The sequence below is a fragment of the Otolemur garnettii genome, unplaced genomic scaffold, assembly GCF_000181295.1.
Source record: "Otolemur garnettii isolate 467f Iridium unplaced genomic scaffold, OtoGar3 scaffold00004, whole genome shotgun sequence".
NCBI classification, from domain to species: Eukaryota; Metazoa; Chordata; class Mammalia; order Primates; family Galagidae; genus Otolemur; species Otolemur garnettii.
Window position 1 is genome coordinate 42753302 of NW_003852399.1, and position 72089 is coordinate 42825390.

At 36.1% G+C, this 72089-nt stretch overlaps 1 protein-coding gene across 1 annotated transcript; it reads left to right on the forward strand.

Annotated features, from left to right (window-relative positions):
- The first annotated feature begins 20762 nt into the window (after positions 1-20762).
- SNX16 (sorting nexin 16) lies at positions 20763-59925 on the forward strand. Its single transcript, XM_023518404.1, has 8 exons — positions 20763-20857; positions 22552-23026; positions 29436-29522; positions 33853-34001; positions 45447-45516; positions 57686-57822; positions 58522-58641; positions 59308-59925. The coding sequence occupies exons 2-8, from the start codon at positions 22652-22654 to the stop codon at positions 59399-59401; spliced, it is 1032 nt and encodes a 343-aa protein (XP_023374172.1). The 5' UTR covers positions 20763-20857; positions 22552-22651; the 3' UTR covers positions 59402-59925.
- Positions 59926-72089: the final 12164 nt, after the last annotated feature.

Genomic DNA, 72089 nt, shown 5'->3' on the forward strand with positions numbered 1-72089 from the left:
AAATTAAAACTACAATGAGGTATCACCTTACCCCTATCAGAATGGCCATATTAAAAAGTAAAAGAAGAGATGCTGATGTAGATATGCAGATACAGGAATGCTTATATACTGCTGGTGGGACTGTACAGCAGTACAGTCTTCATGGAAAACAGTGTGGAGAGTCCTCAAAGAAATAAATGTAGAGCTACTATTTGATCCAGTAATCCCACTTCTGGGTATCTACTAAAAAGGAAATGAAGTCATTTTCTCAATAAGACACCTACACTTTAGTGTCTATCATAGCACAATTCACAATTGCAAATATGTGGAATCAACTTAAGTTCCCATCAGTTCATGAGTGGATAAGGAAAATATGTTTTTTAAACATATATCATTATCAAGTACTACTTGGTCATAAAAGGTAATGAACATTGTAGTTTTCAGCAACTTAGAGGATACTGGAGACAATCATCCTAAGTGAAGTATTTCAGCAATGGAAAACCAAACACTGTATGTCCTCAAAAGTTGGTGGGAGCTAAATGATGGGTACACATAGGCACAAATCAATACAAAGGACATGAGAAACCATGATAGGGTAAGGGTGGAGGGGTGTGGGATAGACACTTAACCTCCTGGGCAATATGAACACTGTTCTGATGATGGGCTGACCAAATGCCTGACTTAAGCATTACACAGGGATCCATGTAACAAAAACACTGTCCCTCTCCCTTAATAAAATAATTAAAATAAAGTAATATTTCTGTAAAAAATTAGCATGAGGCTGATTCCCTGAGACTGCTCCCATATTATATGTTTCTACATAATGAACTGCAACCTAACTTGGTATCTATTCAAACTGATGAATATAACCAAATGACACGAAGGCTATGTTAACCAGTTTGATAGAAGTGTTCAGATTGTGTGTGAAAACCCCACACTGTACCCCAGAAGTGCATTAAGGTACATAGTTACCATTCAATAAAAAAAAAAAGAATATAACCTAGGAATATAATTAACAGCCTTGTGTCAGCCATCCACAGGTAGCCAACTGAGCAAACCATGAACAAATGAGGCAAATGCCTCATCATCCCATGCCCAAATAAGGCAGATGCCTAAACTATAGTTAATCAGGGGATTTCTCTACTTTGCTTCTATGTTTGCCCTATAAAAGATTTCAGCTATCCACAACTGCTGGGTGGAATTCTTTGAACCTCTTCTGGTTCTGAGCACTGCCTGATTTGTGAATTGTTTCTTGCTCAATTAAACTCAGCTTTATTTAACTTGTTTAAAGTTTTTCTTTTAACAATCCAACATTTGAAATTGAAGAGGCTGCAAACAGACACAGACCAAAAACACTCCCAAGAAAACCTTGCTCCTTCTAGTTAATATCCAGGAAAGGATAGCAAGATTGAAAAATTTTACACAACAAATACTCCACTTCAGTCAAACACCACAGAAATAAACTGTGACCTCCCACATCTACCCAAGCCAGCGAAAGCTGAATGAAGCTTCCATGCTCACGAGGCTAAAAGGTACCCACACCCCCTCCTGAGGGGGTGTCAGTGAAAGCCAAGTGGGGAGCTGACCTTTTTTATTTCTCAGTCAGTGATAAAGAGGCATTGGGTTGGAGTTGGAGGAAGCCTAGTAAGTAGTTAGAGGCCTCACCACTCCCCATCTGTAACGAATCACTGTGGTATCAATGGAGATGACATGAGAAACCAGAACTTCCACCCCTACCTGGCAGTAATGAAGAATAATACCAGGAGTGTGTTAATGGAGGCTGAGTGGGGAAGTTAGCCTTTTGCTCTTACAGGACAGTAATGATACAGCCCTACTTACCCACAATATTCCATGCCAGACAAGTGTCAAATCAGGTTTCCATTAAAAATCACTTGTCATACCAGAGAGATCTCAAAATGGAATGAAAGGAGATAATTACTAGATGCCAACATTAAGATGGCAGGGAAGCCTTATCTAACAAAGATTTCTAAATCGTCCATGACAAAAATGCTTAAATGAGCAACTACAAACACACCTGAAACAAATGAAAAGCAGCAAAGTGTCAGTAAGGAAATACAGTATTATAAAAGATATAAAAGAAGAGCCAAAAGGAAACTTGACAAAAGAAAAACAGAATTGCTGAAATTAAAATTTCAGTAGATGGGCTCAAAGACAGAATGGGGAAGATGGAAGAAAGACTCAATAAACTGGAAAATGGAACAATAAAAATTACCCAATCCAAGTAACAAAAAGACAATAGGCTAGAAAAGGAATGAACAGAGCCTCAAGAACCTGTGGGATTATAACAAAAGATACAACTTGTATTATTAGAGTCATGGGAGGAGACAGCAATACTAAAAAAGTTCACAAAGAAATAATTACTAAAAATTTCCCACATTTAACAAGACAGAACTGTAGATTTTAGAAGCTGAACAAATCCCCAAACAAAATAAACCCAAAGAAATTTACATGAAAACATATCCTGTTTAAATTTCTGAAAGCTAATAGCAAAAAAAAAAAAAAATTGAAAGCAGCCAGCAGAAGAGCAACACCATCCCTATATAGGAAAAAAATTCAAATGGCATCAGATTTTTCATTAGAAACCACGGAGGCTAAAAGGAAGTGGTATGAAGTTTGTCAAGTGATGAAAGAAATGTATTATCAACCTAGAATTCTATATCCAGTAAAAATATCCTTCAGGAATAAAAAAGAAATCAAGACATTCACCAATTAAAGGAAAATTAAAAGAATTTATCTCTAGTAGACTCACCCTAAAAGAATGGCCAAAGGAAGTTCTGTAACAGAAAGAAAATAACGCTTGAGGGAGAGAGGGAAGAGGTGTGGTAAGGTCTCACCTATTGGATACAACATATGGGGATATGGCCCACCCTCTGGGTGAAGGGCTCAACTACAACTTGGACTCTATCTAACAAATGCAAACAACATGACCTAATTATAAATACTCCTACATTAATTTGAAATAAAAAAAGTGTAAAAGAAAAGAATTATTTAAAAGGGAAATTTGGAACATTATAAAAAAGAAAGACTAAAAAGAAAATTTAAAACATATGTATAATATATTTCTTTCTTTTGTTGAGGTTTATAAATTATATGTGATGGTTGAATCAAAACCAAAAACATCCAGTGGATCTAAATGTATGAGAAGAAATATTTGAGATTATTATAAACAGGGGGAAGATAAAATGATAGAAAACAAGATAAGATTTCAAACTGGAAAAGTGATCATGGTATTTTATGAATAAATAATGTAATATCCAGCAGTAGTGTCCAACCTATAGCCCGCTGGCAACATACAGCATATTATATGAGGAATTTCTCACTCATCAGCTTCCATTAGTGCTTGTGTATTTGACATGCGGCCCAAGACAACTCCTATTCCAATTTTTTTCAAAAAATGTTATTCATGATTTCAAGTAATTATTATTTTAATACATTCATAAATATTTTTAGAATTTTTCACTTTCATGTCTAATATAGTATATAGCAATATATGCAAAAAGTGCTGTGCTGGTAAATATATCACAACCAACACTCTTGGAGAAAAATGTGTATCAATACACATATATTAGTTCGTTATGTTTCACTGATGTGAATATATAGCACAAAATTTACAAATGACAATAAAATATGTATGCTTTCTATTGTACCCATATAGCTAATGATTTTCATAGAATTCTTTCACTGACTTTTCCTAACTCTTGAATCTCTAGCCAAACTATTTTTCCAATTCAACTCTTATTTAATAAATAGAATGATATCCCAATCCACTAACTCTTTTCTCAACATATTTATTTGTATTAAATCTGATATGTAATCTATTATTAGACTGTTTCTCAGTCTTATTATAAATTGTTCATTAAACTGAAATTAAGCAAAACATTTAACTTGCTTTATTGTACTTTTCTAATTTTCTTAAGGCAATCAACAAAAGAAAAAATCAATCCCTGACATGTAGTATTTGCCAGTTGTAAATGCTACCCCACAGGTCCATTTTAAGCCACCACATGTTGTCTCTAAGATCTGTGCAACAGCATGTCATTATATCATATTTCCACCTTGTAGATCTAATAGATGCAACTGACAGCAAAAATATAGATGACAGTGAAATAATTAAGAAACAATTAGTGATGACTATTTACTTATTTGTATTAAGAGAATTTATTTAATTGCAAGTTTATAGAATGTAATTTATGTGCTGGTTGTTAAACAACCATCTAACAAAGTTCTTGAAATTTTAACACGCAGCTGTCGTGACCCAGTACAAAGTTAGCTCCAGCACAAGACTATATAACTCACAAAGCAAAAGCTCTTTGGGGTTCTCTCAATAATTTTAAAGAGCATAACGTTGTCCTGAAACCCAAACTTTGAGAACCACTATTCGAAGAATGTGCTGTAAACTAATAGCTGATTAATGGAAAATAATCAAAACTGAAGGCTGAATGAAAGAAGAGTCTGGAACCAGGCATGGTGGCTCACGCCTGTAATCCCAGCACTTAGGAGGCCTAGGTGGGTGGATTGCCTGAGCTCACAGATTCGAGACCAGCCTGAGCAACACTGAGACCTCGTCCATACAAAATAGCCGGGTGTTGTGGCGGGCACCTATACAACTGCTTGAGAGGCTGAGGCAAGGGGCTTCCTTGAACCCAAGAGTTTGAGGTCGCTGTGAGCTAAGACACCACGGCACTCTACCAAGGGTGACCAATTGAGACTCTGTCTAAAAAAAAAAAAAGAAAAGGAAAGGAAAGAAAGAAGTAGAAGAGGAAGAAACATGCTGAGAAATGAGAAAGGAAGGAGCAGCCAGAAAAGGATTTGTAAGTGAGAAGTAACAGAACAGCTCAATGTTTCCCCTTCTCGCCTCTTTTATTCCAGCTCATCCCTGCTTTTGTGCTCCGACTATGATATTCAGATTTCATCTCCTTGCTATATTTCCATGCCCATATCTATAGCACCTACACTGACCCCACCATTAGCAGACAGGCACTGATGTCAGATGAATTTTGGAGACCAGGAATGAAGGAAATAAAACCGGGCAAGAGAGGGAAGGGTAAATAGTAAGATGCTGAATTAACCTCAGCCCTTCCAGCAAGTTTTCAAAGCCCCAGTGGTGAAGAGGAAAGAAAAAAAAAGCTCTACAGTGATGTGGCCATTCAGACCTGAGTGTTCCCTATGAGTGAGCTGCAAATTTACTACCATAGTCAATTAAATGGAGAACGATTTATGAAAGACTTGGCTGTTTGGGATTAACTGAAAGAAGGACAGTTTAGTGAATTGCAAAGGTATAAGAAACAAATTAGGAAAAATTACAAAAGTGTCAATATAATATTTGAATCAAAAAATAAATTTAATATGCATAGTACATACATAATTTAAATTGACACTATGTACCTATATTGAATATATAATTTAAGATTTATTAAAATTAAATACTAAGAAAAATCTAACTGAATATATTTCTAAGTTTTCATTTTCAGTCCCACATTAGTGCAGAAACAGAGTACTGGGAAACAACTGCGGCCATAAAATTGATATTTTAAATATAAACCCATTAGCAGATATAATACATGGTACATTTTTTACTCCAGGCTTCTTGAGTTCTCAATAAATACCTTTGAATAGAATTTGCTAAGGTTAAATCAACATTATAAATCTCAGAAACCACATTATCTGACTTGCATACAACATCAATACCTTTTATTTGGCTATGCAATGGATTTCTTTTAGAGCTGCTTCCTCTAAAAATATGTTAAATGCTAAATTTTGCCACAAGGTGGCTCTTCCTAGATTCTAAATTAACTGTATCACATAAACAGATCTCAAAATAAAATTTCCATACAGCATATATTACCTCTTAAATGTTCTTTTAAAGTGAACATTATTGAAATAAAACCTCATTAGGGAAAGGAGAAAAAAAATCTAAGGTAGATATGCATATAGATAGACTCTTTGAATCATTTTGGAGGGGGGTATAAAACAGAGAGAGGAGAGAAAGAGAGAGAGAGACTGCTATGATAATGTATTTAGAAATACCCAGGCTTCTGAGGAACCGTAATAGAATGTGGTACCTAAGGCAGCTATTAAATGGAAGGGACTCTGAACAGGTTCATCCATCACTTACTTGGAAATTGTACCTTCTTCACTTGTACAGCAGCGTATCTCCCATTCAGTGTCCAGTGCAGGGTGGCATATGAAATCATCCACTCAAAGAATGGCTTTACTAGCTTCATAGAGAATCCCAAAATACAAAACATTCATTCCTTCAACAAGTACATATTTGTCCAGACTACAGTCCAGAAATTACAATAGACAACACAGCATACTGCTTAAGAACACAGACCCCAGAGCCAGATTGTTTAGGCTCTAATAGTGATTACATTTCTTATTACTTGTATGGTCTTGGCTAAAAACTTATTGCACCTAGATTTCTTCCTATGTGAAGTGGGTATGATAGTATAAGCTATGGTAAGAAAAGGTTATAGAAGAATGCTTGCTATATTTAAGCACTTTTAAGTCTTAGCTATTATTAGGCAGTGTAGTCTATTTAAATCACATTGGCAAATTCCCTGACACTACTCCTATCAAAAGTCTACTTTCCTTTTATTCAGATCTGAGCTGGCCTTAGTGAGGCATCCTTAATAAATGGAATGAATGCAGTGACTTCCAAGGCTGGTTAGAAAAAGTGATACACCGTCAATGTGGGCTTCCCTTTCCCGTAGGATGCTACCCACAGAATCCCAGTTACCCTGTTGGGAGGTAAGAAGGGACAGAAAAAAAGAAAGACCAGCTAGAAGTGCTGTGGCCAGAGGCCCCAGCTAAAGTTCCTGGCAACGTTAGCATCAACTATGAATGAGCTCACAGGTGATCCCAGTCACCCAGGAGTCACTGAGAAGAGCAGGAATGCACTCTGTCTGCCTGATTATATAGCAGATGTAGGGGTAAAGTAAACATTGTTTTAAGTTACTAAGTTTTGTCATAGTTACTCAAAAATCAATAGGTAACTAGAATAGGCAGTATAGCTAAAAAATAAAATTCTTCTTTCAAAGACTAGCACAGTACAAAGAGAAGTATTAGTCCACTGAGAGAAAGGTTAGAATTTGGCTCCAGATAGCCCAGGGTCCCAGGCCTCTGTGTTTACTGTCATCTCCCTGACCTTCTGATTCTATACCTAGAAATTCAAGGTCGGAATATAGTCATGCATCATTTAACAACAGGGATACATGCTAAGAAATGCATCACTGGGTGATTCTGTCATTGTGTGAACATCACAGAATGTACTTACATAAGCATGTGTAGAAAGGTGGTGTAGCTCCTGCACCTAGGGTATAGGGCACAGTCGTTGATCCTAGGTTACAAATCTGTGCAGCATGTTACTGTACAGAATAATGGAGGAAACTGTCACACAATGGTAAGTATTTGTGTATCTAAGTATATCTAAACATAGAAAAGCTATGGTACAAATACAGTCTGATGATCTTATGTGACCACCGTGGTCTATACGGTCCTTCAGTGACCAAATGTCTCTAAGGATTGCCGCATACCCCATGAATCATCCCCCTGCCTTCTGCCTTGCCTCTCTTCTGTTTACTCTGGACTCCAGAACCAGGAGTCTTTCTGAAATGCCAAGCTACTCCAGAGTCCCTTTCTCTATCTTCTCATTGCCCATTCCCAAGAGTTATTCTCCAATCTCCTCAACCTTGTTTGCAGGGCGTTTTATGCACCTGGTCTTTTCCACTCCGAGGCTTCACAGCTCTACCCTCCGTGTGTGGACTTTATGACCTTTTCTGTTTCTTTTCTCACGTTCCGTTCAGAAATGCAAATAATTCCCAGGACCCAACAGAATCCAGTCCCTAGGTGGTATTCCAGCCACAGACACATGAAACTTTTCTCAGAACCCGAAGAAGAGTAGAACTTAACCATGGGGTTACAGAAGTTTTACAAAGAATTACACAGAAAACTGCCTAAGCATCTCTTTTATCGAACTCTTCTTCCCCAGAATGCTTTCCATTCTGATCAGCTGGCATGAAGTCTTTTCTCTCCTCTCCCCACCCCCACTTCTCTCTCTCTTGCCTTGTTTTTCTTAAAAAACAGCCCCTTAAATTTGTGGAAAAGACCTAACAACCCTTGTTAACTCCTCAACCTTAAAAGTCAAGGGTGTATATTCATATATTCATCACATTTTGCCCTAATACAGTTGATTCCACTGTGCTGTTTATCATCTCCAGGCCTTGAGAAAAATCTAACCCCCCGCCCCGCCATCTCCATCCCTCCTAACTCCCACTCATCCTTCAGTTGTGAGTTTAGTCGCTTTCGCCTCCAGGAAGTTTTACTGCCTCCCCACTCCCCAGCCCGTTGGCTATGACTTGGTATGATAGCACCGTCTACCTTACCCAGTTAAGGTGTTTCCTGCACTCTATGATCAGGGTCGGTTTGGTCCATCTCCTTCAAACTATACTGGAAACATCATAAGGGTAACAACTAATTCTGTTTTCATTAGCACTGTATCTCTTAGTTCCTAATGTGGCAACCATTAATAATACATATATATGTGTCGTTGGTGAAAAGAATAAATGAGAACATATGCAAAGTGACTAGCATTTAACCTCACATGGAATCGCCAAGTCCAAGTCCAACTTCCTCTCTCTTCTTTATGCTTCTCTATGATCAGGTATCTTCCTGAGATATCCCTCCAAGCATTTAGAATAATTTTTACTGATTTAAATGCCTGTCTCTACCTGATTGCTAGCTGAAGTCAGTAAATATGAAGTATTTTGGCTTCATGTGGCCAGCCCCTAGAATTTTTCTTCACCAAAACGAGGTGCTGAGGAAACATGGGCTGACAAAGAGTAGGAGACAAACATGGAAAGCATTTCAATACGGTGTAAAAAAGCCGAAATCTGTACAAAAGACAAATAGGAGCGCGGAAGAAAAAGTGCCAAGTAAGCTTGGAAAACCTGTGAAAAAGCACATGGGGGATTTAAAATGTGAGCTTTGCGAATGGAGGTTTTTCAGAGGAGAGGGAAGAAACAGGATGAATGAGGAAAAAAGGCACTTCTCATTTATAACAGGTGATTCATCCAGGACCTGGGCAAGAGGGAGAGAAACAGAAAATAAGGAATGATAAAGCTAGCATCATAGGCAGGGGCCACATCACACAGGTCCCTGGATACCAGCTGCCAGGCTAAGGGGTTTTGCAATTTATCTCACAAGTGGCTGAAATAATAAAGGATTTTGAGAAGGTGAATTCTAAGGCATGTAGATTTGTGTTCCTGATTGCTCACTGTAGTAGCAAATAGAGAATGGAGGCCCAGTGTCAAGGATACCAATCCGGAGCTGATATTATTAGCCCTGAGCAATCTGTGTAAATGCCTTGGGTATGTATTTGCAGAAATGATGGGAAAGACAACAGTTGTAGAAGATATTTGGAAAACCAGTTGACAGGTTTACTTCTGACAAGGGGTAAGGAATGGAAGAGAGGAAATCCAGGACAAAGCCCAAGTTTTTGACTTTGGGTGACCAGTAGGTGGCAATATCATCACAAACCAAAATAGAAAAGGGGCAGGAATAGCGAGGCCAAGAGGAGAGACACACTGAAGAAATGATGGCGTTCAAGTGCTGATTCAGATAGAAACACTTAAGCAGCTTTTGGAATAAACCTAGGTGGTGTACTCCTTCTTCGGTTCCACAGAGTGTATCTCTTCACTCGTAGGGAAGGGAAAACTGAAGGTGAGAGTCCGCATTTCCACTTCTCCAGCTGCACTGTTTTCAGAGGGCAGAAGGTCCTTATTGCTAAGCAGTTACAGGGAGTCAACGCTTCTACCGATAGATCACTACAGGGAGGTCCCCTTCCTCGGTCTGCTCTAGAAACCATCTAATAGGACTTTCCAAAATGAATACAGATCCCAACGGAAGTGTAAGTGGACCTTTATTAAGAAAGAATTCTTCAAAGTTATCCCAAACTTTCTCCACAAGCTGCACATCTTTACCTATTAATTGGAACACGATCCAGATTCTTATGCTTCTTACCAGGGTTTGCATATATTCCCATTATTGCCCATTAACCTCGCCTTGCAGGGAACATTATTGGTTGTTTTTCGGCATTCATGCTCCATTCTCCCTTCCTAACAGTTTTTAGGTTTTAATTCAGATATCAACCTTCATGTCCCATGCAACCCATATACTTTTTATAAAGTTGATTCAAATTTCCCAACTTTAAGGCTAGACTTTGGTTAAGTTAGCAAACATATTCTAGTCCCCTGACCACAGTTACTGGTGTATTGTTGGGCATGTGACCTAAACCTAATCAGAATAAATCTCAGGACTATTGTTTAGAATATTCAGACAAAATTCTTTCTCCTTCGTCCCATTAGACTATAAACAGGGAAACACATGTAGTTGATTACTACTAGCAGCCCTCCTACATTCATGGGGCCAATTAACCTAACACCACAGAAAGCAAAATGGAACCATTAAGTTTTATACACTCCCAAACCTAAAACTTGTCCTACTTTTTGATTTTCTGGTAATTGAGCCAAGAAATTTTCATATTAATGTTTCACAAAGTTTGACCCATAGTTACTATTACATATTTCCCCAAAATACACTACCTAATTCAGAACCTGATATTAAAACATAAAGTGGGTTGAGAGAAATAGGGTGCAATGTCCCAGGCTGAGTAGTTGGGCATCCTGATTATGAGGCTGAAAAAAAATGTTAAACTTTTAACTATTGTCATGGGAAAGAAATTGCTTCTCTTCACAAACAACTACATTTAAAAAAAAAACAACACTATCTTCTCTTTTAAGACCTTCTGTAATAGTATGTGGGTGAGTTGGTGATTGAGCCAGCTCTCTGAACTAGCTCTCCTCATAACAATTTTGGAAAATATTGCTGGCTCCAACTAGTTCTGCACTATGTCCTGAGAACACAGATACAGTGGAGTACTTAACTTTTTTCCTCTGCTCTGGGTTTTAGTTTCCATTTCAGGACAAAATAGAAATTTCAATTTTCACCTAGCTACCAACTTTAACTCTGTATATACCAATATTTACACCATTAGCCATACCTCTACATATATCTACACCCATACACATATGCGTGCCTATGTCTGTATCTATTACATATACATATCAAGAGCTATGCACACAGCTATGTATAAGTGTATACATCCAGTTACACACATGCTACAGCCTTCCATCACTTAACAATGGGGATATGCTGTGAGAAATGTGTCATTAGGAAATTTCATCATTGTGCAAATATCATGAAGTATACTAACACAAACCCATATGGGATAGCCTACTATCTACCTAACCTATACAGTATAGCCTACTGCTCTTTGGCTACAATCTGTACATGTTATTATACTGAACACTAAAGGAACTGTAACACACTGGTAAGTATTTGTATATTTAAACATATCTAAACATACAAAGGTAATGTGTTGCATTATGACAACTATGACATCACCAGGCAATATGAATTTTTCAGCTCCATTATAATCTTACAGGACAACAGTCTTACATGCAGTCCTGTGACCAAAGCATTGTAATGCAGCACATGACTGTATTATATTGTTGTAACATTAGAATTATCATAGCAATTAAATAAGTTAATATAGGTAAATGCTCAAAAAATAATTGTGGAGTGAATAAATATTTCCAGTAACACTTTAAGTTCTCAATAAAGGTTAGGAATTATTATTTGTATTCATTGCCATATAGGTAGTAACAACAAAAATTCTAACTTAAGCTTGCATGTCAATAGGAAATTTATTATCACAGGTAATTTCAAGTCCAGCAGCAGAGTGGACTTTAGGTACAGTAAACCAAAGGCTCAGTGATACCATCCAGATGCCTTAACCCTCTTCACTCTGCTATCCTTGTGTTGAGCTGGCCTTAGTGAGGCATGATTCCATAGTGATTCCCTTGCCATTGCAAGATGACTCTCCATGCCAATCAAGACCCTGTGTTTCCTTGTTCATATGTAGTTGAAAAGAAGAAGAGAGTATATTCCCCAAGCATAAGAAATAAGCACTTTCCTTCCCTCAGCTTTTCTCTTGGCCTATGCAGTGGTCTATGCAGCCCACATGGCTCTAACTTAAAAAGGATATTTTTTAAAGGGTATTGACTAGCTCACAGAAATTCTTGAACAGCTGGGGATAATGCAGTCAGGAATAAAATTTAAAACCAAACCATAAAACTAGTCTTGCGAGGATGCTGCTATCACTAAGCATTTGACCCTGTACCTCAGACATGGACATGGCAGGCGTGGGAAATAGTTCCTCTGATTAGCATGGCCTAGGTCATGCATACATACATTCATTTCAAGGGAGACTGAGATACCAGGAATATGGCAATTTAGAATGTTATAGTGGGAAATGGTCTCTGAACTCCCACCAAAATTCATAGGACAAGAATTCCCTAGAATTGTTATCGGAGTTCATGCTAACTCAGCCACCCTTGTGGTATGGTGACCCCTGAGGAAAAGAGACTAGGAAAAAAACCTAAAGGACTGGATCACCAAACTCTCAACATTTCAGGATTCAAGCAAAAGTGAAAGAAGCTTCTTCATTTCATTTGGCAGCAGCCTGCTGCACCGTGGGTGTCCAGTTCAGGAAGGCAGGTAGTATTACTAGAAGATCTCCATAGGGTCAGAGTTTAACTCACGAGACACTGCATGACTAATCTCTGTTAGGGCAAAGGCTAGTGTAGAGCTGTCAAAGCAAGCATGACTCAGCCAGCAGCAAGGCAGTGTGACAGCTGCTCATCCAGCAATAGAGAGAGGGAGCTGTAACCAGAATAGATTCGCTGGGGCATTGTACATAGCCCTTGGGGACACCAGGAATACTCAGAAAAGATAAAAATTTACAAGAGACTAGGATTCCTTAACAAGGAAGTCAGAGTTTGAAATGAGCAGGAATTAGGTATTAATGTTAAAAACCCAATGTCTCAGAGATACGTGGATCATATGTGTGATTACAAAAATATCTGGTATCTTATTTCCTGGAACTGGAGCTTGTAGAAGGAAAAGGGAGAACTTTTGCTAACTACTGTCCTTTTTGGTCCTGTGGAACATGAGAGGCAGCTTTCCTGGAGTGCTCAGCCACCAGTATTTTGCAAGATTGTTTTCTTCTAAATATTAAAATGTCAGCCATCAAGTCACCTTCTCAGAAACACTATACTTAGTGCCCCAATCTACTATTACTTTGCTTCCCCTTGCTCCAGCCATTCTTAAAATATTACTCTATTCTGTTGTCTTCAAAGAATATAAATCTAGCTAAATTTTCAAACTTATTTCTTGTGTTTATTAACAGCCTCAGCATAAGCATTCACCAGCATGTAAACTCATGAGAAGAGTGACCTTACCTATCTTGTTACTGGTAAATTCCTGTAGGCTTAGAACAATAACTGGCACATATGGTAGGCACTTGACAAATATTTGCTGAATGAGTTGTAAGATCTGGCTCCTCACAGAGCTCAGGGTATTTAATATAATCATGTAAAAATTCAAATTTTATATCTGTATGTTTTTAGTTCAATTCAAATAGCATGGTTTCTCATTATTAAGCAACTTGTATATAATACCTTTACACCTTTCTGCCCAGGATACTCCTTTATCCAACTACACCCTTAGCTCTTCTCCAGAAACACACTTCACCTGGTTAACTCCTTCCCAATCTATCCAGTTGGTCAGTCTTTTGAAAAAAGTGAGACATCAGAACTAACCCCAGAGAATGAGTCATAATAATATAATAATAGAAAAGCCGGAGACAGAAAAGGCACAGGATCAGATTAGTTTATCAAGACCAGTAATTTTAGGAGCCAAATCTAGGATATATAAATTATTCTAGAACTAGCTAATGGTCAAAGTGAAAGAAAAATGAAATAATTTGGGTTAAATAGTCTGCATATTAAATGGTGTGAAGAACCCAGGAGTTCCTGAAACTGAGTCCAGAGAGTTGGTTTTCAACCAATGTCTTGCCAAGAGTGGCTCTTTGACCTTCCACGCTCCTCCTACTGCAGTGATGAAAAGGCTATGGTGGAATAGGAATCTGTGCAGGGATTCTGGAGACAGACACAACCGGGCTTGAGTCCCAACTGTACCACACAAAATACCTCTCAGAATGACTCTCATATAAAAAAACAAGCTAACCAACCTCTCAGCAATTCAATCTGTGAAATATCAATTATAATAATAGCACTATCTAATGGGGTTATTGGAAGAATTAAATAAATCAATGCAATGTATTAACTGATTTTATTATGCTAATCATTTCACAAGCTAAACAAATATCAAATTATCATGTTATATACCTTAAATTTGCAGTCTTGTTAGTTATATCTCAATACAGCCAAAAAAGTTAAAAAATAAAAATCAGTAGGAAAAAGAAACCTCACAGAGAAATAGGGGTCAAAAATGAATCAATGAGTGGATATAACAGCACAGTTCTCTGTTCAACTAACTGCTATTCATTCATTCAACAAATATCTATATACAGTATTATTAATATTGTTTATGTCTTTTTAAAGGAGCTCAGCTGCTTAGTTCACTCAGGAGATACAATAACAGCTATTGCTCCTTTCACCAGTCACTTTACTAAGAACTTAACAAGAAAGATTATTTTTATTTTTCACAATAACCTCATGAGGAAGAATTATTGTAGCCTCGTACTGAAGAAAAAAAGCAGAAGTAACCCAAACAAAAGACTCAGAGGTAACCCAGATGTGTTAAGTCCTCTCTGAAAAGGTTTCAAGCTACATTAGACAGGAACCCTGGTATTAACAGACAGGAGACTTGCTGCCCTTCCAAGTCTCTGTTTTTTACCTGGAAACTTTTTTCTTTCTTTGAAGGATCTCCTACAAACTGGGTGAAACTCCTGGCACCGGGAACTCGGAGAACAAGCTTCATTCTCCACACATGTGCCAGGAGTTAAGTAAATTTCAAACTTACTTAAGATGAAGACTTAAAAGTACAATAATGTCTGATTCAATATTCTGTTTAATTTCACAAGTTTCACAAGTTTAAATTATACTTTATTTTTGTTCTGCTGCATGCTTTTTATAAATCTTAGCACTGATAACTAGGTTATGATATTTATTTCATTATCTACTTCAGATTTCAAGTCATAGACAAAAACTCAAAAAGCATTAGATCTTGAAAATCATCTGTCTAGTTCAGTGATTTACAAAATTCTCAGGCAATTAGAGTCTTTCTCTTTAACCAGACCTACTTTATTTGTTTGTTATTTGTTTCGCAGAGTGAGCTTAAAACAAATAAAACTTATTTGTTTTATAGAGTGAGCTTCCATTTAATGTTTCTTCAAAACAAAATTGAAGAACTAACATGGTCTCTACTGAGAACATGTACATACAGTATGTGTTTATCACCAAGTTGATCCAATGGAAAAAACAAACTTTATTCACTTATCTTCATTCAATTTAGCTGCACTACGTCTCAGAGGTTCTGCCAGCCAATCATGAAGAGAAAAAAACAAGACACTGTCTAGCCTCCATAGTTCATTTTCTAGATGCCACATAGAAGATAACCATATCAATGGGAGCAGGGCATGGCAGAAGCCTGCAGAGGGAGCTTTGAGGACATGGTGAAGAGGGACTGGGATAAGCTTTTGGAGAAGAGGTGACCTACAACACAAGCCAACAACAAATGCTGACAAGAGAAAAAATAAAGACCGCAAAAGGGAAGCCAATTGTTTTGTCTGGACTTGGAGGTTCACTGTATATGGTAGGACCTCAATAAATAGCTGGTTAGTTGGCTAACTAACTAAATTATTATTCCAGAGAAAGTAAGTTTATAAAAGTTACTTCATGAAGTAAGGGGCATATAGGTCTAACCACTCAAAAGAATTTGGATTTCTTCTCTAAACTAGTACTTGAAAATGCAAATGTTTACAAGGATCTTGTAGGAAATGTGAATAAGCAAAGTAGGCCAGGTGTAAAAATGGCAACAAAGTCAGGTACCGAATGAGATGTGTCAACACATAGATGGTTAATAAATGATCTTGGCCCTAAGGCTGCACGTATAAATAAGCACATATAATATGTGTGTAATGTGAGGATTGCCTCCATTCATGTACTGAACAAAATGGGATCACAGAAAAGGGACTTAATTGAAGGAAGCAGGAAGACATTACTGATGAGATTTTGTCTGAAATGAACATGAGGGATGAGCAGGAGCTCATTTCTGTATTCCAGTCAGGTGGGTCTCCTCACTGCCCCACAACATCCCACACTCTGCTATGTCTTCTCTCAAGCCTTTCACTGTGTTTGGTGGGCCCTGCCTTTCTCCTTGACTGATTTAATTTTTACTGACCCTTAAGGACCCCATGCAGACCTCCCTCCTTCCTCCCACACAAAATCTTCAAAGATGTCCCACATATCAAATGCTAATTGAGAACACACCAGAGGCTAAACATATTAGAAAGTTGAATGACCCACAGGACACAACAGAGTGAAGTGCTCAGGGAAGGGTGTCATTCTGTGCGCAGTGAGAAATTTAGGAGTTTGAGAGACAAGGATTGACTGGCTCTGTGATTTCAGGAAGATCACCAGCCTCTGTTTTCCTCAGTATTCTTACCGATAAAATGGAGGCTTTTCCTCGTGATCATTATGCTTCTTTTCAGTTCTAAGATTATGACTCTAATTTTGAGAAAGAATTGATCTTTTTGTTCTGCTTTCAGTAGTATTTCCACACTTGCTTTTCTTATGTTACATGGTGAGTGGAAAAATCACTAATCAGTGGCATTAAAGAACGGCAGCTCTGTGTCATTATAAATATCATATAATTCCTACCCTGACAGGAAACTGCACAGGTCGCAGGTTCACTGAGATGAAGTCAGCTGTCACGTTTCCCTGTTACAACTGTGGTCACCTCCCATTACTTTAAGAATAGGTCACTTACAGTTCTCTGGACTCACAGTGTCATCGAAGTGAGAAAACACTATGACAGGAGGAGTACGGAGACCGAAGATTAAAGGAAAACTGCCTGTGGAGAACAACATACCTGAATTAGGGAATCTGTGAAATTAAGTCAAAATTCAGGCAGTCCCCAGATTATGACTGAACCTGACTTAACAATGTTCAGGTTTCCCATCAGGATACTTTATAATTAGATAATTACATTAATAATTCAGGGACTAGTTTCTTCCACACACGTAAGCAAACCCACAGGGTATACGCACTTCACTGAGGCAGCAATTGTATGCTGGTGGCTAGTCTCATAGATAGAGAAGCAGCTGACAGAAACACAGGAAAATGAAAAACCAGAAGATCCAGAACCGAGAACGTTTACAAAAGAAGTAGCCGGAGCCTTTCATCTCACTGAAGCAGGATTTACTAAGCTTGAGGAGCAAGATATTAACACTAAGAGGTTTACAAAAGTTTGCCATGCACTTAGTGGGAACATGAGCTGCTATAAGAGCATTTATGATGAAAAAAGGAGAAAGGCTATGCAAAAAACCGCCAATACCTGTTTTTGAGAAACAGAGCTTAGTGGCAAGCTCCCCTCTAGGAACAGAATCAAATCCTGATCCCCGGCACCATCTCCATCATCATCTTCTAATGTTAACCTCTACCTTCTTGCTTCAAAAATGCTCCCTCCAATGAGCAAGGTATTGATGCAACATTAGATGAGTGATAACCTTTAATACTTTTTTGAAAATTCTTCCCATCTTCTGTCTAAACTTTTTGTATGAGTTTGTGTGTTATTTGTTTGAGTTAAAAGAGCACACTAGTTTCTGTAACTTATTATTACAGTAAATGAACATTATTATTACAATATCACATTATATTATTATTACCACACATGAGCCACTAGAGTTACTGTTATTATTATCACAGTATACGTACTGTTCATCAGGGATCTCAGTTACATACAAATTTGACCCAAAGGTGTTCTCAGAAATATAACTCATCCATTATGCAGGGACTGTCTATAATTAATGAAGGAGTTATTTTTACGTTACTTTAGTTATAAATTATTGAAGATTTGTTTTGATGTTAAAAACAGGTAACAGATTATGAAATACCATAAGTTTGTTTTAAGATCTTAGATCATGAATTGCTGACAGCTATTTGCAAAACATAGGAGGCATTTTATCAGCATATACTATTAATTTTCAGCTCACCTCATTCCAACTTGGTGCATTAATTGTACTTTGGTTTTAAGTAAAAGAACAACCTCTGGATAGATTTCATCAAAAAGCTAATCTATTGAAATAACACTAGGCTATCTCATGGTGTCCAAGGAAAAGTCCATCAGGAGAAGGGACCAGATCAATTCCAAGGACCTTAGCAGTGAAACCTCATGGGCCTCCCTATCTTTAGTTACCTTTAGTTTTAGTTTAGCTCCTAGACTCCCAACCCATATCTTTCGACTCACCCCAAATTTTAATTTCTTTTTTTTTTTTTTTGGCCGGGGCCAGGTTTGAACCCGCTACCTCTGGTATATGGGGCAGGCGCCCTATTCCTTGAGCCACAACCGCCACCCCCCAAATTTTAATTTCTAAGAAGTATCTGTTGGACACAACTTTGGTCAAATGTCCTCCATGGGTACAACGTAATCGACTATGACAAAAAACCTTTGTTAGAAGAGTGACCTATTACAAACATGGTCACCAGGGGTCCAGCCCTGTATAAGAGACCAATTTGCAAAAAGGGGAAATGTTTGGACGGAAGAAGCCGCCTCCAGATACACCTGCCCTCTGCACATGCTTTTTCTACTTCGGTTTTTACTTCCTCCCTCCTCCCTTGTCCCATTATCAGTATCTATTTGATTATACCTTGCCCTTCTAGGGGTATGTATTTTGTATAAAATTAAATTAATGAAAGAGAAGAATCTTTTGTTATTCTGCAAGTTAAAATGTAAATAATGTGATTGTAGGTACTTTATAAAGGTACCCAAGAGCTGAACTAAAATATTATATAAAAACTAGCCATAAAATACAGTCTGTGATGGCTTGGCGCCTGTGGCTCAAGCGGCTAAGGTGCCAGCCACATACACCTAAGGTGGCGGGTTTGAATCCCCAGCCCGGGCCTGCCAAACAACAATGATGGCTGCAACTAAAAAATGGCCGGGCACTGTGGCAGGCGCCTGTGGTCCCAGCTACTTGGGAGGCTGAGGCAGGAGACTCGCTTGAGCCCAGGAGTTGGAGGTTGCTGTGAGTGTGATGCCATGGCACTCTACCCAGGGGGATAGCTTGAGGCTCCGTCTCAAAAAAAAAAAAAATATATAGTCTGTGATAATACAATGTGATAATTTCACTTTGACCAACCACAGGATAATTCTTTCTTGATTACTTCATGTCTTGAAAGTAAAACCTAGACATTTTATAAATACCAGATATTCTAAGACATAATGAAAACATATAGTATGTGTGTTATGCTCCCCTCTGTAATCTGTGAAGGAAGTTCTTCTTGCACAATTTTAGGGATCAGTGATTTTCAACCAGTGTGCCATGAGAGGATCTTAGATGTACTGCAAAAAATTTTAAAGATCATTAATTAAATTATTTTCAAAAAAGTTCAAGTATAGCAAGTATATTCTTTTTTTACTCTTTTTGTTTTGATTAACATAATTTAAGTGTGCCTCAGTGTGCCTAGTGAAGTATAAGTTCAAGTGTGCCGTGAGGTAAAAAAAAAAAAAAAAAAAGGCTGGAAAACCCTGACCTAAATCTTTATTCTAACTATAGTATCTATATACCCTTATTTACTGAAAGTTTAATTTTCCTTGGCTTCCTGGAGGCTTTCCTCATACAGGTCTCTTTTGCTACCTATCTGCCTGCCCACAATTGAGGGACATATTCCAAAACTCGTTTTTATCTTTGCTTTTTTTTTTCTCATAGAATTCAAGGGTACAATTGCCACCTCAAGACCAAGACTGCCAAGTCTATCCTGAAAACTTCGTATATTTTAGTCCATTGTTTCTGCAGGATTCTATTTTTCTATTTCCTTCATACTGAAAGAGCAACATGTCTCAAACCAAAACCACAAACCAGATTATCTTTCTATATTTATTTTGAAATTACCACTGTCACTTTTTCCCAGTCTTGGGGTTGCTCTGAAGCCTTAGTAATCATGAAAAGATTATTAAATTGCACAATTGTAATGATGAACAAGGCTATATTCTGGTCTGAATCTTGGAATTTGACTGTCAAAGAAGGGCTTTCCCTATAACTATCAGTCTTTAGATGTGCAAATTTAACAAGCCTAATAATTATTTGAGATTAAAATTGCTCCCCAAATAGTAAAAAAAAATAAAAAAAAAAACACTTAAGAATTTCAGATATTCTCTGCCAATGACAATTTCTGAATTATGTAGGACGAATCGGCTACTGTGGTGTTGAATCTTCCTACTCTTCTAATCGATTGTCATCCTTTAAAGCACTGCTAATTCTGGAAAACAATCTATAACGTATCAGAATCAGACCAAACTACAAGTCCCATGATGAAAAGCAGGAACCCAGAGCAAGGTTCACTGTAGTTCTCCTGGGAATTGTAGTTTTCTTATCACCTGTCAGGTAAACTAGGTATTGTATTTTCCATTTCGCAAAAGCGCTTTTGAAAAATTAAAGACAGCGCAGATAACATTTAGTTCCCAGCCATAGGACTAGAGTTAAGTTCTCTACCAGGCAGCCGGGGCGGGGCGGCACGAGTCCAGTCGGCGTCTCCGGGACCGACGCCCTCCGCCTGACGTCACTTCCGGAAGGGCGTCCCAGGCCCCGCCCTTCCTTCCTCCTCGCGGGGATCCCGGGTTCGGCGGCCGGGCACGGGCGGGAGTAGGTGGTTTCGGGGCGGAGAGTCACATGAAGCGTCTCGGTGCTGTGGCAGGAGGCGAAAAGCTGCAGGTGAGTAGAGTCGGTTTCACCGTCACCGGGAGGCGCTCTCGACGGGATCGCAGAGCGGGCTGAAGCGGGGACAGGGTGGCGAGCGCTGTCCCGGGCTGTCGCGCGGGTGACACCTGCACCCTCCGTGGCTGGCAGGGGGATAGGTCTTCGCGGGTGGGTAGACAGACGCCTCTGAAGTTCCTCCCGTCCCTGGCCAGCTGCGAGCCCCGACCGCCTCCGCCGTGTGTCTGGAAGGCACTGGCCGCGCACCCGGCGGCGGAGGCGGTAAGGTCTCGGGGCCCCCAGGGAGCCCGGGAGCTGTAGACTTCACCGCCCAAAGTGCCAAAGACCGTTGGTCCACGCAGACCCCGACCTTACCTTCCCAGAGTTGCCGCTGGGATTGTCCACTCTCCTTGGCCGCCCACTTCGCTAGCCCACCAGGTTCCTTAGTGTCGGGCCACCTCACCTACTCGAGGTTTTCCAGGGAGAGACTGAGATGATCGTCCTGGGAGCATCTCCACGCAAGGGTAAAAGTTAAGACAGCTCCTAAGGAACACAACACATTTTCTTAACGTTTGAGTAGCTCTCACTTCTGGACGTCAGTGGTCATATTAACATGCGACCGCCCCACAGCCCGGAGGCTTCAGGTAGTGAAGTGGCAAACAGCAGGTTTGGTAATATTGAGATTTCAGACTGACTTGCTTGTTTGGAAGGCCTTCAGGCGGAACCGAGCTGCAGTGAATCAGCAGCTCAAGTTTCTTGAATCTTTGATAGTGGGAAGGTTGCCCAGGGCCACGTGCTGAGTTAAAAAATCTTATTTCAGCATCTTTCCAAGTCCAGATGACTGGTTTCCTGTATTTCTCACCGGGAGAGTTTGGTGGATGAAGTTGAGCAGGCAGGCGTGTTATGTGTAGCCTTGTCATTTTTTTTAGTCTGGTTACTACAATTTTGGGGGTTTAAACCATCTCTTCTTTGTATTATGATATCCTCATACAAGATATACTAGTCCTTTTGGTAACAGAGATTGAATATGAGTTATAAAGATTTGCTAAGGACCCTCTGTTTATTGCATAGCAGAATTGGTGATGAGCTGGAAACTGAAGAGCAGTTTAACTTTTAATTGTTTAATCTTGTTGAATATAAATTTAATGTTCATTAAGTTTTATTGCACTTGATCAAGCTTATTTTTAAAATAAGGATCCTGGGTTCTATAAAATGTTACTTTAGGAGCCTTAGGAAACTGATCGTTCCTATGTAGCATCTAAACTTTGGGTTTACTCTTATTCTGTGTAAGCCTTGAGAGTTTCACTAATTGAATGGAAAGGTAATGAGAATAATTTTCCTCTCTTTCTTTTTCTCCTTTCTCTTCTTCCCTCCTGTACTATATATGGTACTTCTGGATGATAAGCGTGGAGTAAAGCTCCAATTTTCATCATTGTTTTTCCTACCAACTCTTTTATATAGATAAAACCAAGTTAAAATGAAAAGTACAAAAATCCTTCACAGGAGGGTCAAGAAAAAGTGCAAAATGGATTGTTGTCTTTATCACAAATGGAAGTCATAGAGTTAGTGGGGATTAAAGGAAAGGGGTTGAGTGTATTTTTATGTCAAATAAAATAATAGAATTCCATGAAATTAAAAAGAACATTTTGTTTTCTTTTGGATCCAGCTCCAAATTTAAAGACTAATCTTTAATATGTCCTTCTCATTTTTAGATAGTGAATTCCTAAGAAGAAAACAATGGATTGGGTATCAGTTGTTCTCTAAGTATTTGGACTCAACAGCGTGCAGGTTTGTTGCAAAGGCCAAAAGAAGATGGCAACTCCTTATGTCCCAGTTCCTATGCCCATAGGAAACTCTGCTTCCAGTTATACAACCAGCAGAAATCAAAGAAGTTCCTCTTTTGGCAGTATCTCAACAACCTCAGACTCTTCCAAAGGCCAGTTAGAAGACTCAAATATGGGTAATTTTAAACAGACAAGTGTTCCTGATCAAATGGATGGTACTTCATCTGTCTGTAGCAGTCCCCTCATTAGGACTAAATTTACAGGTGCAGATTCTTCCATTGAGTATTCTACTAGACCAAGAGAAACCGAGGAACAAAATCCTGAAAGAGTGAATTGGGAAGATAGGCCATCTACACCTACTATACTGGGGTATGAGGTGATGGAAGAAAGAGCTAAATTTACTGTAAGTATGGACTTCTACTATATAGTAACAGACAGTGAAAGATAAACTAACTTGAGTGCTTAAACCAGTGTCAAATTAATGTGAGCCTGTACTTAGAATGTCTTCAACATAAAAATTCTGATGGTTTTTATCCCACTAAATCCTGTCAGACTGGTAGTAAACTTTGGTTTTTACCTTAATGAATTTTCACAAATCAGACACCTATGTAACTAACTAGCACATAGATCAAGAAACAGAGCATTACTAATATCCTAAAAGCGTCCATCAGTTGAGACCCACTCACACAACACTTTTCTTACAACCTAGATTAATTTTGTCAATTTTAGAACTTTACATAAATGATATTATAGAGTATGTGCTCCTTTGATCTGGCTTCTTTTCTTCAGCATTATGTTTGTAAGATTCATTCTTAATCTTGCATGAATTGTAGGCAGCTCATTTTATCACTATAATAACGCTCCTTTATGTGACTATACAAGAATTTATCCTTTCTTCTCTTAAAAGGCATTTGGATAATTTCCATTTGAGGGTTCTTACAAATAGTACTCCTTTCAACATTTTAGTATTTGTCACGTGTAAACACTTGCTAGGTCATATGTCTAGCTTGAGAAGAAGATACTGAACAGTGTTCCAGAGTGGTTGTCCTTTATTTTCCTAGAAGCATCATATGAGAGTCCATTTGCTCCTTACCTTTCCAACATGTGGTGTTTTAACACTTTTTTCATTTTAGCTATTCTAGTGAGTATAATAAAGTAATATATCACATTGTGGTTTTAATTTAATTTTCTTAAAGACAAATTAATATGAAAAGCTTTTTGGTCATTTGGATGCTCTCCTGTGAAATGTCTGTTGAAGGTTTTTGTTCATTTTTCTTTAAGAAGCCTTCTTCATTTTGATTCGTAGTTTTCTGAGCATTCAGGACAGAAGTCCTTTTCAGCTAATGTGTTGTGTGACTGTCTTTTTGCTCTGTGGTTTGCCTTTTTCCCTCCTTAATAATGCACTTAATAAACAAAAGTTCTTAATTTTAATGTAGTCCAATTTATTTTTTTCTTCTGTGGCTAGGAGTTTTTGAAATCTTTGCCAGCTTCAAGGTTACAAACATTTTGTTCTGTGTTTTCTTCTTAAAGCTTTATTGTTAGGCCTTTCACATTTAAATTTTTAAAGCATCTGAATTGATTTTTGACCATGGTGTGAGGTAAGGATGAAGCCATTGTTTTTTTTCCATATGGGATCTATTATCAGGCTTTTATTTAAAAGAACACTCTTTCTCTGTATTTGCGTTGTTGTCTGTATCTGCTTCTGTGTGTTATTTTTTCATCCTTTGCTAAATTCACACTATCTTAATTAGTCAGTTTTTGTAATAGGTCTCAATAGTAACCTTGTAGTTAAGTACTCCTATTTTGTTGTTCTTCAGGATTGCCTCGGCTACTTTGGGCCATTTGCACTGAGATCTTGTTAAACCTATAGATTAATCTAGGGAGAACTGACATCTTTATAATACTGACTCCTCGAATCTATGAACTTAATCCATTGACATAATTCTTCAATTTCTTCCAGTAGTTTTTTGTTGTTTTCAGTGCAGAGACCTTGCATCTTTTGGTTAGATTCATTTCTGATGTGGATATTCAATACTCTTGTAAGAGATACCTTTTTTTATTTTTTGTTTGTTGCTAATGTATGTACTTTGATCTTGTAGATTTATGTATGTCGACCTATGTGGTTTTATGATGGAGCAACCTTACTAAGTCACTTATTATTCTTAGAGTAAAATTTTTAAGTTTACTGCTGTATTTCATTCTATAAATTTATGATAGCATGGGATGCCCTTGCCAAAAAATTGCTAAGATAATTTATGAAGAAACTTTCTTTAAAACTAAGTTATCATAAGTCTGGTGATATGGGAAATCTGTATGGAACTGTCTTTTTTGAGATCAGTTTTAGATATTAAACTAATGTCTCATTTCCAGATGAAGGAATGAGCATGCATTGAGTTGACACTGTGGTCTGAATGTGTGTTCCCACAAAATTCATTTATTGAAACCTAACCTTAAAGGTGATGGTATTACGGAATGGGGCCTTTGTGAGATGATTAGGACCTAGGGGCAGAATCCTCATGAATAGGACTATTGGTCTTATAATAAATAGTAACTCCAAAGAGCTCCTTTGCCAATATTCTGCATGTGAGGACACAACTATAATATGTCATCTGTAAACCACAAAGCTGACCCTCACTAGACACCAGATCTGCTGACAACTTGATCTTGGACTTGTCAGCCCCTAGAACTGTGAGAAATAAATTTCTATTGTTTATAAGCTACCTGGTTTATGATGTTTTGTTACAGTAGCCCTATCAGACTTAAGACAGGTGATAGATGCAAAAATGCAAGTATGTAGCCAAATTTAAAGTAGTAGTATAAAAATATAAAGTCTTTTGAGACGTTGTAAAGGGAGAAGTAAATGATAGATCTGAAATTTTTCATGTTCAGTAAATCAGCATGTTCTGATTACCCATTATGCATCAGGTACTATTCTGGTTTATAGTGGTACAGCAGTGTGAATTAATTATAGGTAAGTAAATGGTGTGTCACATAGTGATAAATACTATATAAGGATAAAAGAGGGAGGGAGAGAGAGTATCCCTGAAACTGGGGTTGGGATTTAAATAGTGTTGTCAGTCATGGCCTCACAGAAAAGATTTTAGTACTAACAAAGAATGAGCCATGAGGCTATCCGAGGAAAGAACTTTTCACACAGATGGGTCAGTTACAAAGACCCTCGTAGCTGACTGCATACTAAGCAATGTGGAGAGAAGTTGGAATGAGATAACAGATAAGGACAGGGCGTGTGGTACACAGATTATGGTGTGAGGCTATTGTAAGGACTTTGGATTTACTCTGTATAAGATAGGAATCCTTGAAAAGTTGTGGGGGTTGTTGTTGTTTTAGAGACAAGGTCTCATTCTGTCACCCTGCTAAAGTATGGTGGCAAGATCATATCTTGCTGTGGCCTCCAGCTCCTGCACGCAAATGATCTCCTGCCTCAGCAGTCCTGCCACCAATTAGCATGCCACCACACCCAGCTAATTTTTTTAGAGAATTTGTTGTAGAACTAGATTTCACTGTGTTCCCAAGCTGGCCTTGAACTCCTGGGCTCCAACAGTCTTCCTGCTTCAACCTCCCAGAGTAGTGGGATTATGGGTTTGAGCCACTGTTCAGCCTAAAACAGTTTCTGAATGAAGAGTCATGTAATCTGACTTAATGTTTAAAAAGTACATTCTGGGTAATGAGTTAAGACTAGATTGGGAGCACAGAGTAGAAGCAAGAAGCAGATAGTGGACTCTTGGAGTGTCTAATGGAGACATGATGGTGACTGTGAACTAAGGTAGTGGAGGAAGTCCTGAGAAGTAATCAGATTCTAGATCTATTTTGAAAGTAGAGCCAAAAAATATTCCCTAATGATTTTGAAGTAATGTGTGCAAGAAAAAGAAGTCAAAGATGACCTCAAGGTCAAGAAGAATGTGGTCACCATTTAATTGGATGGCAGGTTTTGAGAAGAAAGTCAGGATTTATTTTTGAACATGCTAGATTTGAAGTGTCTATTAGACATTGAACTGGAGGAGTCATGTATGAGAGAGTGTGTGTGTGTGTGTGTGTGTAGTTTAGGGGAGAGATCTGAACTGAAGATACAAACTTGGAAGTCTGAGGTTTGTTCTGGTTTTTTTTTTTCTTAGTATGTGTGACAGAACTTTTATTTCATGCTGTTCCTATCTCTGTATAAGATAGGAATCCTTGAAAAGTTGTGGGTTTTGTTGTTGTTGTTTTAGAGACAAGGTCACCCATGCTAAAGTATGTTAAGATAGGAATCCTTGAAAAGTTGTGGATTGAAAATATCTTAACACAAATCTTTTCATGGAATACCATTCAAAGGATATGTTAATATAAATACTCCCCTACTGAGTTGGGCTGTGAAACCTTTAACTAAAATTCCTAGAACTCTGGATGTCGTCTTCTTTTTCTTTTTCGTTTGGAATTCATTGAGGGTACAAAGGATTAGGTTACACTGGTTTCATTTTTTAGATAAAGTCCCTTTTATAATTGTGTCCTGCTCCCGAGAGGTTTGCCATATACTGTGCCCTCCCCCTTCTACCACCCACCATGTATTAGGTCATCTACTACCTTCATATTAAAATTAAGTACATTGGATTCTTGCTTCTCCACTCTTGTGATGCATTACTAAAGAAGAATGTGTTCTACCTCAATCCAGGTTAATACAAAAGATGTGAAGTCTGAGTTTTTAAAATTATTTTTCCTAAATGTAGTCCTTTGACCTGATCTTATAACTTAGGAGAAAGTAGCTTATAACTTACCAGAAAGCATTAAGACTGTTGATCTGGTGGTATATAAAATATCATATTTTTGAAGTAAGTGTTTAAAAACAAAAAGTGACTAGGTTGGGTGGTGAGTAGGATTGCGGAGGAGGCATGAGATGGGTTTCTTTTTTTGCAGTTTTTGGCTGGGGCTGGGTTTGAACCCGCCACTTCCGGCATTATGGGGCTGGCGCCCTATTCCTTTGAGCCATAGGCAGCGCCTGGGATGGGTTTCTTTTGTTGGTAATATTTTGTTTCTTGTTCATAGTACTAGTTACCTGGGTGTGTTCACATTGTGAAAATTTATCAACTTGTATATTTCTGATTTGTGCACTATTCTGTATATATAATATTCTATAATTAAGAAAATAAGTACTACATAAAAAAAAGTACAAAGTAGTAGATACTAAGTTTCAAGTAAAAAGTAGAAACAGCTGCCATTAGGACATAGAGAAGGGAATGCTCAGTACTGTCCATGAAGTTTTCATTGAAAGCACTACTTAAACAAATTGAAAGGTAGAAAGCGGCTCTCTAGAAAAGATAAAACACGTAGTCTGTACTTATCTTTCCTAGAGAAACAAGGGTGTTCAGGGATCTCTGGAGAATATCTTAGTTAGAAAGGGGAGTTCATTTTCTAAAACAGGAAAATAAAATCAATCTGGATTATTTTTAGGTAAATCTAATTATTATATGAACTGGACTTTTATCAAAATACAGGAGTCGTTAACATTCAGAAGTCAATTTCTCTCTTTTGTTTTAATGAATGACTCCTAAAAAGTGTTTCTTTTGTATTTCCATTGCAGCTTTCTTAGATCAGGACTTTCTGCAGGCTTTAAAGGGAATCCAGTTACCTTGTTTCCCATCCTCATATGTCACAAAGATAGATTACTTGTTTTTTAATTCAAACCTGAAGGATTTATCCATAGGTCTTGTTGATTCTCCCCCTTAAAGAGCTAAAGAGGAGTCTATATAACAATCAAGTGGTAAGGATGAACTACAGTCCCTAAATAGTGAGTTGCCTTTAGAGTAGCACTGCCCAATGTGATCTAAAAAATGTGAATCACATTTATAATCTCAATTTTTCTAGAAGCCAGATCTTAAAAAAAACTAAAAGGAACAGTTGAAGTTATTTTTAATCATATATTTTAATTCAACCTAATATATCCAAATTATTATCATTTCACCTTGGAATCAATATTAAACTCTTCAAAGAGAGGCCATTTATATCTTTTTCACACTAAGTCTTTGAAATCCCGTGTGTCAGAGAACTCCATAATTTGGACTAGTCACATTTTGAGTGTTCACATGTGACGAAAACACAGTTCTGTGCCTGCAGCTGAAAATGTTGCACAGCAAACTTTAAGAAAAGTTAACTCTTTTTAAGAGAATTGTACTCATTCAGGAGATATTTATTGAGTACCTTATATGTACTATGTATATTTTGAATAGTGGCCCAAAATACTGTACCAAAAGGTACTAAATATTTCTTTGAGATTTTTGCCATAAATAACACTTCTTTATGATAAATTCTAAAATTATACTTGTAAACAGAATCTGCTTTTTTCTTAGGTGCTTTTTAAAATATGTTGACTTGCTTCAACCAAGTTTTTCTTTTCAGTAGCTTAGATAAGTGTACATAATTATGGAATTGGAAACTAACTTTGTATAGGATAAAAGTGACCATTTTTAAAAGCTTCTTCAAGCATAATTATTTTGTCAATTTTAGAATATATTGATACAAAACATACTTTGGGAGCTGATGAATTTATTAGTGGTATTCACAGGAAAGTCATTTTGTCTCAAATTTGTTACATTTCCTAAGAAAAAAATACTGGTTTTGTTGCCAGCATTGTTTATTCATACTTTTGGTGATCTATCTGATTTCTGAGGTTTTTTACATAATTTTATAGTTTGGGTTATCAAGTAAAAGTTTTTAAAATATTTGATATTAATTTTTTAATATCTTTATATGTATGTGTGTATATGCATGTATATATGTATATTCCCCCCCCTCCATCTCTCTCTTTCTATCTCTCTGCATAGGTATATAAAATACTAGTAAAGAAAACCCCAGAAGAAAGCTGGGTAGTTTTCAGAAGATACACTGACTTCTCTAGGCTTAATGACAAAGTAAGTACTTTAATAAATCTAAAACTGACATTTCAATATTGAATTATTATGTTTCCTCCACTTTTTCTGTTATATTTATTATATTTGAATTTTCTTCATTAATTATTTGAGTAAGATCAAATTTTTTCCTAAGAAAACTAAATATTTCATTTTAATAGCCTTAAATCTCATACTTACAAATAATTTCATTTTGTGGGAAAATAAAATTATTTTTAGTGTAAAATTATGAAGTTTTAAACTTGTCATCAGAAATATAAATGATTATATATAATCTTGTGAGTATGAAAATGTATATATAATGAGATCCCTTAACTTACAAAATTATATTTGTCTATAAAAGAATAAACATAAGAAAATTTTTAACATTTTTTTTTTTTGCGGCATAACAAATCATCACAAACTTTGTTGCTTAAAATAACACCTGTTTATTATTTAGTGGTTTGAATGAGTTCATTGGAGCTTGCTGCTTAGAATCAAACAAGGTCAAAATCAAGCTGTTGACTAGGCTGGGGCTCTTATCTGAAGGCTCTAGGGAAGAATCAGCTTCCAAGTTCATTCGGTTAATGGCAGAATTTAGTTTCTCAAGCTTGTTAAGTGCAAGGTCTCTTGTTTCCTGGCTGATTGTCAGCTAGAGATCATTCTTATGTCATAGAGACTCCTCTTTGGTCCTTGTACATGGCCCCTTCATCTTCAAAGCCAGCAACAGTGATCTATGTCCTTCCTGTACTTGGAATCTCTTCCACTTATTCTTCTGCCACCAGCCAGAGAAAACACTCTAAAGGGCTCGTGCAGTAAGATAAAGCTTACCCAGATAATCTCCCTCTCTTAGGGACAACTGATTAGTAACTTTAATTACAGCTACAGATTCTCTTTTGCTCAGAGTCTCTTTGTTATAGTAACATAACAAAATCATAGAACCACCACCAGAGGCAAAGGTCACGAGCCATCTTCAATTCTGTCTGCTGCACATACGAAACTGAGAGGATAATAATCTCAATATATGTAAAGCTTTTAAAAATGAGAACAAAAATAAAAAATACATGTTCTATGAACAGGATAATTCACAGAAGAAATACAAATATAAATGTCCAATAAATCTGGAAGACAGTTCACATCACAAGTACTCCAAGAAAATAAAAACTACTTTTCATCTGTCAAATAACAGAATTTTAAATGGTTGGAAATATGATTTTCTAGAGGACGTAAAAGTTTTGCATAATTTGACAGAATAATTACATTTCTAGGATTTATTCTATATAAATAGTCATGAATATGGGAAAGATTTAGTTCTAAGTTTGCTTATCACAGTTTTTTATGTATCATGTTAATTATGTTAATTAAAAATTAGAAGCACCTGAAATTTCTAAAAGTGAGCAGTCAAGCAGTTAGACTATAATAAAGAAGAGCTGAGCTACTTCCAAAGCTAGAGGAAAACTGGATGGGGTGAGGATGGGTAGGAGAATATTTTGAAAACCAAAAAAAGACCATTTTTCCAAAAGAAGCAAGTGGTTTGTGGTGTTTTCGGAGACCACATAAGATGATCTTAGAACATACAGACATTACTCTCTGATTTTGACAGGTATTTATGGAGAAACTCTTATTGGTCCTGTTCTCCCCCATTTACCACTTTCTCTGTCCTCCCTTAGACTACTAGAAACATCTAAAGTTAATATATTCTTACCGTGTTTATTGGAGGGAAACTCATGTAACTTTGCAACTGTCTAGCTACCAGAGGGTTTCTGCCACTTTGAAAACCTCAGTCTAAGTGAAAAAAAAAAAATAGAGAATGCTAAATTGTTTTGTCCTTTTTAAGGTGAGGTTGAGTCACACTGCTCTGTCCTCAACTGATACGTGGGTCCTAAGTGGCATACTGAGATTACCTTTCACTGTCTTTTGGGTGATGTTTTTTTTCATTTCTCTCCTTTATTGGATCTCATTTTCTCTATCCTTTGTCTTCCTCTTTCTTGAAGTACTTAATTGTGGCACAATTCCCTCTTTTCTGTAGATAATATTTTAAGGGAAAAAAATCTATTTATTTGGATATAGACATTTAAATTATAAAGCTTAAAATAAAAAAGACTGTTTATTTCTTCTTTATGACTTGTAGTATTTTATTTTCATTGCAGATACATTAAATAGCAAATCCCCAAGGCCAAAAACACCTACTCACATCTTGAAATCAAATCAGGGTTTTGAGTTATATAAATTACTTTCTAATTTTTGTCTTATTTATTTTATCTTCACAGACTTATAGAAAAATAGAATGTTTTAATTCACATTTTTACTTAATATTTTACCCTGTACATTTTCCCCTTTTGATAGTTTTTCTTGTACCTGCAATATTTAGTTTTATTTTTAAGTGTAGAAATGTAAATATTCATGGACTCATTCATTCATTTGTTGAACATACATTGACTGCTTGACACGTAGTAGGCATGAATGACACTAGACATTAGGGTGCGACTATGACTAAGGCATAATAATTGTAAGATAGCAAAATGATTCACCATCTTCATTACACTTAGAATTCCCCTGGAAAACTCTTTAAAATTAAAATTATAGGCCCAGGCTTCGCCCCAGCTAATTAAATCCTAATTTACCGGAGGTAGCACATATCTTTTAAGTAATATCTTTTAAAAATCTTTTTAAAATAAGCACTATTTACATTGTGGTAAATGTCATTAAAAAAATAAAATCATGATTTGACAATGTGTGAGTGACACATTGTCTTTTCAAAAAAATGACCACAGCAGTATTTGCAGTCCCATGTGCTCTTCCAAAATGTTGCCACTGAAGAGATAGAATTTATTTTTCCACTGTTTGACCCAGATGACCCTGCGACTATTTGGACCCAGCAGAAGATAGTAGAAATGACGCTAGGTTCTCATTCATATATGGGAGCTAAATATTAAAGACAGCTGATCTCATGAAGACAAGGGAGTACAGTGATGATGACCAGAGGCTGGGAAGGATAGCAGGAACAGGGAAATACAGTGGACATGCCTAATGGGTACAGAAATATAGTAAGATAATTCGATAAAATGAACAATAATGGATAGTAAAACAAGTGACTATAATCAACAATAAGTGAGCATATACTTTAAAAACAAGAGTAGACTTGAAATACTCCTAACACAAAGAAATAATAAATACCTGAGTAATGGATATCCCAATTACCCTGATTTGATTATCAAAACATCACATGGACCTATAAACATACACATCTATTATGTACATGTAATAATTAAGAATTAAAATGAAAAATAAAAAGAAAATGATGTTATGTGGCTTTCAAGGCTAGATCACAAGAAGTATACAGTTTCATTCTGGCTTTCTCTCTTTAGATGTTCCCTTTTTAAGCCTATCCTCCATGCTAGAAAAAGTCCAGGACACCTGGAAAGGCTAATGTTAGACTTGTGCCTGACAGCCCCAGCTAAGTCTCACCCAGCAACCAACATCATCACCATACATGTGAGTGAGTGATCTTCAGACAGTTCTAGCTCTTAGCCTTCAGGTCTTCCAGCTGAGGCCTCAATTCAGGGTAGAACAGAGATAAGTCATCCTAATGGTTAAGGCCCACAAAATCCATAAGCTTTAATGTTAATAAATGGTTGTTTTATACCACTGAGTTTTCAAATAATTTGTTATGCAGAATAACTTAAACGGAATGTGTAAACAAACTTAACCTAATTTAGAAGGTTGGGAAAGTTTTCCCTAAGAAAATAAAATATTAGCCAGATGTGCAAAATGGATCATAAACCAAAATATAAAAATTTAAACTATAAACATCTAGGAAAAAACATAGAAGAAAACCTTTGCAGTGTTAGGGTGAGGAAAAATTTCTTACGATCTAAGAAAGCGTAAAGCATAAAAGGAACAATGGATGAATGAGATAACTTAAAACATCTGGTTTAGACTGTTAAACTGAAAAGTCAAAGCACAGCTGGGAGAAAATATTTGTGATACATATATTATCTGACAAAGGACTTGTATCTGGAATGTAGAAAAAACTATTACAACAAACATCATTTTTGTCAACAGAGAAGTGCAAATTACAACCAAAATGAATGGTACTGCACACCCATTGGAATGGCTAACACTGAAAAGATCAACATTGCAAGTATGCGTAAGGATGTAGAAAGAATAGAACTTAATGTATACAAAAGTTGCAGAAATCAAGAAATAAAGCAATCATGGCATCAAAAGCTTAGCAGAATTTAATTCTCTTATTTTAAGCTTACTTCATGAATAACTTTAGTCAACAGGATAGATTTTGTAAAATTGAGATAATTGAGTTAAACATTATATTTGTTCTTTTCTTCTTTTTCAGTTAAAAGAGATGTTCCCAGGCTTTCGATTAGCACTTCCACCAAAACGCTGGTTTAAAGATAATTACAATGCCGACTTTTTAGAAGATAGACAATTAGGATTACAAGCATTTCTTCAAAATTTAATAGCTCACAAGGACATTGCTAACTGGTATGTAGCAAATTGAAATAAGAGATTATGAAAGCATTCTAACAACTGACTTAAACTAAAGAATAAATCTAGGAGGACTCTATATGATTAAGTCCAGAAGAGTAAGAATATAATTATCCTCTCTGATAAAGCATTACATGGGATTTTCTTGCTTTCTTTCAATAAGGACTTTATTTGACATTTTCATTTTATAGTGAAAAAATCAGTATACATGCACTAAAACCACCCAGTGGTAATCTTCATTTTAGTATTTATTGCAAGAGTTTAGACAAAAAGATTTGTAGTAAATGTTTTGCTAATATAACACTATAAATTTTGGCAATAATATTTTTTATATTTCTCTAAAATAATGCAAAACTATAACAGTTGTGAAGTTGGCTCAATTTTTATAGACGGTGAAGTGAAAATACCAAAAACCATTTAAAAAGGAAAAGAATGCTCGGTGCCTGTGGCTCAAGCGGCTAGGGTGCCAGCCACATACACCTAAGGTGGAGGGTTCAAATCCCCAGCCCGGGCCCGCCAAACAACAATGATGGCTGCAACCAAAAAATGGCCAGGCGTTGTGGCGGGCGCCTGTGGTCCCAGCTACTTGGGAGGCGGAGGCAGGAGACTTGCTTGAGCCCAGGAGTTGGAGGTTGCTGTGAGTGTGATGCCATGGCACTCTACCCAGGGGGATAGCTTGAGGCTCCGTCTAAAAAAAAAAAAAAAGGAAAAGAATGGATCTGTAAGCATTTTGCTTCTGAATATATTTACAAGAAAATTGCTTAATGATTTAATAACAACTGAGTATCCAACTTTGGAACTTACATTACCTGGTAAATGAGAACTGCTACGAAAAAAAACAGTTTAGAATGCAACAATAACATATGATAGATACCCCTGGCTATGACTGTCTTTGGCAGTTTTTCACATGAGGAAGAAAATAAATTAAGAAAACCATGCATTTAACTTTGTCTACCCCTTTTTCTCAGGCTTTCTTTATGTATATCACCTTTTTTGTGGCATAACACACACACATACACACGGTATATTATATACTTTCCTTTTTAATGTGTGCTACCTAAGCTTGATGATGTCACAAGATCCCTGCCCATCCCCCTCATTTTTTCTCTTAATGAAAGAATTCCAAACCAGCCCTCTCTACTTCAAATTCATATATGTGGCTGCCTCCTTGACATTTTGGGGGGGTATCTCTGTTACCTCAAACCTAAAACAGACTTGAAAAGTTAGTCACCACAGTCTTCCCCCAGAGTTTTCAGCAGCATCTACCCAGAACCTGACTCATTCTTGACGCATCCCTCCCTGGCTGTTTAAGTACCACTCTGTCTACTTTTCTCCATCCCTGCCATCACCACCCTAGTCTAAGCAGATGTCTCTCTCCTCAGTTACGTCCTCCACTCTTACTTCTGTTACCCATCAGAGCCACAGTGATCTTCTGTGATGCAGTTTGACTAAGTCATTTTTTCTGGTTTCTGCCTACCTGCGGTTTTTCTAACCTCGAGTTTTGCTATCCCCCCCCCCGTTTCCTTGATTGGTCTTCTTGATCAGTCTTCAAGATCATCTTGTTCCCTTGTCTCTCTGGGGCTTCAAATATGCTATTTCCTGAAAAGACAAACTTTTTTTTACACCACTACCACTCCTCCACCCCTAGCCTGGCCTAAGTAACTCATATATCCTTTAGATTTCCATACACACTTCATTTCCATAGGTCACCACTACCAAAGACTAGGTTAGTTCTTTCTTCCAGTGTCTGGACCTGCCCTTCTCAACTGGTTCTTTGAGTCGCTTTAAGACACCCATTGTATGTAATGATTAGCTTCCTTCCTATACTTCCAGGATGATACTAGCTATGTACCAGCCTAAGAGAATTAAGAAAATAATCACCTAAATCATTATCAGTAGAATTTAATTCTTTTAAGAAATCCCATTTGAGAAAGGCTGCTTGTCACTTTTATAACACTTCAAAATGTACTTACTTGTATTTCTTCCACTAGGTTGTAAGGCATGTAACAGCAGTTGGCTCGCAGTAAATACACCTTGAATGAATGACCTAATGTTGACATTTAATGTTATGCTGCTTATTAGAAAAAAAAAAATTGAAGTAAATATGATAGTGATTATGTGGTCTAGGTGGTGAGAGCTTGAGTGCCCCTTTCTGTACTTTTTATATCTCTCAAAATATAAAGAAAAATGATTAGTGTTAATTCAGACACACAAAGCAGGAGTAAAACCAACAAACACTAAAATCCTAGAGAAAGGCTTTGAAGAAAATACATTTTATACCATACCGTAAGGGGAGGCTTTTACCACTAGTGAGTCAACATAGCCTTCCCTTTTCTATTGTCTCTTATTTAGTTTATGTCTCTGTATTGAAAATGTTGTGAATTAAAATCAAATATTCTGTAAATGACTATTCTCTATTTGTAGCTAGTGAAATATTAAATAATATGAACCACATGAACTCATCTTATGATTTATTTTTTAGGTAGTGAAAGTTTATTGTAGTTAAAATATTCAGATGCATTTTTTTTTAATTACTGATAATCTTAGCTGGTAAGATAGGCATTACTAAGACCATTCAATATCTTATCATTTCTAAAACTGCTTAGCTCAGAATAGTGCTAACGGTTTTGCTCAATTCATAAAAAGGCATTTCAGGGAAAGAAAAGTTTCTTGGCCAAATGGGGGGAAAGTTTTCGTTTGTTATCTCTAGAATATTAAAGCTCTAAGAAGTCTTGCATGAAAGAATCTAATGTGCCTCCTCACATTTCTTTGACAACCCACTTTGCACATATCATCAGGCATTTAGAAAATGCAGTAAGATAACTTCAGTTGAATTCAAAATAGGGTACTTATGCCTTGATACCAACTATCTACCTTATGGGTAATGGGTAGCATTTTTTTGTTTCACAGTGTAAGAGGTTTCTTAATATGTTGTTTAAAACATGAATGGGGGAAGAGGAGGAAGGATTATTCATAAGCATTTGCTGTGTACCATGCTAAGAAGGGTATCAGAGAAAAGAAGATGAACTCCTTGGTCTTAAAATTCATTTGGAGAAATTAGGCCTCTGTTTGAACAAAATAAGAACATTTATGAATTGCTACTTGATATGATAACAGATTATGAAAGTAACAGGAACTAAGAGAAGAGGGAGATAATGATGTTTGCAATGATCAAACAATTCTGGAAGTAGGATTTGACAGCCTGGCAGTCTTGATGAAGATGATAGGTAAAAAGAGGAATATGAGTCAGAAATAAATAGAAGATATGTAGAAAGTCTGAGGTTGCCAAGTAGATTGAAGATCAAGCCATTAAAACTGGCGTAGTACTTTCCTGCATTTCTTTTTTTTTTTTTGAGATTTTATCTTCTCACTCCTCAGTACTGTTCCTACTATAAAATAAATAACCTAATTCTCAACGTGTCATGGAATGGATCATTGCAGTGATTCTTTCATCAGTATTATTATTACATTGTGCCACACAGCCAGGATTTTAACTGTCTCTGTGGTCCAAATTCAAATAGTAGGTATGTCATAAAATTCTTTCCTTTTTTACAATGAAGAAGGAAGAGCAGAAATCCATTTTAAGAGAGAAAAAGAGGAAAGACAAATCCCAGCACTTCCTTATGAAAGCATAAAACTGAATTTAAGAATCGCTACATAAAATATCATTTACCTGTTGGGATATGTATTAGCATTCTGCTCCAGCTAGAATGGCAGCATAGAAAAATTGCTATCTTTAGGTGGCCCAATAAGTATTAGAGGTTGTTTATACATATTAATTGTTCTTTCACTTTCCTTCCTTATAGCCATTGCACTTTATACTACACTTATATTTCTAAACTCTAATGTTGGCTAAGAGCTTGCCATTACACAATGAGCTGCTCTTAAGTCTGTTGTAACTTCTCCAACTATAAAAAAGCAGAAAGGAAAGAAATAAAGACCTTAAAGGAACGGTTTTCAATGTTTTAAGAGAATATTATTTCAGATACATTTAGAAAATGCTAAGTAAGGATAATATAAACTAAGTAAGGATATTAAAAACATTAATATTTGCACAGTAAAAAGACTTACTGGAGATTTTATCTGTTCCACATATATTTATTTAGAGCTTATTGTATAAAAGGTGACTACAGAAAGATGGTTTAGATGCTGATCCCGTTTTCAAAAAACTGGAAAAGAAAGATGGACTCCCCCCCCCCAAAAAATCATAACGAATAGAGAGTCTACTTTAGAGGAGGAAAAGAGAGAGAAATTTTTATTGGGAGAATTAGAGGAGGCTCCCCAGAGGGTAATATTTGAGCTAAGATTTTAAAGATTTAAAATACTCTTTGTTGATATTGGACCAACAAAGAGAAGATGAAGGAAAATGTAACAGATGAGAGAGAGTACTATAATCAAAATAATGAAAGCAAGAATGTACAGGTTTTATATTAGGAATAACATGCAACTCAGTTTATCAGGGTGAAGAATATATAAAGATAGTCTTATACCATACAGTCTGTCGTAGTTAAAACGTAGTATTTATTGCTTTATGCTGTCTTGAACCACTTTGAAACCATTACGTCATTAATTAGCACAGCAAATATTTTGCTATTCTGTTTTCACAAGCACTTCATATGCATCCTATTTACCAATTTTTTCCTTTTTATTTTTTTAAAATATAGAGATTAAAATTATATATATATTTTTTCATACTATTATCCACCTATAAGGGCTTCACCAAAGTTAAGGATTTCAAATTGGATGAATCTGGCTTAACAGTTCATGGCTGGAAAAAAATAAAATAAAATTATATCCAATCACTTTTTTGATGAAGCAGTTGAAAGAAATGGGAATATTAAAAAGTAAAAATACTTGAGGGATAACATTAGTCCCTAATAATATCTTCATATATTTGGAAGATTGTGATAGGAGAAGAATTAATCCTATATATTTACCTTTCAGAGTTGTGCTTCTCCAGCTATAGTGTGCTTGGGAATCACCTGGGGGGCTTGTCAATGCTGACATTGATTCAGCAGGTTGGGCTGAAGGGTCTGCATTTCTAATGGGTTTCTGGATGATGCTGATAACTGAGGGAGTAAGGACCTCTTTTTTTTTTTTTCTTTTGAGTCAAGAGTCTTACTTTGCTGCCCTTAGTAGAGTGCCATGTCATAGCTCACAGCAACCTCAAACTCCTGGGCTCAAGTGATTTTCTTTTCTTTCTTTTTTTTTTTAATTAAATCATAGCTGTGTACATTAATGCAATCATGGGGTATAGTATGGTGTTTTCATATACAATTTGAAATATTTTCATCAAACTGGTTAACATAGCCTTCATGTCATTTTCATAGTTATTATGTTAAGATCACTTGTACCAATGTAAGATAAACCATAGAGGTGACCCCACCAATCACCCTCCCTCCACCCATCCACCTCCCACCCCCTTCCTCACCCCCCTCCCCATATTCTTAGGCTCAAGTGATTTTCTTGCCTCAGTTTTTCTATTTTTAGTGGAGATGAGTCTCAGGCTTGCTCAGGCAATCCGCACACCTCCAGCTCCCAGAGTGCTAAGATTACAGGTGTGAGCCACCACACTTGGCCCTGGGGACTTCATTTTTAATAGCAATTTAGGTCTCTTCTAGTTATAAACATTCAAATATCTATACTTCTTGAACAGGAATACTTAACAGTGACTATACATTTTCAACCTGAACTATCTTTTAATAGGAAATTTAATTATTAATATTTCTAAGTTTTATATATGTAAATATTTTTGGAAATTAAAAATATAAAATAACTTTTGAAAAATTTAAAAGTTTTATTTTATTATCAAGAGAAGATGGGTGAATCTTAGTAGTTATGTAAAATTACAGAATTCAGCTATATTAATATATGTAGTAGCTCATATAATTCTGTCTCATGAAAATCAACACATCATTGCTAAGATTGGGTGGTTTTTTTGCCATAGAATGTGAGTTTGGTAGAAATTAGATTATGAGCAGTTACAAAATATGTACTAAAGCCAAACATTTTGTATTCAGATATATGTAAACTCTTACCTAATTAAACTCAGTCTCAGAGACCTTATGCAGAACTCAGTTTTCTGGGCTTAATAGCAAAATAATTTTAGGCAAATTGCTTAACTGATTTGAATCAGTGTCCTCATTTGGGCTAGATATTGTCTAAAAAAATCCCCTTTAACTCTAAATTTCTCATATCCCATTGGTTTTGTTGTGCTTTTTTATGAATCTTGAAGTTACAGCATCAGAAAGTCAGATTCTGAAACTCAATTAAATTCAAGAAAGGGTTGGAGAGAGAAGATTCAGCAAGTTCCCACCCAAAGGGAATAACACACAGGCATATGGCACACTTCCTGGGTGAAGGAAATGACTGCAACTCGGACTTGACCTTACAAATGCAAACAATGTAACCTAATCGTGTGTACCCTGGTATTAGTCTAAAATTTCAAAATAATAATAAAGATTTTAACGTTGTAACACTCAGGATTTTTGTTTTACTTACAGTCTTGAGCCTACTTTCTTGTGAAAGTCGGAGTGTCTGTTAAAAACTAAAATCCATCTCAAATTTGAGAATTACACTGTGGTTTTCCTCTATACTAGCAAATAGATACCTATTCTGATTTTTTCTTTTTTATTGTTTGGGATTCATTGAGGGTACAAAGAATTAGATTACACTGATTGCATTTTTTAGATAAAGTCCCTCTTATAATTCTGTCCCGCCCCTGAAAGATGTGCCATACACTATGATCCCCACCCCCCTCCCTCCTCCCCTCTCCCCAAAATTGAGCACATTAAATTTTTGCTTTTGTATTCTTGTGATGCTTTACTAAGAAGAATGTGTTCTACCTTATTCTGATGTTTTTAATACTTATATACATTTTATTTCTAATTGGATAGCTCTTATTAAAAAATGTATTATATGTTGAATATTTGGTCCTGTGCTAATTGATTTGGAGATGATTTGGATGTAGTAAACTTTTTAGTGTAGCAGTCTGTGTTTGGTAAATAGACAATACTAGTCCGTTACCATAGTTAGTCCTATGAAAAGGATCTTTTCAAGGTGCTGTGGTAATACATACAAGAACAGAAAACCTGATCAGGAGTAGGGAAGGGAAATTTAAATTTAGTCAGAGAAGACTTCTTCATGAGTTAATAGGTGAGCTGTCGTGAAAACTTAGAATTAGCCACATAGAGGTGGGAAGAATAGGCCAGGAGAATAACACCAAGCACGAAGAAAGGCATAGAAGCATAAAACAGCAGGCCAAGCCTGAGGATGTACTACTGCAGAGTGTCACCTAAGAAAGAAAGTTGAAATTTGAATGTAGGCAGTTGCTTTATGCCAACACCAAGAGCTTGGCTTTGTTCCTTGTTGGTTGAGAAACGATAGATGGGTTTTTGAAATATTCCTAATTAGAAGGGATAAAATTGATGGTGGGAATGCCAGTGGGCTAAAACTATCTGGGTGAGAGATAATCAAAATTTAACCTACGTTCCTACTGCCAGCCTTTCACATCCACCACGGAAGCTAAGTGGGCTCACACCTACCCATCTCATCCACCTGACCCCCTCTGTCACCAGTGTTAAGGCCTGAGTCCTTATCCTCAGAGTTGTATGTAATATCTATTTGTCCTTATTTTCTTTTGATTAGTAGAGAATGCTGAAGAGAAATACTAATGTATAGTATTAGTATTGATTATACTGATAGAACATTTCTATCTGAAATGCCTCAGGAATATTTTGATCCAATGACTTTTTGTGCTGTATTTGGTTTTGGCACAATTGGTATCAATATTTTTAATACCTTTTTTTACTTAGTTCTTCATTGACCTTTTAATAAATTGCATACATTAGTCTTAGGGCTTTTTTTCCTTGCAAAATATAAAATTTGAGATAAAGAGCATGTATAATTATTAAGTTACTGGTCTTTTTTAAAAAATGGTGAAACATAAACAGATACATATCTGTGAAAGAAATAAAAAGTGAAAAAAACAACAGTAAATTTAAGATGAAGATTTACTAACTGGAATAATTTATTAAGAGTGTAGTTTGAAAATACAGTAAAACTCGTTTTTTTTTTTTTTTTCATGAGGCAGTATGTTTCACCCAGGCTAAAGTGCCTCAGCCTAGCTCACAGCAACCTCAAACTCCTGAGCTCAAGCAGTCCTCTTCCCTCCACCTCCCAAGTACCTGAGACGAAAGGCACACAGTCCCATCACCAGCTGATTTTTCTATGTTAAGTAGAAATAGGGTCAGGCATATAAATTAAAGAGAAATCTATTTTTAAAAAATAACTTACTTTTTCCTCTTGCTCAGGCTGATCTTGGACTCCTGAGCTAGAGGCATCTTTCCACCTCAGCCTCCCAGAGTGCTAGGATTACAGGCTTATGCAACCACACCTAATCAAACTCTTCTAAAGAAAATGTTTTCAAGAGGATCAAAGAAAGAGTAAAGCTAGTGCAAATTTGCTCTGATAATAAAAACAATGCTGAAAGATTCATCAATGTTTTTCTCATCTTTTCGGACAATTTATAGCAACACCCCATCGTAATTTTAATATAACTTTCCCAAACACAATAAAAGGGTACAGAATTGAAAAGAATTGAAAGATACAGAGTCTTTCCTTACCTTTTAATTTAAGATTATTGGATTTTCTTTTAATTTATAACTTTCCTGATGTTTTTCTTACCTATTCATTATAATAGTCAGTTGGAAGCAAAAGTACTAGAGATTGAACATCACGCAGAGATTAGGGGTTTACATTGACCCAATCAGTGAACAAGTTGAAAAATTAGTTATTTTTTAAAAATTGATTTCCATTTTATTTATATGCCATTTGTTAATAGAGACTTTTGGGTATTCATACAATATTTGAATTCACTTAATTAAAAATCATGCACTGATAGCGTAAACACTGTCGTCTCCCATGGATTCCTATGTGTCCCCTCCTTGGACAGAAATAGGGTTGAGGGTACTGGTTGTCTTCATCTACCAACTGAGTCCTCCTGGAGCAGAAGAAATGTAGTGAACCTTTGAAAAAGTGTTTTGTAAAGTAAGGTTGGTTGTAAAGCTAGTATCAAATTTTATTTTTACACTACAGATTGAAGAAACTAAGTTATAGAATATCACCTAGGAAATTGTATATTGAAAAACATTTAGAGAGTCTATTGGATTTCATTTATGTAAAACTCTAGTGAGTTATAAAGATTTTTAGGAAAGGAGAATGAAATTGAACCACTCCAAAAAAAGATTTCCCCAGCTGGGTACATTGTCAGCATCACTATTCATCTCGGCTAAATGTCTACTACAAACCAGGTATATAAAAAGGGATATATATGTGTATACGCCTTTATTCACTTTCCCTTTGCTAGCAACAGTCCAATAATTAGAGTAGTTTGTGAACAAAAAGAAGTTTATTAAAATATGAGGAGATCAGGGTATAAACCTGTAAGAAAATAATGTCTCACAGTGGGTTCTCATACCCTGAGGGTATTAAACAAGACCTTCCCGTATATTTTGTAGCATTGTCCTTTCAGTATTACCTGATACTGTCTCAGGGTTTCATATAAACTTTTTTCACCTCTCAATCCCACATCAATTTATTTCCTGTGATCATCCTTACCTTAGGATGATCTTACTCATCACCTTATCTTAATGGGTGTCGTGGGTGGTTAGAAGTATAACATCTAAACCAGAAGTAGTAGCCCTGTTGAGCTCTGCACTAGTAGTGCGGTTAGATAATTTGAGAGGCCATAATCAGAAAGGGATAGAGACACGAGGAGTATGTTCAGAAAAGTGTCTAGCAAGGAGAATCCAAACAAATGAAAACATAAGATGAAAGAATTTAAAGGTGAAAAGGGGCTGTGTTTACACTCAGAAGACAGATTGCAGCTCTGCCACGGGCGCTTTTTGACACTGGGCAAGTCGTTTTATCTCTGAGCTCTAGTATCATTTGTACAATGGAGGTAAGCCTACAGGATATCACAACCACCTCGTATGATTGTGATGAGATTTAAAACAAGAGGGTATGTGAAAACCTCCCGTGTGCCATGTACTGTGGACATGTTAGTATTACTTCTTGGAGATACAAGGTTAGAGGAATGAGGATAACGTTGTGGAAATGTTTTAGGGTTGTCATATGAAAGTTAGATTTACCCTGAAGGGCAAAAAGCAGAACTAAGATGTATAAATAGAAGCTCGTGAGAGAAAAATTCCAGTTCAGTGAAAGAATGAATTTTCTCATTTTCTCTATTATTCAAACATAGATGCGTTATTTCAAACGTTAGAATATCCCCTATCTCTGGCAGTGTTTTGGTATTTTCTTAGCTAAACATGTAAAAAGAATAAAAGCATGCTCTGGAGAGTTCACCTAGATCGCATATTGTTCCATGATTATGAACTCAAGTCTTTCCCAATTTTCCTAAACGTCTGTTCCTTTTTATCTATGTTCTCAAGAAATTTGCTTCCCTGGATACAACTTTTTGTTCCCTCTTTGAGAGCTTCTGTATTATTTTCTTAATACCACTTCTCTATATTAATTCATATTAGACTTTTTTTTTTTTTTTGGAAAAATTTCACTAAAAATCCTAGTTATCTCTTCATGAATGCCCCATACCATCATCAACCTGTCAGGCCTAGTCTAAACCCAAAAGCCCCTTCCCCTTTTCAGTATACATTGGCATCTCCTTTATATAGTACGTCAAGAAATCATGTTCTTTTGCAAGTAAAAAACAAATTGGTCTCCACATTTATATTTTGACTTATGCGTAGAGTTGTCTTTCAGTCTGAAATTACTTTTTATAGTAGAAAAAGGGAGTAAGGGCTGTTGTAAGAAAATATGGTTATCTACCTTCTTAACCTATTTACAATAATTGCAAGTATAACACCACCATATTATTTCATTGTCTGATAGTGTGGTAATTCAGAGATGGGATGATCAGAATTTTTTTTCTTGAACTATCTGGGGAAATATTTAAGTAAATTAACATAATAAACATGATTGCTTGTTTCAGTGTAAATGCTTTTCAGTTTAAAAGCATCTACTGGAGGTGAAACAAGTGAAGTATAAATTAGAAATCGCATTCATTCATGAAAGCATAATGACTTTGCTAAACTAGTTCAGACTAATATTTCTTTGAAAGCCGCTATTCACTGCTTAGGTGGGTTTCTTGATCCATTATTTGGAAATATGTTTTATGTCCTATTTTGTATGTAACAATACAGTTGCAATCTCTTTATGTTCATAAGATCTTAAAAAATAGCTTAAAATCTTTGTATCTTCTATAGTTTGTGTTTACTTGAATGAAAACACGTAACCAACTTATTTGGTATATCAACAAAACCAACATGCTTAAAACAGTGTATAGCTTCAAAAGAACTTTTGCTTTTTGCTGTCTTCTGTGAACTTATTTGTATCCCAGCTAATTTTTTTTTTTCCTTTGAAAAGCCTGGCAGTGAGAGAATTTCTTTGTCTGGATGATCCACCAGGTCCATTTGATAGTCTAGAAGAAAGCAGGGTAAGTGCTGTATTATATATCACAGGAAAAGAGGAACAAATAATACAGTACAATAACTACATTGTTTCTCAAATGCAGTGGCACACAGCAAAATATAATTTCAGACTATGATAGTTTTGCACAGAACAACACAACTTTTAATGTTTCAATCAAAGGTTTCATTCATTGAAATACATGGACTTGGTGCAGTATAGAAAATAAAAATCCAAACATCATATTGTCAAGAAAGCTATAAAATTAAATCCTATACTCATTATTTTACTGCTTAAAAAAATGATTTAGGAATTTATATTTATAACATCTATTAATACTATTTGTATGCTGAATTTTCTTCGATCTAAGTGTCAAAGTAAAGAACCTACACCTAAAATCAAATTTAAAACTTCAGAGGTAGACATGCTTGTCATCAGTTCAGTTCATGTTTGATGCTACTCAAATTACATTAATTGACGTGTTAAAGTGGCCTATTTTTTGAACCAATAGGCTACACTTACAAAACAGATTTCATAATAATGGATTAGCTAGGATTTTATGCAAATTTCCCCCAAATGTTAAATGGTGTTTAAATAGAACTGATTTAATTGGTACGATTTTGTAATGTTTTCAATCAAACCGAATCCGTTTTTTTTGTGTTTGAGTGAATGCCATCCCTTTTTAAAACAGGTTTATTGAAGTAAAATATTTATCTATACTATTCACCCATTTGCTATAATAATTTTTAGTAAATTTAAAGATCTGTGCCACCATCACCATAACCCAGAATATTTTAGAATTTTTTTATCATCTCAAAAATAATTCCTACAAATTCTTTTGCAATCATCCTGCTCTTCCAGCCCAAGGCAACCAATGATCAACTTTCAGTCCCTACACATTTACCTTTCCTAGGTATTTTACATGAATAAAATCATAAAGTTTGTGTGTGTATAAGTGGTATACATACTCTTTTATGTTTACAGCATGCGTAATATAAACTATATGCAATCTTTGGATCTGGCTTCTTTCCTTAGCATGCTTTAAACGGTACTCCGCGTTCCAGCCTCTATCATTACTACCTGGCTTCCATTGTATGAATGCACCACATTGTGTTTATCTAGGAACCAGTGCGGGATATGGTCATCGTTTCTACTTTTGTGCTATTTTGAGTAATACTGTGAACAATTTCATATACATGTTGTATGTACATGTTTTCTTTTCTCTTTGGATGATCACTAGAACAGTTTGGTCATCTAGCAAAGTTGTGTTCACTTTTTAAAGAAACAGAGTAACTGTTTTCTGACGTGGCTGTGTCGTATTGCCTTTTCACTAGTACCCTAGGAAAATTCCCTTTTCTTTGTGTCCTCATGAACATTTGTTATTGTTTTTGAATTATAGCCATTTTGGTGGATATGCAGTGATGGTTCATTATAGTTTGAATTTGCATGTCTTTAATGATTTTTTATTTTGATAACTTTTCACGTGTGTTTAGCCATTCACAAGTTTTCTTCAATGAAATGTTTATGGAGGTCTTGCCCATTGTTTTTAACTGGACTGTTTGTAGTATTGAGTTGTAAGAGGTTTTTTTTTTTTGGACTAGAAATCTTTTATCAGATATATAACTTTATATGATTTTTATTTTTTGAGACAGAGTCTCACTTTATCCCCCTGGGTAAAGTACTGTGTTGTAATAGCTCACAACAACTTCAAACGCCTGGGCTCAAGTGGTCCTATTATCTCAGCCTCCCCAGTAGCTGGGACTGTAGGCACCCGCCACAATGCTCAGCTACTTTTCAGAGATGGCATCTCGCTCTTGCTCAGACTGGTCTCAAACTCCTGAGCTCAAGCATTCCACCCTCTGGAATGCAATTCCATTTTCCCAGAGTGCAAGGATTATAGGAGTGAGTCACTGAGCCCAGCTCATTTGCAGATACTTTCTCCTAGTCTATGTGTGTCTTTTCATCCTCTTAATGGCATTTTTTGAAATGCAAAAGTTTTTAATTTTAATGAGGTTCATTTTACTGTTTTTATGGCTTATACTTTTGATTTTACATTATAAGAGTGCTTTGCCTAACCCAAGGTCACAAAAATTTTCCCATACATTTTTTTCTAGTAATTTTATGGTTTTAGCTCTTACATTTAGGTTTACGATCCATTTCATGTTAACTTTCTTACCTGTGTGGTAAGAGTCTCCTATAGATATCTTAATATTTCTCCATTCCCTTTATTTCATTATTGTTGGCACCTTTCACATCAGATGACCATAACAAGAAGGGTTTATTTCTGGACTCTTAACTCTAGTCCACTGATCTATTTATCTATGTTTACGGCAGTTTGATGTTGTTTTATTTACTACAACTCTATTAAGGTTACCATTTGCATGGTATGTTTTTCTGTCCTTTTAATCTGTTAGTGTTTTTCAGTCTAAGATTTGTCTCTGTGCATAGCATGTAGTGGGGTCTTGGTCTTTTATTCATTCTGACCTCCAGCTTTTACATGTGCCATTTTGCTGTTCATTTCCTGTTTGTCTCATCTGTTTCCGTCTTCTTCCTACTTCACAGCCTATTAATCATGTGAAATGAATACATATCTCTTTGTGATTCCTCTGTAGAATTTTTTACTTCTTAGTTATTTTTAGTGCTTTCTCTAGATATTGCATTATGCATCTTTATGATCTATTTAGGAGTAATAGTGTTTCATTCCAGTAAAATACAAGCTTCTGTCCACTGTATGTCCTTTCCTCTCCCCTACTTTGTATTGCTGCTGTTAGACACACACACAATATGTTATAAACCCAACAATTCAGTGTAATAATTTCTTTATGTAATCTTATGAGGACAAAGTATTTCATCGACTCTTTACTTACTGCACATTTACTGTTTCTGACCATCTTCATTTCTTCCTATAGATCATCTGGTATCACTTCAGCCTCAGAGTCTGGGTCTTTCTAGTAAGGCAGGTTAACAAATTCTCAGTCTTTGCTTATCTGACAGTGTGCATTTTTGAAAAATAATTTTGCTAGCAGGTGATTTTTTCTTCTTGTACTTTGTGTCATTCCACTGCCTTCTGGCCTATATTGTTTCTGGTCAAAAATCAACCAGTTGTTGTATTGTTTCCATTGACATGATAAACCATTTTGCTCTTGCTGTGATTATGATGTACACTGAGATGTGGATCTCCTTGGTTTTTCACCCTTTGGCTTCATTGAGTTTCTTGGACATGGCAGATTAATATTCTACAGCAAACCTGAAAATTTGTTAGCTCTTAATTTTTACGTATTTTTCCAGTTCCTTCCTCTCTCCCTTCTCCTAGGACTCTCACTGGTATCTTTGTGCCCTTCATGTTGTACCACACGTCTCTGAAGTGCTGTTTTTCTTTAATTTTTTTTTTCAATTCTTTAGACTAGATAACTTCTGTTGATATTCAAATTTACAGATTCGTTTTTCTGTCATGTTAAATCTGCTCTTGAGCCCCTCTTTTTAATTTCTCATTATGGTTATTATGCTTTTCAACTCTTAAATTCCCATGTGCAAAGCTGTTGGTTTTCATGGCCTACTTTACTCTGATTGAACTGTGACCAAATATAAAAGGTATGGACCTTGTCATCTCTGTATGCAGACTAAAGTGAACTGTCTCCATATGAAACCAAATTATTCAGGATTATCACTGATCTGTTTCACATAAGCTTTCTCATTAGTGAACCTGACATCGTGTATACTACTGTATGGACAACTTGGTTGCTATTATGAAGTTTTGCTGACAATCTTAAAAAATTCTGTTTTATTCAGAAATATGTATTTTTGCTAACTTGGATATATTTCAGAATATTTATTTAATGAGAATAATAGACTTTTTTTTTTTTTAGAGACAGAGTCTCAGAATGCTGGGGCATCACAGCTCAGAGCAACCTGTAACTTTTGGGCTTAAGTGATTCTCTTGCCTCAGCCTCCTAAGTAGCTGGGACTACGGGCACCCGCCGCAACACCCAGCTATTTTTTGGTTGTACTTGTCATTGTTATTTGGCAGGCCCGAGCTGGATTTGAACCCACCAATTCTGGTATATGTGGCTGGCACCCTACTCGCTGAGCTACAAGAACCGAGCCATTATAATAATAATTATTATTATTATTATTATTTCCTTGGTTGTAGTTGTCGTTATTGTTTGGCAGGCCCAGCTGGATTCAGACCCACCAGCTCCCATGTATGTGGCTGGCACCCTAGCCATTTGAGCCACAGGCACGAGCCCAAGAATAATGGACTTATAGAATGATCTAGAATAAGGATCAGAACGCAAAGACTGAAATTGATTTGAGGATTATAAAAAATAGCCTATATGTACAATGGCAAAATAGAGAAGGCATGCCCTTTCCGAAGGCATTAAAATTCTATTAAAAATTAAAAACTGGCCTAACAAAATATGTCTTTTTGTCCACTCAGCCATCTGAGATTTATTTTGCTGTTTGGCCACCATTTTATCATATAGAATTCTTTCTTCCTAAAGACTGCTGTTAGTTTATTTTTAATGTTTACATTTTTCTCTTTGTAAAAACAAATTGAGTATCTTTTAGTATCTCTTCGTTCAAAATATGCCCTATTTAGTGTGTGTCAGGTATTATGACTGAGTAGCGGAAGAAGGGACTTGATTTGAGTCATGGTTTCTCAGCCTGTTGACATTTAGAGCTAGTAATTCCCTGGTGGCAGGGGGCTACATAGAGGACTGGCCTGTGCACTGTAGATATTTAGCAGCATTCCAGGCCTCTACCTACTAGACACTAGTATAGCACTCCCTAGTTATGACAGTCAAAAATGTCTCCAAACATTGTCAAATATTATGTAAGTTTAAAATCACCTCTGGTTCCAACCACTGATTTAAATAAATTACCAAAGTAGTACTAAGTTTATACACTCAACAAACTAATATGGAATTTTTCTCTAAAATAAATATGTTTTCCTGCAACTAAACCTGAAAATAAGGGTTTATTTGTGCAGTAAATTTGAAAAAATTCCATACTAGTTCTTCTCTTTTAAAATAAAGTTTACAATGACCTTACAAGATATGTATCTCATTCGTCTGCAGACTTACATAAGCAGCTTCTCACTTTAAGAAAAATTCTAAGATGACTGATCAACCTCCATCCCTTGGAATATAAAATTAAGCTTATTCAAAGGATAATGAAGCCTCTGTCCAGTAAATCTTTAACCTCCTTCTTCTTGCCCCCTCTCAAGGTAGTCATTTCTATCTTGTCACATACCTGTCCTAAAAGAGAGGGAAAAGGTTAAGGATATAAATTTAGGCTATCTTCATTGGGGGTAATTCAAATGCTTGTATGAAGAGAAAATACTAGGGAAAAAATGAGATCTTACTATACTAGCATTAATGAACAGCTTATAACTAGAAATGAATTATGATTTTAAATTTTATAAAAACATGAATTATGAGTACAAATAATTATAGCTAAAATCCTTAAACCATTCATTCACTTAAATTTTGATCTTCAGTTGTTCTATAGTTAAGAACTTCATTTTCTTGTTTCTAAATGTGTGAAACCCAGAAAGACAGGTGAAGAATGCAATGTGAGTTCTAGTAAGTAGTGCAACTATATTTTGAGTTTCATTTACTAGCAATTTTTCCAGTGCTGATGGAGCAGCTTGTTCTCTGTCACAGAAGAAAATTATACATATCACAAGTTCTCCTTTGATTAACATTATTATTAATAATAATATCATGTAAATTTAAAATCACCCTGGGTTTAGTACCACTGATTTAAATGAATCACCAAAGTAGTATTAAGTTTATACATTCTACTTTATTACATATACTTAAATTACTCCCCAAATTTGTTTTATTACTTTATACTTTTACCAACAATATATTTCCTATCATTCCATTTCACCAGTAATACTTAGTATTGTCAACCCTTTAATTTTTGTCAGCCTGATGGGTTATAAAGTAGAATCTTACCGTTATTTTAGCCTAATTTTCTTGATTGACAGCTAGCTCAGACATCTTTTGTATGCTTAGTAGCTATTTGATACTTCTTTGATGTAAATTTCCTGTTCGTATCCTTTGTTTAACATTTTCTATGGTTTTATTTTCTTTCCTTTACCCCAGGACATAAAGGAAAGGTACTTTCCTCATTTCCTTCTAATACGTTTAAACTTTAGCTTTGAACAATTGATGAACTTTTCTGTATGGATGACCAGTTATCCCAACATCATTTATTGAGAAGTTCATCCTTTCATCACTAAGAATTCTTTTATCCTAAATCATTCAGTAGGAATGGGTCTCTTTGTGGTCATTCAATTTTTTTTCAGTCGTCTCTTTCTTTACCCTTCTGCTGAGACTGTAGGTCACTAGGATTTTGTAAATAGTCTTGATATCTGGTAGAGCAAAGGTTCCCTTATTCTTCTGTCATGTTGGCTATTCACTTTTTCATATGAGTCTTATCAGCTTAGGAGTTCCATGAAAAAATCCTGTTGCCTTTTGTTTGGAATTATTACACATTTATGGATTAATTTTGAGAAGCATTGTCTTTATAGTATTGAATATTCCTATCAATAGATCTATGCTTATAAAGGACATTTTTCAAGTTTTTAAATAGAAGTTGAGATTTTTTTTTTCTTAAATTTCTAAGGAAAGCCATAGAATTTATTCTTATTTTTGTTGATATCATAATTAGTATTTTTATTACATTTTAAATTGTTACTGAGGTATTATTGATTTTTGTGTATTGATTTGTATGTTATATCCTTGCTGAAATCTCATTACTTTGTAGATCCTTTTGGATTTTCTATTTTGTATTATCTACAATATTAACAGTATGTTTTTTCCTTTCTAATGCTTAATATCCTTCATTTTATTTTCCTGTATTATTCTACTTGCTATGATCTTTGGAGTTAAAGTGAAGTCATTATAGTAGAGATCTGTTTTCTCTCTTCTTAACTTTAAAGGAAATGATCTTATATTTCACCACTGGATATGGTGTTTTCTGTAGGCTGGTGGTAATTGGGGGTTATGATTTTTGTTTATTATCTTTGTTTTTAGGGTAAAGGAATTCTCTTCTATTTCCTGTGTTGCTAAGAGGTTGTAGAGGGAAGTGTGTGTGTTTGTTTTGTGTATGTGTGTATATGATTAATGTTTTTGCTTGTATCTAAAAGATGATCATATGTTTTTTTTTTCCTTTAATCTGTTAATGTGGCAAATTACATTCATAGGTTTTCAAATGATAACACTGATTTATAACACATATTCAGTATGTTTTTGTTTTAATTGCTGGATTTAGATTATAATGATTTTATTTAGAATTTTTTCATCTATAATATTTTACTGTTTTTAGTGCCCTTGTTGGACTTGCATCAAGTTCAGATCAATTTATAAATTGAGGAATTGTCTTTTTCTGTTGTCCAGAACCATTTGAATAAGACAAGTATTGTTTGTTCCTTTAACATTTATTGGAACTTCCCTGTAAAACAATTTGGATATGGTATTTTCTTTAGTTAATGTGTTTAGTTTACAAGTAAATTTTTCATGACTTATTCTATTCCTTTAATTACTTTATTCAAATTATTTATTAGAGAAGGATCAATTCTGATAATTTGTATTTTTCTAGAAATTGACGACCTTGCATAGGTTTTAAAATGCATCGGTAAGACTGTTCTTAGTTGTCTCATATGATTTTTTAAAAATCTCTCAACATAGCTTTAATTATAAATCTACTTTTAACCTCACCATTGTTTTTACTGTTCTTTTCTTGGAGTAAGTGTATTTTAATACTTTTTTCAAAAAACTATTTTTTGCTCTTTTGATTGTAAGTTCTTTTGTCTTTATTTTTTTCTTATACTTGGTTTTAGTCTATTCTTTTTGACTTCTTGAGTTGGATCCTTTTACATTTGTTTCCAGTACCTTTCTTTGAATTCTGCTTAAATTTCATGTTACAGATTTTAATAGTGTTATCATTATCATTTATATTTTGTAATGTTCTTTATAGTATCTTCTTTGCTACATACATTTAGAATGCTCTTACATTTTTAAGCATTTTTTTATATTAACCTTTTTTTCTATTTGCAGTTTTTTTCAGAGATTGTTTTCTGTGACACTGATTAAGTTCATTAATTCTATTGTTAAAATCTTTTAAATCTTAACTGATTTTTTTTCTGTTTAATCCATTAATTACCAACAGTACTATATTGTATTTACCCTTTATGCTTTGGATTTGCTAAATTTCCCCTTGTAATTATGTAGTTGAAAGATTCCTGGTAAGTTATTCCTTTTACTATTTTTTTTTCTTTTCTTTTTTTTTTTTTTTTAGAGACAGAGTCTCACTCTATCACCCTCAGTAGAATGCTGTGGCATCACAGCTCACAGCAGCCTCCAACTCCTGGGCTTAAGCAATTCTCTTGCCTCAGCCTCCTGAGTAGCTGGGACTACAGGCACCCGCCAGAATGCCGAGCTATTTTTTTGTTGCAGTTTGGCTGGGGCTGGGTTCGAACCCACCACCCTGGGTATATGGTGCCGGTGTCCGACCCACTGAGCCACAGGCGCCACCCTCTTTTACTATTATGTAGTGACTCTTTGTGACTTACAATGTTTTTCACCTTGAATTGCATTCTGCCAACTCTGTACAAAAACTATAACTGTTGGTGAGGAAAGAGGAGCAAACGTTTGCCTGTTTCCTGATAGGTATGTTTCTCATCTGTGTTTGTAACCTGGTAAGGTTACTTACTCTGAGATAGGTAGGTAGGTAGGTAGGTAGGTAGAACCAATATATTTGTATTTATTTCTACCACTTTACTTTGTGTTTTTTATTTACTTTGCTTTTTTAAATGCTGCTTTCTTCATTTCTTCTCTTTTCCCTTTCATTTTATTTAGTGCATTTTCTTTCTTTCCTTTTTTCTCTGCTAAGTTTCTAAGTTCTGTAGTCACTGTCTTTTGTTCAATCAACTTGTCTATAGCCCTCTCCAGAGATGGCCATTGTGATGTTTCATGTAGTCAAGCTTCGGTTTTTCTGTTTTGTTTTTATTTTTTTTGCAGTTTTGGCTGGGGTTGGGCTTGAACCCACCACCTCCGGTATATGGGGCTGGCGCCCTACTCCTTGAGCCATAGGAGCCGCCCAGTCAAGCTTCTTTTGATTTACCCATTTGCCACTTTCATTCTTCACCATTCCTTCTTTCCTTTGGGATTCAGCTAACTTATTTTTAAAAAAAATTTTTTTATTAAATCATAACTGTGTACATTAGTGCATTCATGGAGTACAATGTGCTGATTTTATATGCAATTTAGAATGCTTACATCAAACTGGTTAATATAACCTTAAAAGTACTACTTTACTAGTCCTTTCAGTTAAGGTGTTGGTAATGTTTAGGTCTTCAGTGTTTGAATTTCTTTTAATCTTGCTGTCATTCTTGAAGTGCGATTTAATGTGAGTTTAGAATTCTACCTTGATAGTTATTTTTCTCAGTGCTTTGATGCATTTAGCGCTGCCTTTGACATGTACTGATGTGTGACATCTACTCTCAGTGCATTTCTGTCTTTTTATAGTAAATTGTTTTTTCTTCCTAGTGTGTTAGATTTTTTCTATTTGAGGCCCCGCACAGTGGCTCATGCCTATAATCCTAGCACTCTGAGAGGCTGAGGCAGGAGGATTGCAGCCAGGAGTTTGAGACCAGCCTGAGCAAGAGATGAGACCCCATCACAGAAAATAGAAAAATTATCCACTTGTGGTGGTGTGTGCCTTTAGTCCCAGCTACTTGGGAGGCTGAGGCAGGAGAATCACTTGAACCCATGAGCAGTGAGCTATGATCATAGCTAGAAAGAGCAAGATTCTGTCTGAAATAAATAAATAAATATAGGCATTTTCTTTTTGCTTTTGACATTTGCGTTTTCACTATCATGTATCTAGGTATGTGTTTATTTTTGCCTGCCTTCGACTCTATTATTCTCCCTAAAATTCACATGATGTCTTGGCTCATGGCTTAGATTCTTCAGGAGACACTTTACCTCTCACACCTGGAATCCAGATTGAAGCAGTCTTTCCTGATTTATATCTGTGTACTTTTGTTATTGGTTTAGCTCTTTCCAGCCCTTGCTTTAGCCTCAGTATATCATTTATTTTGTTAATAGCCCCAAATTTACCTGGCTCATGGTATTCCAACCCAAGAGTCAAGCTTCTCTTCCGCTCCCTGCGACTCTGGAGTCAGTGTGCATGCTCATGGTGCTTGTTTTAATTTCTCTTCACTTTTGACCCCTGAGATTTACATTTGTTTCTTATTCACACAGCTGTTTTAAAAGTGGGGATTTTAACAAGGTATTTTATAGTTAGAGGCTTTAGTTTACTCCACCATAGTATTATTAATGGAATTTATTCATTGTCAATTTATTTTGTTTTTCTCTATGTGAATATATCCAGACTTTTAAATGTAGGAATGTGTGTCTTGTCATTATGTGTGGTTAGGTAGCAAGGCACAGAATGAGACATACCATATAGATCCCATCTTTACAAAGACAGGTGAGAAACTGAAAGTAGTTTGGTTGGAACATGGAGTGTGTGAAGGCACAGGCAGTGGAGCAAGCTGTGAATCTGGAGTGAAAAGTGTGTGCATAATGCACCTCATGTGCCCAGGTGAGCTACTCGGCCTTGTCCTTTAGGCAGTGTTGAATCACAGGTAACATAATCAGGTCTGGTTTTCAAAACAGTTTGTATTGGAAGAGTACCAAAGTGAACATAGGTAAACCAGTTGGTTTACCGATGTTGTAATTTAGTTAAGAACTTATGGCGGTAGAAATAGGGATAGAAAGTAACTGACAAGCACAAGAATCGATGATGAGGTATGAGAAAGCAAAAAACCCTGGATTGCCTTGAGCCATAGAAAATAGGGAAATGGAACGATCTAACAGGCTGGCCTGGGAGCTCGAGGATTAGCCCAGCAGATGTTCCCTTGAGGACATTTTTTATTTGACATGCTATTGGTATAGCCCATTGAAGAGGAGCAGTAAGTATTTGAATAATGCCTATGTAATCAGGAAAGGTCTGGGCTGGAGGTTAACAAAAACAATTGGAAGTCAATGGCATCATGTTGGCCAAATTTGGATGACAAACTTTTTCATGGAGTTTATGAGTAAGGAAGAAAATGAGTTAGCAACTAGAGAGACCTGTGATAGAAGGATTTTATTCTTATATAGAAATATTTTTAGGATTTCTCTTATAAACTTAAAGTAAGTTTATTCAGTATAGGGACCAGAAGAGGTCAGAAAGGTTGAAAATTTGAGATGGAGTAAAAGGGATAGAGCAAACTTCCAAAGAGATAGATCTAAACTGGAAGAGTCACATGTTCTTAGAGACAAGAATAGAAGGGAAATATAGTTAGGATTCTGAAGAGTCAGGGTTTTCCCCCCCTTGGTATAGGATTCAAGATGATCTGGTGGGCTTGGAAACAGCAATAGTAACATAGTGTAGCATATTTGAAGGGTGTGCAGGTAAGGGTTTAAAATAGTCACAGAGGACACAAGGAGTGGTGGGTAACTATCACTGGATCATAACTAAAAACAGTTTTTGAAAATTGATCAGCAGCACAGAAAGCTGTTTTGATCAAGGTGACCAAAATATTTTCACGGCATCATTCATGGTTATAGTATGATTTTGTTTATTGTTCTAATCTTTATTTCAGCTGTGTTTGGCTTTTTAGGTATAAAGATAGAATGTCACTGTTGAGTGAATAAGGTGAAAGGAGAGGCCAGGGCCAAGCAGTGTTGCAGGTGCTAACAAGGAAGCCGCTGTTACAGTAGCGTGTCTACTGAGCTAAGGCTAATGGAATCAGGGCCACAGTGTGCAAGCGTAATCCTGTAGGAGTAGGAGTAGGCAAAAATAGACTGCGGAGAACAGAAACCAAAGAGAAGGTACTGGTTATTCTTGTCCTAATTCTATGCTACAGGGATATTACATACTCTCTTCAAGCATACTAGCTTATTACTGTAATAATTCTTAAAAAGGACTCATTTTAAGTCACCCTGGTGGATGGGGACTAAGAAAGCCAAGATAGTGTGGCCTAAAATGGTAACAGTAGAGAACAAATCCTGGGGGTTGGATATGTATTATTTTGATTATCTGTGTTCCTTGACTCACCAGTAATGCTCTTTAGAAAGATACTGCATGGGTAATAATTCATACTTTTTCTGCATGTGTTTGGTCTATATTTTTAGGCTTTCTGTGAAACTTTAGAAGAGACTAACTACCGCTTACAGAAAGAACTCCTGGAAAAACAAAAGGAAGTAGAATCGCTAAAGAAACAGCTCAGTGAGAAGGAACTTCATATAGACACGTTAGAGAACAGACTCAGGTGTGTGTTATGATGCTCATTTTTAGTCTAATTAAACTCTTAATACTCTGGGCTAAATGTTCTTTATATTTTCATATAAATTAGAAATTTCTGATTCTGAAAGTTATAAACTCTCTGATACTTCCTAGCAGATTGGGAAGATTGTGTTATGGTTATGGGGAAACTGAACGTTTGGAGGATGGGAAACATAAGGAAGAATAGGAAACATAAGCCTCTAGCTGTTCGACAAGATAAACATTCATTGTGATCATTGTTAAATTATTATTCAATAAACAACCAGCATTCAATAGAATCTCACTATTCTACTTAATTGATATCTTAGTCTGTAGGCATGTATGCCTCCTATTCACATAGAAAAGCTCTAGTTTGGGCAGTGCCTGTGACTCAAAGGAGTAGGGCACCAGCCCCATATGCCAGAGGTGGTGGGTTCAAACCCAGCCCTGGCCAAAACCCACAAAAAAAAAAAAAAGAAAGAAAAGAAAAACTCTAGTTTGCCTTCTTATTAGCACATACTGAGTTGATGCTAAAAATCATAATTCCTACTGATTTTTCTGTTGACTCCCAAGTAAGCTATTCATTAGCCATGTGACTACTTAAGATTTAACAACTGAAGACTCCTAAAGCTACATGTATTCACAATAATAAACATCTACCTGTTTTATTCATAGAAATTAATGTGTTATTATAACATACTTTTAGAACTTTGTCTTTAGAACCTGAAGAGTCACTGTATGTGTCAGGAGCAGAAAGAGGACAGATCCTAAAGGTGGAGTCCTCTGCACTCGAGGTTGATCAAGATGTCCTGGATGAAGAATCTAGGTATATAATATTTAGTTTATTACAGGCTGATCCTTTGAATAATTGGGAAAAGTGTTCTTCAGACTCTATAGAGGTTTTTCTTATGAAGTCTGTTATTTGATGAATCTGCTGAGCTAACAGAGAAGGACTATAGGTATTTATAGGCGCTCCCTAAAAATGTGTCTTCGGTATTAGGTGTAAGTTTTCTCGTTGCTTACTATGAAACTGTGGCTGAATTAACTGGGCTCTGACTCGGTTAATTCAAGTATGATGCAGTAATAGCAACCATCCTGCCTACCTCATAGGAATGATGAAAAGGTAACATATTTTAAAGCACAGAGCATTTTTATTGCATACAAATCCAATGTAATTGTTTATAGTTTCATGGCAATAGTTGAGCTATAATCATGAGAACAAATTTTATGTTGGTAAATTAGAAACAAGCTTTTTATTGGTAAATGATACTTTGGAAAGCTGAAAGAGTTAAAAAATATCCCCAAAGGTGTTGCCTGGCAATAATAACTTATTTATAAGTATTATATTTCTGATTGAATATTTAAATATTCATTTATAGTAAGTACTTTTATAGTAAGTATTTAAAATTTCTTTCCAGTGTAAACAGTTTTTAAAGGTAAAGTGAAATCCATCCAGTCCCTTCATTTGTATGTTTCTCTTTTTTTTTTGCAGAGCTGATAATAAACCGTGCTCAAGTAGTGAACCTGAAAATGTCATATCAGAAATAGAAGTAGCAGAAGTGGCATATGATGCTGAAGAAGATTAATATATCATGAGCAGGTCCTTCCATTTTGATGGTTCAGCAGATTTAGAATAGAATAGTAAATACTATTTAAAAAGAAAAAAAAGGACTGTAAAAAATTTACAGACCAGAGCAAGAGTGCACATGTATAAAGTTTACATAAAGTCTTTTAAGTTATTGGGATAAGAAATATATTCACTGCTGCTTTTATTTGTATTTTTCCAACATTGTATTGAATACACTGAAAATAATCTTGTTAGAATTCTGTTGTCAAAGTCCACACTTAAGTACTGTGTATAAATTATTATGATGTTTTACTTATAAGTTGCTCAAAATTAATGTATGAGTGTTTTAAATCCTCAATTATATTAATCAAATGGAAATTAATTGCATGTTACTACCCAGGTGATGTAGACTTCTTTGTATCTCTGATGTGTTGTGATTTCATTAATGGTTTAAATCAGTGAACATCATAGTAAAGGGAAACACGAACTGAGTTTTAGATGTTGATATGTTCACCATCACTAAATAAAAATGGCTTATTTGAAGGCAATTCCATTTTTTAAAAGGTGACTGTCTAAGACCAAAGGAAAAGTATTTGAAAGAGCTGTCATCACATAGCTAAAATGATAAAATAGCCTTGATTTTAAAAGCTGATTTGTTAATATCAGGATACTATTAAGTGTCACAGATTATTAACATGTTATACTTGTTTATTTTCCATATAATCTTTATCTTAAATATATACTGTAGATTCAGTGAGTTAGCCTCTGTCAGAACACTACCTCTTTTAGCTAATCAAGGCATATTCCTTCGAAAATACAGATTCTAAGCAGATAGAGAGTTATATTAAAAAGAAAACAAAATCAAAAGCCATATATACTGCAAAGTTTCTAACTGACTTGGCTCCTGGCATTGCATTTTTATTTCTCTGTATGTGAAATTGTTGTTATACTGTATTATAGCCGATTTTCTTTATATTTAGCCAAGTGATGCACTTTATGATAATTAAACTCTTTTGTGCCAAGTTTAATTGGTGAATTTCTTTTGTAAGTAGAGTTAGGAGAAAGAATTATGTAGTGTCTTTACTATTTCACTTTTTACAGAAGTGTCCTGGAGTCTAGGAGATAAATGTTTATGTTCATTTCAGCTTTGTGTACAGTTATTGAAAGTGCCTTGTTTCATTTTTATAGTGTGAAGTTGCTCATTTATTTTCTATTTCTACTGTTTGCATATTGCTGTTCAGATGCATTGTAACATGCTATCATTTTGAAATCCTGGTTGGTACATTGTACTGCATGTGCTTTCTAAAAACTGAGGGAAATTTACTGGCAAAATAGAATAACAATCTTCCAGTCTTTTTTTCTTTACTATTTAGAAGTTTATCAGTATCTTGATGTACATATTAGAATATGGCTATGTGAAATTCTGACACAGATAAACACATCAAATGGCTGTTGTTACCCTTTGATCTACAAAGGAGACTATATTTTACGAAAGTACAAAATTTTAAGTCTTTGTCAAAATGCACAAGTATGCTCTGACTTAGAACATTCTCCACAAAGTGCATCATAAATATGTTTACTATTGTTAGAGACAGAAATCTATATAACAAATTAGTCTGCTTATTCATTTTTAAATTATCTTTTTAGATTTTTAAAAAAGCTTAAAAAGAACAATCATTTAAATTAATCAGTGCTGTTTTGAGTCTAATTACACAAGATGATTTTTGCCAAATTCTAGATATTATAGTGCTGCCTGTTTAAAGTGAAACACACATTTTTGTAGTCTGGCTTTCCAGAGATTGTATTTAAAATTATGAATGGGTGAAAAAGTTAGGTAAACCACTATTATTTATATTTGGAATTTACTTTATAATGCATTTTACTCCCAGTATTATATTCACTTTAAATAAGTTATTTTTTCAGTACAACAGTAGCTGTGTTCAGATGTTAAATATGATCTTCCCTCTCCACTTTCTGTTCTTCTCCCTACCCCCTACAGTTACTATAAATTGAATTATATTTATGTGCTACATTTCACAGACATGGAATGAGTCTGTGATTTTTTTTTTTTAAGTGGAATGAGTCTATGGATTTTTTTAAGTTTACACTTTATATTGCTGATCATTTTTTAAACGTTTTTGTAAATAGGTGTAATGCACTTCAAATGTAACCAATATTGATGATAATAATAAATTGAATGTAACTGAAACAGAAAACATTTTTGTGGATAATCTTTTACCTTAGCCTCTTAAAAATTAAGTTCACATTTACATAGTACAAATATAAAACTTAGCATTTTAAAATTGTTTTATCTGTCAGTACGGAGATTAGCCATTTAAAACACATTTTTTAAAAAGCCTTGTTTCGCAGATAAATCTTCTATGTAGTGTAGTTCAACTACGTAATGTTAGAAAGGAAAAGTGGCCTTAGGTCTTAAAATATCATCTAGTTTTGAAATGGAGTTTATTATTCACAGGGATAGAGGAGTTGGGGGATTATGTTAAGATAACTTGGTATTCCCAACTAGTAGAGAGGAATCTAAATTTTACCCTGCTCTAGTTTATCTTGTGAGAGCTGCAAATTTGATCCACATTTTGGCTCTTCTTAGAATTGCCTTTACTGTGGTGTATTTTGCTGCTATGCTGTTGGCTTCTAATAGCAAAACAGTCATCAAAACATACATTTTCAATACATGTGTGTTTTTAAGGCTGATGGCTACTGCAATTCACAGTGCACTTTTATGAAGACTCACAGGAAGAAATTCTCGTAGGTCTCAGTAGCAGTAAAACCTGTGCTTCTCCTAAGCTGTTGATTTGTTTTCATCTTAAAGACTCTATTATTATTCTTGTTTGAGTTTCTTAGGCAGCTCTAGACCAAATGTAGTTCCCTTGTAGTTACCATTAATACATAGTATGTTATAGTATTATATAGAATGTAATAATTACGGTATTTTTTAATCTTACCTCTCGACCTTTTTTACCCTATTAAGGGATTCTGTTGAACATACTTGTTCTGCTAAAGTCTCAGACTGGAATGGCATTTTAGATACATTTAGGCAAGAACCTGCCATAGCCAATGCTTGATCTAACAAAGTTACCCCCATCAGTAAGTGATACCAGTGATCACAAAAAAACCAGATGATTATTCTCTTGTACAGATGGCTTGAAGTAAGACTAGTGAATATGGAATGCAAGTATGCATTCTAGCCAGGGGTACGCTAGAGATAGATTTTTGGCAGTAGCACAGAATAAAGTCAAAATAGCATTTTTCAATCACGGCCTCATATTAGAACCTCACTGCCACTATCTCACGTTTATGTTCTACAGAAAAGTAGATCAGTGTCATTATCTCCACTCTAACCGAACAACAAAAAACAAAGCAGCCAATGCATACTCAATAAATGAAGGGTAGCACTTTATTGTAATAGGGTGAGAACACGTGTAAATCTTAAATACACTAATATAATATTTGAAGCCTAGCTAATTACAACCAAAAGGGTATTAATATCAATCAAATAGTAGCTAATGTCTTTCGCTACTGTGTGAAAATATAAATCCCTTTGAATTATTAAGCCTAGACTTCCGAAGAACTTTCTCTAGAGTTAGCCTGATCTGCCAGGCCACGCCTCTAGTTCTGTGGATAGAGACCGTGCTCACTGGCTTACCCAAGAGATACTTGCATTCCTGTTCTGCTTGGCCACCTCTAAGATAGCAATTATCAAAACTAAATACTTGCAGCTAAGTTCGGGCCTGATTATGACCAGTGAGATAGTGGAAGTCTGTCTGTAGCTTCTGGGAAATCTTTTCCTATGAAAAGGCAAGAATATTAGGTATAAACACTCTCCCCGCTTCCTCTGGTTTTGATCCTGGATGTTCAGAGGTGCTACTGTAGCCGTCTGCACACTTGCGTTGTGAGGAGCACAAGGGAAGGGAAAGAGAATCACAAATACATTAACCACTTGTTAAGCCACTATAAATTGTGGGTTTTGTGTCACGTGTTCAAGATAAGACCTATCTTGAATTTGTATTGTAGATTGTAATAAAGATTTCACAAAAAGGCTCTTTTGTTCATGATACTATACATTTTGTTATCTAGAAAAGGTTAAAGAAGAAAAAATTTTCTTGAGAGTTAAAGGGAAGAAAACCTGTATTAGACATTTTAAAAATCCCTTCTGAGGATGTTTTTGGTAAATGAGACTGTATGAAACTAAATCTATTAAAGGGGTGGGGGGTGTTTATTAGTCTTCTGGTGCTGCTGTAACAAAATGCTGCACACTGGATGGATTAAACAACAAACAGAAATATATTTCCTCATAGTTCTGGAGCCTGGCAAGTCCAAGATCAAAGTTCTGGCAAGGTAGGTTTCCTTCTGAATACACAGAATGTGTATATAATATACAAGCTTCTAATCTCAGCTTGTAGGCAGCCACCATCTCTCTATGTATTCAAAGGATCTGTTCTTTGTAAGCTAGAGCTTTGGGTGAACATTCTGGTGTCTCTTATAAGGAGAAAGTCCTATCAGAACAGGGCCCCAGCCTCATGACCTCATTTAACTTTATTTCCTGAGGGGTCCCACCTTTCAATACAGCCACACTGGGAGCAAGGACCCCAGCTTATGAATTTGGAAGGAGACATGAACCTTCACGCCATAACAGTATAGTGTGGATATATCATCACTAAATATTTACAAAGATAGTCTTCAGTTCAAAAATTTAGCCTATTCTTTCATTTGTTTACTCAGCAAACATTGATCATCTGCTATGTGTTGGCACTGGGTTGTGAAAATTAAGAGACACATGATCCCTTCAAGGAGTCCTGAGTGATAAAGCCTTTTACACACACTTATCTGTATGAATGAAGGGACATTTACCTGGGAAAATAGTATATATTTTGTTAGCAAAGAAAAAGAAGAAAACTCGTTTCTCCTTTAAGAGGTAAAGTGGAGAGAAACATCCGTGAGATGTATGAAAGGTGCCTGAACTTTTAGTAAGGCTTCTTCCTCCTTCCAGCAAATCACAGATATTATTGTGCATCATTATGGCTAATAGGGCACAGGTATTCGTGGCGAATTATGGGTATGTGAGAGCTGGAAAGGAGGGCAAGATTAGCCAAAAGTAGAAATCTAGCACTTTTTAACTTCTTAAAAGTATAATAGAAGGGGGTGGCGCCTGTGGCCCCAAAGGGTAGAGCGCCAGTCCCATATGTCAGAGGTGGCAGGTTCAAACCCAGCTCCAGGCAAAAACTGCAAAAAAAATAAAAGTGTAATAGAAGGGCATACCAGGCAGCAGGTCAGCTCCAGCCTTCTCAAGGAGTATTGTTTCACATACCATTAATAAACTTAAGTTTTTCAAGTACAACTGGTATACTGACATTTGGAAACAATTAATTCTTGACAATCATACCTCTCTTTTACAGGGAACCGAAGTACACAGCTGTCCTAAAATGAAAGCTGCTGGTCACAAGCATTCAGGATGCCGTGGCTGTCGGTAGCAGATTTTTTAGGGAAGATGAACTTTGACAGATCAATTTTATATCGTCCAGGCTTGGGAGGACATAGGAATGATTTCTCTTATACCTTAAATCTATCCAATTCTCTTTATCTCCACTGCCAATCACAAGGAAAAAAGCCTCAAATGAGCCATTACTGTCTTTTTGTTTGTTTGTTTCTTTTTTTTTTTATTAAGTCAAATACACATAGATCATAAATACATTCATGCAAATGTGGGGTACAATGTGCTGGGGTTTTTTTAAACAATCTAACGTGGTTACGTTAAACCCATCAACGTAGCTTTCACCTCATTTACTTGATTATTGTGCCGAAACATCTATGTTCTACATTTCACGGATTTGACTTGGCCCCTTGTCATATGTTCCACAGGTATGACCCCACCTTTTACCCTCCCTCTGCCCCCCTCTTACTGTCTTTTAATTGATCTCTACCCTTCCGCCTTTGCTACACTATGATCCATCTCCTGTAGGAGCCACAGTTCACAGTTTTCTTTTTGAAAACCTAAATCATTTTCTCTCCACCTAAAAACTTTCAAAGATTGCCCACTGCAGGAAAATAATATGAAATTTACACTTATTTATGTGTCCGGCAAGCATGGTTTCCCCTCTGCTGGCTGTGCTCTTCTGATGCCGGCTCACAGAGCTGCCTTTCTGCTCCCCGAATCTCAACCTCTCCTGCCTCCCAACCTGGCCATACGCCCTGTCTAGGATGCTATTCCCAGACTCTTCACTGACTGACTTCATCCTCTTTAGGAAACCTAAAATATCCTCAAAACAGTCACTTTAATCTTAAATTTATTATTTATTATTATTAGCTATTTCTTCTGCCCTCCTTCCCAGACCTTCCCCCAAAAGGTAGAGTTTTGTTTATTTTCCTCCAATCCCTGTTCCTCTGCCCACTTAGAAGATGATCTGCCACATAGTAAGTGCTCAAAAATATTTACTGAATACTTAAGACTATAAAAACCTACGCTAGGGAAACGAAAGAAAACAGAGGTCATTAGCAAAAAACACTTGGAAAGGAAATTTAAGTCTTGGGGATTTACTCTCTGAGTAAATGGCTGTGCTATCAACTGACAAAGACAGAGGAGGAGATTTGGGGGGAAAGAGGAAAAATTCAGGTGGGGACATCCTACATCTGAAATACTGTGGGCAGTCTAGGTGTAGCTCTCCATCAGGCAGTTGGAGATAGTAGTGGCCTAAAATTTAGGAGGCAGGGCTGCCTTAAAGAACTGAAGTCAGATTAATTAGGAGGTATTACCCCCTTGTTCTTTGTACCCCTTGCTCATAGTATAGTGATCTAGAACATATCAGGGACTCATATGTTTAGCGGTGCTAAAATGAAGACCAGAAATGCATGATTCCATGTGTGCTATGGTGCCAAGTGTCATGGAAATATGTCTGATGGACCCAGGTGTCTCATTCAGTTAATTTGTTTTTCATTTCATAATTAGTAATAACAGATGGTGTTTTTCTTCCTTCAGAGGAGATACAATAACAGCACAGAATTACAAAGTTTTGCCTTTGTTCTTCGCTTATTTTAATATTTAATAGTTTTAAAAGGCCATATCTGATGAAGCCACAGCTAGCATAATACTGAACAGAGAAAGCCAAGAGCTTTCTTCCCTGAGATCAGAAACAAGAGAAGACAAGGATGCACACTCTCACCGCCCCTATTTAACGTAGTACTAGAAGTCCTAGCCACAGCAACTACGCCAGGGAAAGAAACAAAAGGCATCTAAACTGGAAAGGAGAAAGTCAAATTGTCCCCATTTTCAGGTAACATGATCATATATATACATATATATATATAATCTAAAGAATCCAAAAAATTGTTAGAACTAATAAATGAATTTAGTAAAGTCATAGAATATAAAATCAACATGCAAAAGTCAGTAGTATTTCTATACACCAACAACAAACTACTCAAGAAAGAAATCCAGAAAAAATTTCTATTGACAATAGGCACAAAATAGTACTTAGGAATAAATGAAACCAAGGAGGTGAAGGTACCAAATATTGAAACCCTTAAAACATTGATGAAAAATAAAACATTGAAGAAGCCATAAATGGAAAGCTGCCCCATGTCCATGGCCTGGAAGAATTAGTATCATTAAAATGTCCATACTACTCAAAGTGATCTACAGATTCAATGTAATTCCTATCAAAATACCAATGACACTTTTCACAAAAATAAAAAATCCTAAAAGTTTTATGGAACCATGAAAGACCCTGAATAGCCGAAGCAATCTTGAGCAAAAAAGAACAAAGCTGGAGGCATCACACTACCTGACTTCAAACTACACTCTCGGGCAGTGATTTTCAATCAGTGTGCCATGAGAAGATCTTAGATGTACTATCAAAATTTTTAAATATCATTATTTAAGTTATTTTCAGAAAAATTCAAATTATAGTAAATATATATTTTTTTACTTTTTTTTATCAACATAATTTAAATGCACCATGGAAGTTTACAGACTCAAGTATGCTGTGAGATTAAAAAAAAAAGTTCTAAAATTCTACTCAAAGGCTACAGTAACCAGAAACACATGCTACTAGCATTAAAAACAGACATGTACCATGGAACAGAGAGACAGCTCAGAATAAACTCACACACTTACAGCCAACTGATGTTCAACAAGAACACACATTGGGAGTGTCTTCAATAAACAGTGCTGGGAAAACTGGGTAGTCCTATGCAAAAGAATGTGACCAGACCCTTACCTTTTACCATATACAAAAACCAACTAAAAATGGATTAAAGACTTAAATGTAAAACCACAACTATGAAACGGCTAGAAGAAAACATAAGAGCAATGCTTTACAACATTAGACTGAGCAAGGATCTGTAAAATAAGATCTCAAAAGCACAGACAACAAAAGCAAAAACAGACAACTGGGATACATCAAGCTGTAGACCTTTTGCACAGCAAATTAAACAATCAACAAAGAGACAACCCACAGAATGGGGGAAAATATCGGCAAGCTATCCACCTGATAAGCAGTCAATATCCAGAATATATAAAAAACTTCTATAACTCAACAATAAAACAAATAATTTTAAAATGGGCAAAAGACTTTAATAGACATTTCTCAAAAGAAGACATACAAATTGCCAATAGGAACATGAAAAAATGCTCAACATCACCAGTCATCGGGAAACACAAATCAGAACCACAATGAGATACCACCTCACTCCAGTTGGAATTGCTATCACACATATCAAAAAGCCAAAGGAAAACAAGAGTTGGTGAGAATGTGTAGAAAAGGGAACACTTAAACACTATTGATGGGATTGTACATTAGTACAACCACTGCAGAAAATATTATACATATTTCTCAAAAAATTAAAATAGAACTAACATATGCTCCAGCAATCCCACTACTGGGTATATATTCAAAGGAAATGAAAATGGGATGCTGAAGAGATATATACACTCCTATGTTTATTGCTTTGAGTTTACAATCCCAAGATGTGGATTCAAACCAAGGTCCAACATCAGGTTAATGGATAAAGAAAATATTCTCTCTCTCTCGTACTATTCATCCATCAAAAAGAATGGAATCCTGCCATTTGCAACCACATGGATGAAGCTGGAGGACATATATTAAAGGAAATAAGGCAGACACAGAAGCACACGTAGAATATGATTTTCCAGAGAAAAGGGAACACTTCTGCACTGCTGGTGGGATTGCAAACTAATATGTTCCTTTTGGAAAGACATCTGGAGAACACTCAAAGAACTAAAAAGAGACCTGCCATTTGATCCTATATATCCAGAAGACCAAAAATCACACTACAATAAAAATATTTGTATCAGAATGTTCATTGCAGTTTAATTCATAATTGCTAGGTCATGGAAGAAGCCCAAGAGCCCACCAATCCACAAATAAATCAATAAATTGTGGTATATGTATACCATGGAATACTATGCAGCCATAAAGAAAGATGGAGCCTTTATCTCCTTCACGTTTACATGGATGGAGCTAGAAAATATTCTTCTTAGCAAAGTATCCCAAGAATGGAAGAAAAAGTATCCAATGTACTCAGCCCTACTATGAAACTAATTTTAGCTCAGGAATATGGGGAGAGGGGAGAGGGAGGGGAGGGGAGGGGGAGAGTTGGTGGAGAGAGGGTGATTGGTGGGATCACGCCTATGGTTAACCCTATAAGGGTACATGTGAATCTCTCTGAATGTAGAATATAAATGTCTCAACACAGTAACTAAGAAAAAGACATGAAGGCTATGTTAACCAGTTGGATGAAAGTATTTTAAATCATATACAGAAATAGTACACTGTACCCCAGGATAGTATTAATGTACACTGTTATGATTTAATAAAAACATATGATATTCCTAGTGTGAAATCATAAAAAGAATAAAAGAGTTGATTTCATATAAGCAGAGCATAGAACAGTCAGTGGTTACCAGAGACTGTAGAGGGAAGGGGGAAGTTGAGGATGGGGAAAAGTTAGTCAATGGTTATAAAGTCACAATTAGACAGGAGGGATAAGCTGTGGTGTCTTACTGCACAACAGGGCGATGATGGTTCATAGTAAGACATTACCTTACAACAGGACTAGAAGAAAAGCTCTGAGTGTTCTCACCACAGAGAAATGACAAATATGTAATATGTTTTATGATCAAATACCTGATTTGATTATAATACAACATGTATTTCTCAAAACATCAAATTGTACCCATAAATGTGTGCAGTTACAAGGTGTCAATTAAAAATAGTCAAAGTTTAAGAAGAAATTCAAAGAATTAAAAAACTTTGATCTCACTAGTAATCTAAGAAATGTCATTGCAACTACAAGAAGGAAAGAAATATCTTAGCAAGAATTTTTATAAAACAAAGTTTTTCCTACAGTAATGGAAAAGAACTCTGTGCATCACTGGTGGAAGCGTGAATTGGTTTAAGAATAATACGGCTGGAGTTACCTACCAACATACAGCAAAACCATTAAAAATGTTTATAACCTTCAACCCAGCAGTTGTTTAAGTCTATGAGCTTAAACTAAGGACATTTATGTGATATGTAAAGATTTAGTTCAAAGGGTGTACATCACATTTATCACAAATGCTTCAACTACATTTCCTATTATTTAGAGATTTGTTAAATATTTTGTGGCATATAAAAAAGCACTTTGTACCCAATAAAGTGACGCTGCGGAGGAATATTAAAGATGCTGATGATGTGTTGCCACAGTTTGAATGTGTCCCCCAAAAGCACATGTTGGAAATGTAAGGCCCAGTGCCACAGTGTGGGGAGGGGAAGCCTAATGGGAGGCGTTTGGCACATAAAGATTCCCCCCTTGTGAATGAATTAATGCCAGTCACGAAAGGGCTTGACACGGTAAGGTCAGTATTTCACTCTGTCCGCCACGTTAGCACCCCAGCCTTCAGTACCCAGCACCACAGGCCAAATAAATTTCTGTGCATTATAAATTGTGTGTCTGTGTTATTCTGTAATAGCAACAGAACATCATTAATTGAAAGAAGTAGATTACAAAACAATGTGATTTCAGTTTACAAGTAAAAAGGCATACATTTATGTATTTTTTATACAGAAGTAGTAAAGGAAAACCATATGCATTATGAAGGAATTTTATTTTCTTCTATTCGTCAACCCGTATACTCTCAATTTCCTACACTAGCATGTATTACTTTGTGATTTTTAAAAATTATGTTTACACTAATAATATGTATATTGCCCCACCACCTACTATCTAACTTAGGGCAAATTCTTCAGTATGTCCTTCTTCTGTAAAAAAGAAGATAATGCGGCTTGGCGCCTGTGGCTCAAGTGGCTGGAGCGCAGCCACATACACCTAGGGTGGCGGGTTCAAATCCCACCCAGGCCTGCCAAAACAACAATGATGGCTACAACCAAAAAAATAGCCGGATGTTGTGGCGGGTGCCTATGGTTCCAGCTACTTGGGAGGCAGAGGCAGGAGACTTGCTTGAGTCCAGGAGTTGGAGGTTTCTGTGAGCTATGATACCGTGGCACTCTACCCAGGGGGACAGCTTGAGGCTCTGTCTCAAAAAAAAAAAAAAGAAGATAATGCCACCCAAACCACAATATTAGTGTGGCCTAAATAAAGTGTCAGTATGCTCAACCCAGTCTGTCACACAGCAGGCACCAGTAAATGGGTAGAATCTGATGTCCTCCCTCTTCACTGAATACCACAGTCCTTGGCCATTCAGAAAATTCCATCTATAAACCTAAAATAAAGTGGAAATACTTTATTAGACTGATATTGGTGAGCAGACCTAATGTCATTCATTGACTATCATGTTATTCTAGTCATTTACCCTGTATTTTACATTTTGAAAGCTTGAATAGGGTCTATCCAGTTTGCCAATGTCTCTTGTTCTACCTGAATTTCCAAGTGACACGTCTGATAAACAGTGGTTTATCAAGCTAAACTTAAAATGCCTTTTTAATCTATAAAATACTGGAAATTTGTGTAATGTTTGTAATTGGATAAAATGGCTTTGAACTGGTAATTAAACAGGAATAACGTAATAGCATATACTTCTCTGGACACATGAGGCTTTAAAGAAGCAGTTTAATTAGAGATGGAAGGTAGTGGAGACTCGTATAAGGAATCTGAGGGGAGATTTCAGAGTAGGCTAGGGCAAACACAAAGAGCTGACCCAAGGTCAAAGTCTGCTAAAAATGGACAACTCTGACCACCTCAACTAAACAGATCAACAAACAAGGTGAAAGATTTACGCCGTAAGGATACAAATAAGTGAGGAGAGCTTCCCCAGTCCTCCCTGTTTTCTCATGGAAGCTGACCTTGGGTTTGGCAGTTTATACAGTTCACATGGGGCAATGAGTGCGCCAGATCACAGGGGTAAAAGTGCTGGCTCCTCCTGCCCTTCTGTGTCAGGAGGCTGGGGTGAAGCTCTGTCTGCCCCCCAAAACCTGCTGCCATGTCAGGGTATATTATGTTATATTGTGCTCTACTACACAGGGGCTTATAAAAAGATAGCACTGGATAGTATTTGGGGGGGGTAAAAGTCTATCAATCACCACTTTAAATGTGTGCTTATTAAAATAAGGGTTGTTCTTTTACCTAAAATGGAATAAAGTTTTCCTGTGGTAGCTAGAGAAGAGTTAGAAGACAGAGGGAGAAAGTGAGAGCTTGTCTCCAGCTGAATGAATGAACGTGTGCATGGTAAAAGA

Excerpts from the sequence above, each read along its gene's own strand:
- SNX16 (XM_023518404.1), top strand. The coding sequence starts at position 22,652 with ATGGCAACTCCTTATGTCCCAGTTCCTATGCCCATAGGAAACTCTGCT. Across the intron at positions 23,027-29,435 it reads AAGAAAGAGCTAAATTTACT|GTATATAAAATACTAGTAAA; the intron begins GTAAGTATGGAC and ends CTCTCTGCATAG. Across the intron at positions 34,002-45,446 it reads CACAAGGACATTGCTAACTG|CCTGGCAGTGAGAGAATTTC; the intron begins GTATGTAGCAAA and ends TCCTTTGAAAAG.